Source organism: Ochotona curzoniae, unplaced genomic scaffold (genome assembly GCF_017591425.1).
Source record: "Ochotona curzoniae isolate NIBS_2020 unplaced genomic scaffold, NIBS_Ocur_1.0 contig_66, whole genome shotgun sequence".
Lineage (NCBI taxonomy): Eukaryota > Metazoa > Chordata > Mammalia > Lagomorpha > Ochotonidae > Ochotona > Ochotona curzoniae.
In genome coordinates, this window is record NW_024466512.1 from 6,445,089 (window position 1) to 6,515,368 (window position 70,280).

The 70,280-nt window shown below is 55.1% G+C and overlaps 1 protein-coding gene across 5 annotated transcripts; it reads right to left on the reverse strand.

Annotated features, from left to right (window-relative positions):
• Nucleotides 1-2,420: 2,420 nt before the first annotated feature.
• On the reverse strand, nt 2,421-59,163 carry TACC2 (transforming acidic coiled-coil containing protein 2). Of its 5 annotated transcripts, XM_040991988.1 has the most exons (18): nt 59,027-59,163; nt 36,948-37,084; nt 30,616-31,906; nt 28,846-28,881; nt 27,012-27,072; nt 25,783-25,984; nt 22,683-22,744; nt 20,819-20,934; nt 19,632-19,803; nt 18,394-18,534; nt 16,603-16,692; nt 11,254-11,397; nt 10,773-10,849; nt 9,463-9,506; nt 4,426-4,586; nt 4,126-4,232; nt 3,725-3,845; nt 2,421-2,939 (listed from the first exon to the last, which is right to left on the reverse strand). In XM_040991988.1, exons 1-18 carry the CDS (start codon nt 59,092-59,094, stop codon nt 2,874-2,876), a joined length of 3,096 nt encoding a protein of 1,031 aa, XP_040847922.1. In that variant the 5' UTR covers nt 59,095-59,163; the 3' UTR covers nt 2,421-2,873. The 5 variants fall into 5 exon arrangements, with proteins under 5 accessions (XP_040847922.1, XP_040847921.1, XP_040847924.1 ...); XM_040991987.1 differs by lacking the exon at nt 28,846-28,881; XM_040991990.1 differs by lacking the exon at nt 16,603-16,692.
• Nucleotides 59,164-70,280: the final 11,117 nt, after the last annotated feature.

Here is a 70,280-nt window from a genome sequence, read left to right on the forward strand (position 1 = left end):
GTTAGGGGAGTTGCTGGCGGTTCATGAAGCCCCTAAGGGTGCACTTGGGTTTCAGGAACCTCTTTCGGCTTGCAGATTTAGGGTCCTGGAGTGAAAGAGGCTCACCATTGAACCTATCCTCCACCACGTGCGCGGAGTGCATCCAATGCACAGGTGTTTGGGCTTAGCGGAAGTCACAGCAGCTGCTGCTCTGCAGACAGGATTGGGGGACAGGGCCCACGGGGTCCACTGTTCTCACCTGTTCCTACATTTCAGCCCAGCTCCCTCGGAGGCCTGGAGAGGTAAGGACAAACTCAGCGAGAGAAACTGATGGGAGACAGGGGGCAGGGCTGGGAACAGGGGACTGGGGCTCCATTTCAGCGGAGGCAGCAAGTCAGCTTCCGACAAGGACAAGGGCGCAGGGGCTGTGGGGCCAGAGGTGGAGCCCACACTCCAGAGCCAGGCTGCTAGCTCCTCTCACACACACAATTCTTGACCGACTGCAGGCTTGTCTGCTTCCAGCCCTGCCCTGGATGAGATACACTGAGATGCCCTGTTGGCAAATGCCACTGTGGCCTGGCAGCACCCTGAACCCTCCCAGAACCCGAGTCCAAGTCCAAGTCCAGGTCCTAATGCTGATGGCTCATGGCTCCCCCTGCTGTCCATCTTGCTTCACTGCAATGGGCAGTAAAACCCAACTTCCTCAACCAGTTTGTTTCCGTAGGCTGCTGGTTGGAGTGCGAGACACCCTTGACGCAGGTGACCTACTCTTAAGGACTCAGCCTAAAGAAGTACATTTGTAAACCTAAATAGAGACACTCACATGTACGTGCAATGGGCGTCAGCTAAATACATTTTGGCATCGTCCCACATTTAAGGGTATGACAGTTTACTGTAACACAAGGAATGTTGCACAGGACTAGGGCACAGGACTAGGGTAGATGGCTGCACAGGTGTGGCGCTGCCCAGCTCCAAAATGCTCCTCATCCAGAAACAAACAGATGCAAGTTCCTAGACCAAGAAAAAAGTCGTAAGAGCCAAGACAGCATTCATGTTGAGGACTGGACATCTTAGCTGAGTGTTGAAGTTTTTAGTGATGAAAAGTTTTGGTTGGCTAATGAAAGCTTTCAAGAGATAAAACGCTGTTCTGCGGTGGTGGCTGAGGTCAGATTCCACAGCAAGGGCAGGGTACTCTGGCTGGGTCATGTGAGCACCTGGATAGAGGTCATGGCTGCCCCTAAAGACAGGTATGAGCTGGAGGTGGGGTCTGGCAGAGGGTGCTGGGCAGTGGGGGCAGGGAGCTTGGCAGGTGCGGTACCAGATGTGGGATAAAGGTCAAGACTAGAGCAGGAGAGAAAAGTTCTCAGTGTCTCAAAGAGGCCACCAGTTAGCGTACCCATGTCCCTCTCGTTCAGTGCTGCCTGCACAGCGGGTACCCTCCACCTTGCAAGTCATGGAAGACTGCCACCTGTGTCACCCCGGGAGGGTGGCCCCACCGTGATCTGCTGTGGCTAGGGCTGGGCCAAATGAGCCAAGGACACCAGGGCTCCAGCCTGCTCCCCAAGCTCGCACCCCACAGCACAGCAGCAGCTGTCACACCAGGAAGGACTGTCCTCCCCCAAGAAATGGGACCACATGTGAAGACACCGTCTTTGTGGATACAGCTGGGGAGACAGATGCCATCACCTTGGGCTGGGGGCAGGCCCTAAGTCCAACGGTCACTGTGCTGCTGAGAGAGGATGGTGAGGTTCGACACACAGAGTGCCAACTGGTGACAAAGGGCGGGGCTTCCAGGGTGGCACTTCCTTGCCGAGGCACACAGGGCGCGAGGCCGGACCGGGAGTAGAGCAGGTAGGAAGGACGGCAACCCACTCCTTCCCCCATGGACACTGTGCTTCTGGACTTCCGGCTCTCACAGAGGGACCTTTCTGTTCTTCAGTGCTCGAGGCTCCTGGTGACTTGCAGGCAGCCTGTGGAGACCTCTGTCCCCGCACTCACCTGCCCCACGGAGCTGGACAGCAGCCACCTTGCTAAGCAGCCGAGTTGCCCGTGTCCCATCACCCTTTCCAGGCACTCAGAGGGCAGTGCACAGTTGACCTTCACACACTAAGGGACTGGCCAGAGGAGTGACCACTGCTACGGCCTTGACCAATACCTGGAAATAGATTTTGGCTTTTAAGCGCAATGGGGCATTTAAAAACCAACATCTAAGCTAATCCAATGCATCCACTGAATTATTTAAGCAGCAATTCAGTATTTCTCATTAGCTTCAATCATCCAAACCAGCTGTGGCGACAGAAAGGAAACAGTATTGAAATCTACAAAGTCAGCCCCACAAAGCAGCACCGTGGGCCAAATCTGATATCTCACTAGACAAAGGTGAGAAAAGCCTCAACCTTTCCCGGAAAACAAACCACAGCCACACTTGTTGCCAAGATCCAAAGGAAAAAAAATTTATTTACAATAGAGAATTTTCTTTGAAACATGCATTTCTTTTGAAAACAAATCAACAAATGCAGATCAAGTTCAACTCCTTAAGGCAAGAGTCCCTATGCACGCTGTACAGGTTCACACGAGGTCCAAAAGGGCTTGCCCTGGGAACTCGGCACAAAGCAAGGCCAGGGCAGCACCGTTGTCTTTTAGAGAATTGGATGATCTCCCTGATACAGGAGCTCTGCGGTCAGCTTGCTATGAATGAGACGAGCAAAATGCAAACCGATAGCAAGAAATTCTGATAGCGCCCTTAGTACTGCGATCAGACCAACTTTATTTAGAAAGGAAATACAGTAGTGCATACAAAAATGTGAGACCACCTGGCCGTGGAACCAGGAGCACAGCAGCGTGCTCACGGTCGTATTGCACGCAACGGTCAAGTCCAGACGTTGGGGTCAAAGTTAGCTCTTCCCCATTTTGGCGATCAGCTCATCACAAATCTTGGTGAGTTCTTCTATCTCTTTATTCTGAAAACAAAGACAAGAAAGAGGTTGCTGGGGCTGGCGTGGTGGTGCAGTACAGACATCTCAGCTGCCCTGCTTCCCATACGGCTCCTGCTGATGCACTCGAGAAGACAGCAGGTCCGCGGGCCTGGGTTTCTGTTCCCACGTGGGAGACCCGGCTGCAATTCTGTGTGCTTTCTGCTTGCAAGCCAAGGTTCCTGGACCTTTCCATCCCTGGACCGGCATAAGAGAACTGACAGCCCTCCCAGGAAGGGCTCCTATGGGGATATCAGCTTGGCCTCCACCTGCCCAGAGTCTCTGCTCCAATCTCACAACTCCCAGAGGCTCCGAGATGCCTGCTGGATCAGAGGCTTAGTCCAGGGTGCAGCCCTAAGATGGCTCTTACTGCCACTGCTGCCCCCACTGGGATCCTCAGCTCCTGGCATCACCCACCCAGCACATGCTGGCCGTCGCACTACCGACAGCCCAGGTGCTACACCCTGGCTCGGTACTCAGGGCAGCCCCTCAAAGCGAGTCTTGATTAGCCGAAGTTTCCAGCCAAGAAACAGACGCTCTGGGAGGTTCAGGGATCTGCGGAAGGCCGCACAGCCAGCACAGCCATCAGGTGAGGCATGCCCAGGAAGGCTCCATTTCCCGGGTAGACAGGAAGGAAGCCAGACTCGGGGCTGGCATCCAATGGAGACTTCTGTGGGGAGCCACGAAGCAGGCGCCATTGTACAGGCTGTGCCTGGGAGCAGCAGGGGCCCGGCAGCCAGGCCTGGGGGCAGCCATGGCCTGCAGCCTCTCACCTTCTGCTCCAGCGTCCTCTCCAGTGCGTCCACTCTCAGTTGCTCCTTCCGCAGGCTGGCCTGGTAGGCGGCCTGCTCCTGCTGGGCCTTGCCTCGGACCTGGGCGATCTCAGCGTTGGCCCTGTGGGGACACAGGATGTCACTGCAGATGCTCTCACTGCATCCCCCACCAGACGTTAAGCAGGGAGTGGTCTGGCTCTAGATTTCACCAGCCAGAGCCCAGGCAAGAATGCCAGGAGAAAAGCCTTTCATGTCTGTGTGATGCTGAGGCACTCTGGGGTTCCTGGCATTACAACAGGCACCCAGCCCGTTGTATCAAGCACGCCCCAGCCTGCCCTTTCCAAGCCAACGCTGGGACATGCGCAGCAGGTCCCGGCCTGCCCGGGGAGAGGCTGGCTTACCTGTCCAGCTTTTCCTCCGCGTGCACCTTCAGGGCCTGGTACCTCTGCTCCTCCTTCTTGACTCGGGACAAGTACTCCTGCGCACATTTCTTCAGTACCTCCTCATTCTGACACAGGGAGAGGAGGTGTCAACATCCAGAAGGCTTGGTGAGTTCAAGGTCTGCTGGCCACAGGTGCAGTCCTGGGCAACCGCGCCTCGCTCCCCAGCTGTGGAAGACCCCTCCTCACCTCCAGGAAGCCCTCGCTGCTCTCTCACCCAGGGCTTCTGCACCCTCACTGCTCTACCCCGCACAGCCCCACCTTGCGGAAGCCTTCCAGAACTTCCTTCATCTTCTCGTATCTCCGGAACAGGTCAGCCAGTGACTTCTCCACAGAGTTCAGGTCAGCCAGCGCCTGCTCCTTCTCCAGAACCAGCTGCTGTACCGTCTGGTGGGAGACCGACTTCTCTCTCTGCTCATCCTCTGGGGAGAGAGATCAGGAGCCAGGGATGCACCAGGCAATCTCAGTCAGCAGGGTAGTTTGAACCCCTGCTCCTCCCAGGGTGGACACCTTCTAGAATCAAACACCCAACCCGGGCATCCCAGCCCGGGGCCCATGCAGCATCACACGGGTTAGGCGGCGGCCACCGTTCTGTCGCCCAGTGGATGCAGGCTGGCCTGGTAGGCTCAGCTTTGTGATAGCATCAGTTCTGTAACGTGGGTTCTGTGCTGGCACGGGCTCTCGAGGGAGCCGTGCCGTTGCCGGGAGGGCGGGACTTCCTAAGCGTTGTCAAGACGGAGTGAAAAGGTTTCCTTCATCCTTAACTCATCCAGAAACCCAAATCCCACCGAGCTTCTCCTCCACACTCCAGGGCCCACAGGAAGCACGAGCTGTTTCGATAGAGAAAATGTCTCAACTGCAAGAAAACAGAGCTCACTCCATTCTCAGCGATGTTCAGAAGAACCTGATTTGGGTGCAGGTCAGAGCTAGAGCAGCTGCTCCTGTGGGCAGGAGCTGTGTCGGCCTCTACCCCGGCTGTCTGGCTCGTGGCCCGCAGAGCTCCCGTGATCATCTCCCACACCCACAAGGCTATCCCTGCATTGACAGGGCAGCTGCCTCTGAGCATTCCACACACCGAGGCGCTGGCCCCACACTGCCTCGAGCCTCTGCTGTGCTGGGGCTGCCTGGGAGGGTGGGGCAGAGGAAGGGCCGGGCTGGGCACACCTGTCTGTTGGCCCAGGGACTGGCTTGGAGGACAGTAGCTACAGGGTGGGTTATGGCAACAACATACAGAGTTCGTCTAGGTGTCCACAACACCCCCACACCACTACCAGGGGTCAGATGGGGTGACCACCTGACACCAACCTGCAGCCCCTTGACCCATGACCTCTTCTGCAGGTCATGGGACCCAAACCCCCTGCCCAACCTCTGCTCCGGCCTCAATGGCCTCAACACCCCATCATGGCTCCTGCCCCAGACTCAGCCAATGCCAGTAGTGTGGGCACCACCTCCCTTACTGCTCCTTACTGCTGTGCCATTCTCTATGCAGCACTAGCTGTTCTGTACCATAACGGTAGGCACTGGAGTGCCTGTGCAAGTACGCAGGGGTGCCTGGCCAAGCACACATGCTGGCTGCTCATGTTCCTGCTGAAAGCCCACTGCACAAGTGCAGGTACCAACTGGTATCTCGTGTGTCCACTGCTCTGTCCCAGGGCATGGGACAATGGCTGGCACACAGGTGGCCAACATGCAGCGTGAAGGAGGGAAGCTTCAGGGCACCCCGAAAACCACATTCTTCAACTTCCCGGACAGAAGGTGAGATGGAGGTTTGAGAAGCTGAGTCAGTCACCTCACCGCTGAAGCGACAGCAGAACCTGGACCCCAAATCGAAGCTGCAACCAACACTCTGACCTCTTCCAACAACAGACCTCAGTATACGGCTCCCTCAACAGTGGATCTAAGCTCCAGCCCCAACTGTCTGGGGGGAACAGTCCTATGCAGACTGCAGTGCACCCCAGCCCTGGTTCTGTAGGTCTGGGGGATAGGCCCCAAGAATCTACATGTAGACTAGCTTTCCCAACTGCCCCATGTCCCTCCCCAAGCCTGTCCCTGGGATCACAGGGCTCTCAAAAGGCCCTGCTGGCAGCAGCGTGGAGCTGCTTTGGTCATGGGGAAGATGCTGGCCATTCTCATTAGCCAGGTTCGAGTCCCAGTACTGCGGCTCACAGGCAGTGTTTTCAATTTGGTGGGTCTCAGCCACCTGCCCTCACAGCCCTGGGGACCCACTCTGTGACCCTCTGCCTCCAACACCTCTGCCACAGCAAGGCCCGTGACAGCCATCCTTGACCCCTCGGGACAGGGGAGCTCCTTGACACGGTTGCCAGTAACGCCAGGCTCCTGGAGAAAGGGCACCGGCAGTGCTCGTCTCCATTCTTTGCCTTGTAGGTATCTGTGCCAGCGTGCCCTGCAGGGCACACTCTGGGTGAGGGGGGCGGGGGACTGACAAGTGCAGAGTCAGTCTGACTTGCTGCAGCCAAGACGCCTGCCTCAACTTTCCTTCCTTCACTACCTGACCCTTACAAAACAGGACCGCCTGGCAGGCTGAAAGGCCGGATCCTGCCCCAATCTCTTCGTAAGGGACAAATGCAGTGAAGTGTTTTAAGTCAGGAAATCCGCCCGAAGCCCCAGACGCTCCAGATTCCAAACCCAAACCCCTGGAGATTTTTCTGCCCTCTTTTTTTTTAAGGGCAAAATATGATTAACTCACATGACAAACAACAACACACAAAAGCAAAAACAACAAAAACTGGAAAAACAAACAAACAAACAAGGGCTGCAACAGGCGGGTAGGGAAAGCGCTTTACTTACCAGGCTTGCCTGTTTGTTTTGCAAGCAAAGGGCAAGAAGCAACAGAAAATGGAAGCAAAACACATCATCAGGGCAGTCGTTAGGAAAGCAGCGAAAATCAGTTGCAACAACCGAATGCAGGAAGCACAGGGGGCTCTGTTTTCAATTCCACAGAGTCTGTTCTCGGAGCTGCAGCAATCGATCTCTCTAACAGGAGTGGGTGGAAATGGACAGCAAGGCAGGACGGGGACACAGCAGCGAGGGGCATCTGTGTGTGAGCGAAGCGTGGGAGCCATGGCTGGGAAGGGCTGGCTGGTACATGTGGGGTGGGACTGCTTCCAACCGCAGAACCCTCTGGCGTCCCTTGGGCCTTGAGCTAGCTCTCTGGAAAGGGGAAGAATGCATAGACACTGGGCGAAGGCAGGTGGGCATGTTCTGCAGAGGGAGTGACCACACCTGCCCACTCACCGCCCGTCCTGGACGTGAGGACCCCAAAGTCTGTGAGGGCCTCAGGGAGTGATGTACGCTAGTGCCTGGGGGATGATGGCCACAGACACTGTCCCCAGGAAAGCAGCTGGCCGGGAGGATGGTGAGCAGTGAATGCAGGGACAGGAAACAGCCTGCAGGGACCATGCTGCTGCCAGTAAGAGGCACTGCAGGCATCTCAGGGAGCCCCCAAGCAAGGAAGGTGCTCACGGGGGTCAGGTGCCACAGCTGCTGCAGGGAGGGAGCTGGGTGGAACACCAAATCCCCACCAGGTCTCCCGGGTGCGTGTGTGTATGTGTGTGTGCGAGTGTGTGGCCAGAACCCTGGGAGTATCTCACAGGGAAGGAGCTGGAGCTGGTCCATGGTCCTTAGATCGCCCAGTCCAGGCTGACTGCCTCACTTGCAACGACTCCATGAGGACTGCATCAGGGGTGCCACCTGTCACCTTATGGCAACTACAGAGCTCCTCACGCTTTGTGCTGTCACAGGCAATGTCTGTTTACACCCACATGAACAACAGTGTCACACAAAATCGTGTGGGGCCCCCTTCTGCCCAGGATCAGGCGTTCATGCCTTTTGACCCCCCATCTTTAGCACTACGCACAAACATAAACCCAAGAGTGCCTGTGCTCCAGCAAGAAGCTTCTGGATGAGCCAGGGGAGGGGTGAGTGACATACCCACATCCCACGGTGCCAGCAGGCCAGAGTGCACGCCACATGGGCCAAACTCCACATACTGGAGAACATAAATCCTTCAAACGGATCACATTTTTTAACCCAGCAGTTTTATCTCTAGACTCTTGAACTTTATCATATCCATATGCAGTCGTAAAGTCTTACACCAATTTAATAAAGACACTTCCTTTTGATATAAAGCAGCGTCCCTGGAGACTTTTCCTCAGAAGCAACTGGGGGAGCTGTTGCCTTGGAGCTCTGGGTGGAACGGCCTGACACATCCCACGTCAAGCTCCTCTGCAGGCAAAGCTCTGGGTGCCTGGCTGCTTCTGCTCTGACCGTAACACTGGCTTGAGATGGGCCAGCACAGGGGCCTCACTCATGAATCCCAGTGTCCAAGCAGAGGAGCTAGGCCTTGGATGCAGAAACTGGTTTGGAGGGGTGGAGGGTTGAGCCCAACAGATAGGACAGTGCATCCCACGGCAGGGAACCTGCATTCCAACACTCAGCCCTGCCTCCAACTTCCTGTTAACTGGTCCATGGGATACAGCAGGGATGGCCCACACCACTGCAGTCCTGTCACCTACGAGCTTCAGGCTCCCAGCTCTGGCTAGGCCAAGCAACAGCTGTTTCGGCCACCTGGGAAATGAACCAGGGGAGTGCTCCCTCTTTACTGCTTCGCTCTCCATCTCTAGCTCTCAGTTTTTTAAATTTTTTAAATCTGCATTTTGCACTGGTCTGGAGTTTTGACTCTCTCTGTCCCCCAAGAAAAAGGTTTTGAAACATCAGCCAGATGATCTTGAGCCAGAGTTGATTCTTCCCCTGGTGTCACATCATTCCTGAAGAGTGACTGGTGTGGAAGGGGAGGATGCAGCGAGGCTCGGGTGAGTGTAATGTGCAGCTCGAAGCTGCTGCTGCCAGAACAGGCTCCCAGGGACGCTGCTAAGGTGGACTCGGAGCTGTGTTGCTCGCAGAGAGCGACAGTACTGCGGAGCTAGCCGGGTCTGCCATGGTCTCAGGTAACTGTCGCCTTTCTGGACTCCCTGCTCCAGACTCCTAAGCCAAGGCTGACGCGGGATGCACAGCCCAAACCCACACCAAACGAGGGGCTGTGGATTTGACTTCTCTCTCCCAAGGGCAACTACCGGCCCCTAAACAGCCCGAGACTCCCCCAAGTCTTGTCTCCTGTGAAGCGAGCAAAGCCTGGCCAGGACCAACCGTGGCACCGAGGAGGCTGCCCTGGTGCCTCCAGGCAGGGGTGAGGCCAGAGTGCATTCTAGGAAAGCTTGCCCCGAGCCCCGCCGGTAAAGTCCCCACCCCTGCCCCGCTTTAGAAGCTCAGCACACCCACCAATCATCTGCGCGATGGTCTTCTCATACTCGGCCACGATCTTCCTGGAAGAGAAGGATGGACACATGGGAACCAGGACGGACGTGGAGTCGCATGCAGGGGAGCTGTGAGCTGTGCCCCAACTGCTGACCCATGTGTGGCCCACATACAATGGAATAAGCATCATATGTCAAGGTCAACCCTCTCCTTGCACACCCCAACCAGGCAGCTCCGCGAGGACACATCATGCGTCTGCTCTGGGCTGTCTCAACTCCATGCTACTGTCCATTTTGCTCTCTCCCCCTCACATCCTACATTGACTCCTCCTCCGGGAAGCTTGCCCTGATCTCTTCTTGGAACTCCCTAACATTTTATCTGTGTCCTCTTGGTACAGCATCCACTTGGCCGCAGGAGACTGAGGTCCCCTAGCAGAATGGAAGCTCCCCGAGGCTTCCCCTGACCCATGTGTGTTTGTGGGGAGGAAGAGAGCCAGGAGCAGGTCAGACTAGGGTGTAACACAGCCCCTCCTTCAAAGCCAATCCTGGGGGTGGGGGGAGAATCTGAGAGTCTCCTTGTGTTATCCAGTCATCCCCATGGGGGACTCTGGAATGAATGACCGTCCAGGAACCCAGGATCCTGGTCAGAAAAGATCTCAGAGATCCTGGGGTGAGGGGCTAAACTGGGGGACCCAGGTAAGTTGTCCCCCGGAGCTGCGGGCTCCCCTTGCTGCCTGAGTGCCATGAGGTTCAGGCCTGTAGCACTGGGCAGGGACGCCAGGAGGCTGAGCGGACTGAGGTGGGCAGCAGGCAGCCTGCAAAACCCAAAGGCTGCATAGCCACCGGGGGTCAGTCCTTGGCCCTGTGACCTAAGTGTCAAGGTCACTGCCTCACCCCAGGACTGACTCACAGCAAGAAGGGAACCATGACCAGGGGTTCCCCACAAGCCCCACAGGGCCGCTGGCTGCTCAGGACACTCCAAAACCACAGAGCAGCAGTGGGTCCTTGAGCTCCTCCTGCACAGGCACGGAGGAGCTGGGGCAGCTCCTTCTAGAACTCTGGAGGACCGGGCCTAAAAGCATCTTCCTTAGCTGTGCCATGCTTCCACGTGGTCCTAACAAGGTCCTCCAAGTGGCAGCCCTGGGCCCATCTCCAGCATGACCGCAGGGACACAGGGGGCATGAAGTGTAGTTGAGTAACTTCCCCAGGCTCCTGGACCTTGAGGTGGTAAAACTGGGATGGGAATACAGGGAGCAGAGGTGAGGGTGTCGTTGCCCCGAGGGCTGCTCTGTGCCCATTTCCCAGATGGGGACACAGTGCAGGTGCTCCACTGACCTCATCTCCATCACTTCCCGCCTGCTTTCTTCGTACTTGTCTTTCCACTCCGAGACCTCTCGCTCCTTGGTTATGATCTGGGAATGCGGGGGTGGGGGGGGAGAAGAGAGAGGTCAGCTCCAGATGGGGAAAGTCACATCTCGGCAAGCCGCTTACCGAGATGAGGAGACGTGGAACAAAGGTGCACCTCAAACTTCCCAGGGCAAACCACAGTTACATCCAGGGAGCTTCCCCCAGCCTGTCAGAGAAGGGGCCAGCTCCCAAGGCCCCAGGAGGGCGTCTGAAGGGAGCACAGTTTTCCTTTTAAACAGAATGAGGTTGCGAAAGCCGTTAAACCACGGGATGCAGGAAGATTGGTCTGGTTTGCCTCCGACTTCGCCAGTGGGGTCCGGAGCAGAGTCCGTCTCCGAGAACCTGGCTCTGTGATGGAGGTGGGGGCTGGTGCACCTGTAGGAGCCGGGCCACACCCAGGCCACACTACCTCTGCTCTGGCCATCTGCAGCGCCGCGTCCAGGTCTGGCTGCCGGAACAGAAGGGCTGCAGGCTTCTCCACGTCGGAGGTGCCCATGCGGGAGTACAAGGCTGCCTTGGAGATGGAGACTTCAGTGGGGTGGGCAGCTTCTCTCTGCAGACGGTTTTCAATTACAAGGAGAAATGGTTCATGTTAACCACGTGACAAGAGGACTGCACTCCTTCTCTCACGAATGGCCCATATAGCTTCAAAACAAAAGCACCCACAGTGTAGCACAGAATAAAGGTGAATGAACAGGGAATGTGGGGGAATATAAGGCTCTGCATCTGTGCAGGACGAAGGGGATCCTGGGAAGCTTGGAGCCACTGGAGCTGGGGGTACCTGGGACCTGCTTATCACGGCCATTTATCAGACACCGAGTCACTTAGGCATGGGGTACAGGAACCAAGGTCATTATCCAGCCAGCTCCATTTGCAAAGCAAAATCCCGATGATGAATGACACTGAATTCTGGTCTCCAGGCCCCCTGGTTTCAGATAACCACAGATCTGATCAGGAACTCGGTGGTGGCTGGTGGGCTGCCGGGAAGGGAGGGTGTATGCTTTCAGTTCTGATGTGATTCGGGCAGTGCTTAGGGACCAACACAGCTGCCAATCAACTGACTCCCACAAGCAACTGCGTGTAAAAGTCAGGTCACCACTCACCATCTGGGGTGCAAAATCAACGGGGACACTGAGAATTGGGTCAGTGACAGGATCTGCATTTACTGATCGGCCCCTCCACTGTCAAGGTGCCCCACTCCCACCCACCCAAGCAGCACACGTCTGCCAATTCCTGGGATTCCTTCCACAGGGGACAAAGACACAGCCCCCAAGAGGTGGGAGGGGTCTGGCTTTCTTCCTTCCTTCCCACCAAAGGCTCAGCCATTGGCCTCGCAGTTGGAAAGGGTTGTTAGCATCAATGGCAACCAGCACAGCAGGCTTGTCAGCTACTTCTACTGCACAAGAACCATCAAAGAACCCACTCTCAGTCCTATTCATTAACTCATGGTGCTACCGGGGCTGCCAAGGAGGCCTTCACTTCAGTCCCGGCTGGTCTGATGTGAGTCAAGCGTGGCCTAACTGGCTCCTCGCTTGGGGAGTGACAAGAATTAGCCGAGCAGCAGACAGCGTTGCAGAAAGATGTGGGGGGAGGGGAATGAGCGCTTGCAAGAGGGCGACAGCTCAGAAGACCCAGGGGCAGGTTTAATGGATAGGACTGAAGAGGACAGAGTTAGGCCCAATTAGTGGATCACATGCAAGGTGAGCTGAATGGTTAGGTCACCCTGGGAGAGGACACCCTTTGCTTGCATTCCACTGCCCCTGCCTGGCCTCGAGTGCCTGGGCCTGGCTCACCCTTCGGTGGCACCCAAGTGACCCAGTCGCCACCAGATTCGAGACTTGCACATGTGCCAGCTGGGAACCTGCAGGCAGCCTCCAATTTCAGGACATGAGATGGGCTGACCTCCCGGAAGGAAGTGCCACCACCTTCCCACAGGGAAGCCTGAGAAATCCACCACAGGTTCCTCTCTGGTTTACAAAGGAAGTAGCTGTGAAACTATACCTACAGATTGATTCCAAATCAGGGGCCACTCCTATGGCACAGAGCATTCAGCGGCTGCCTGGAGCTCGGGCATCTTGTATGGGCACTGGTTCAAGTCCCTGCTGCTCCACTGCCAGCCCAGCTCACAAAGCTGTGAAAGATGGCCCAAGTACCCCACACCCATATGGGAGACCTGGAGAGGCTCCAGCTTTGGCCTGGCCTTGTCCCAGCTCTTGTGGCCATTTGGGGACCTGGCCCAGTCCCAGCTGTTGTGGCCATCTGGGGAGCGAAGTAGCAGATGGAAGATCTTTGTAACTGACTTTCAAATAAAACAATTTCTTTTTAAGACTCCCATTCTATATTGAAGGAGTAAATTCACAAAATCCTGAAGACGATGTAAAAGGGGGAAAAAAATCTGTTCCTATTATTTCTAAAGTAAAAGAACACATTCTTTAAAAAAAAAAATAGAAAATCTACAAAACGGAGGGGCCATCACACTGCATCAGACTGCCCTCGTGCTTGTAAAGGTGACTGAGTGAGGCTCTGAGAGATCTGGGCCCAAGTTCTCCCACAGCGAAGGTCAGCTTGGAGCCAAATCAAATAGCTTCCTGGAAGCACAAAAGAAAATGAATTTAACTAAGTGCACTTTATTGCCCTGGGCAGAAACGAAGCAGGACCAACGGAGCACTGTACTGTCTCAAGCAGCTGGGATGCCAGACAATGCCCATGGGCAACGCCAGCTGCCACCATCACAGAGGGACACCCACGTCCCATGCGACTGCTGGAGTAGCTACCCGCTAATGACCTTCACTGCACATACCCGGTGCTCGCGTACAACCAAGAATTGTTTTCAACTGAGATTAATGGGTTTGTCTCTCACGGGTATTTTAAGATCAGTTATTTTTAGGGTAAGCTTTGTTTCTCCCCCATCACGCCCCACTTGCTACTTTGGAGGGGCGGGAAGAGCTGGGAGAATCACAAGCTTGAAAGTGAATGGCCATGTGGCAAGAGGGCTGGGCCCATGGTTAGCCACATCAATCTTCCTTAGGTCCTGGGAGAGTCCTTGGGGTGCTGTCACCCCCTTCAGGTCATTTCAGCCCATAGCTCATGTGGGTCCTGAGGCCAGCCCTCAGGCCTCCTTGTGCCAGTTCCCCATAGCCAGGCCTCAGGCCTCCTTGGGCCAGTTCCCCATAGCCAGGCCTCGGGCCTCCTTGTGCCAGTTCCCTATAGCCAGGCCTTGGGCCTGGCATGAGGCAGGGAGCACTCAGGGTCAAGGACCCACAGGCAACCCTGGCCAGTCATGCCAGTGTACTGGGCTGCCCCATAGCATGGACCTGGGCTGGGCAGGGGTCACCTCATCCACACACAGGGCAGGTGGCTCTCTCAGGCTCAGGGGGCACATTCAGGGCAGGTGTGGGCATCATACCCTCATCACAGTCATGAGAAGGCAATACCAGTCTCCAGACAGCCACACCTCTTGTGAAATCAAGATCCAGCCTCCCATGGCTCTCAGCCCAGGCTTGGGGCAATGACCATGAATCTTTCCATGAGGTTAATGAATTGATGGCCAATCACAGTCTCTTTGGGTAGGGCTGGCGCATTGCTGCATCTCCCTACCCCCAAATTCCTGTAAAGTGGGCAATGAGGACAGTTCTCTGTGGATTCAGAGTGACAGAAGTGAACAGCATGTGGCCCTGGGTGCTGGCTGGCAGCACGGGCTGCCCCAGATCTGATTCCTCTTGGTGCAAGGCAGGCACCTGCCTCCCACATGGCTCCTCCCACCACATGTTGGCAGTCTACTCCCAACCCAAAGCTGGTGCTTCCTATGATCTTGCTTCCCATTGACTCAGATTCACCCTAAGGCTTCACACAGCTCCCCTGATCCAGAAGGCCAGAGGCATGGGGATCCCAACAGATTCGTGCATTCTGCTCCACGCACCAATCCCATCAATCCCTCATGCCTCCTGTTCCTGTGGAAAGTCATACAAATGGGAAGGTCAAGCTGAAGTTCCAGCTGAGCCAATTGAGTGTTAAATTGGGGCCGCTATGCTGCGTGCCCGCCAACCTGCATTCAGCCTCATTCCAGGACACAGCTGGCTTTGATTTGGCCAGCTCAAACAGAAGGGAAGCAACAACAAGGCTGCTGCCCAACACTCCAGCCCTGGGAACTTCTCGGTTTCCACATCTTTCCCTGCTGGAGTTCCTGGAAGCTGCCCCAAGAACCCCTAGAAAATCAGCTGCGGCCACCTTTCAGGCTGGGATAGGTTAAATTCCTCGGTAGGAATAGGTTTCATTCCAAGTGACTGCACTTTGTGTGAGCAGGACAGCTTAAGACAGGGCTGTCAGCAAAACCAGGCTAAGTTACCTGTGGCTTAAGCAAACATGCAGAAAAGGGAGCGGGTTGGATACACAGCGGCTGCTGTCTGTCTCCACACATTGGCAGTTTCCAACATAGCGAGGTGCACTCAAGCATCTGTGTGAGAAAGAGGCACCCGGGACATGCCTGGGCTGGGGCTGACGACTGGCTCTGGGAAAGTGTGTCTATTTGCCCTGGACCAAAGGCACCAGGGGATCTGCCATAAAAGCAATACATTCCCACGGTATAAATAAATAAATAAATAAATAAATAAATAAATAAATAAATAAAATTCCTTCCAAGCCAAGATATCTGTGTCCCAAAGGGCTATTTTCTTCAGCGTGAACTTCTGAAACTCAGCAGGCAGAAGCTGGGGCTGCTCCCTGGCCTACACGTGACAGTATTTTTAAAAACAAATCCATACACATGGGCTGGGAACAGGGTGTAACCAACAGAGTCAGCTCCTGGTTGGTATTGGTGCCAGCTGCCTCGGGCACCTTCTCCCAGGAAGCAGACAGGAGCCAGCCTCAATATGCTCAATCCAGCCTCCGACCTCTCCTGAACCAGAACCAGGGGAGCAAGCAAGGAATCCAGTGGAGCAATGAGCCTCACTGCTCAGGGCTTCCTAAAAACCCTGCTTTGATGGGGATCCAACCCATGCTTGGGGCTTGGTGATAGAATAAGGAAGCCACGGAGTGTGTGCATCCTAGTTCCTGCCACACACACAGGCATGACCCTTCTGTCTCTGAAGGGCCCCTCCATTGAGGTGACAGCCTCGGAGGTGACATGAGCTGGGACCCTCAGTGTAACAGAAGTAGCCAGAGCTTCCCCTCTTGTAGCAACGACAAGTGACAGGGAAATCCCATCCCCTCAGCGAGACAAATAGTCCAGGGCCTCCTGTGGCCACCTGAGTCCTGGAGCCCTCCCTCTCCTTCACTTCCAAGCTGGTACACGGCAGTGTGTACCTCATTTTTCCCATCTGTGAAATGGGACTTGGTGTTGCCACCAGGAGAGAGATGCTGTGTCTGTTTGGATAACAGCAGTGGACAATGGCCCAAGTACTAGGGCCCCTGCCACCCAGGCCAGAGACCCAGATGGGGTCCCAGGCTCCCGACTTCAGCCTGAATCAAGTGCAACCCTGGATGTTGCAGTCATACGGGGAACAGATGAGTGGAGAGAAGGTCTCTGTCACTCTTCTCCATCTAACCATTGCAGGGGTCCCCTTACTCTTGAGTTCAGAGGACTTGAGTTCTGAGGACCTGTCCTTCTAGGAGAGTCACACCCTCAGCTTTCGGACAATTACACCCATGGGACAGCGACTGTGGCGGCTGGACCACTGGTTAGCAAAGCAGTTCTGGGCGTGCGTCAGCGGTGGCACACACGGCATTCCGGGAGCACAGCACTGCGGCAGCAAACCCGTACCTTGGTGTCCTGGCGGCTCCTGGAAGCCAGGGCAATCTGCCTGGCCAGCTTCAGGGCTTCTATCCGCATGATGGCAAACTCTAACTCCTCCTGCCCGGTGGGTGGGGGTGAGGAAACCGCAGGGAGATGCGTGACCATGCGTGCAAATGGCTCACGCACCAGGACTGAATGTGTCACAGACAGATGTGGCGACAGCTATGAGCGACGATGGGTGAGCGCCCTGACTTCTTTTATAGTGACAGCCTCAGCAGACCAGAAAGTCATCTGTGTCTAAATCCCCCTGGGGGTATCTGTCAGGGAGGACTGGGCAGCTGGCTGAAGTGGTTCTCATAATGGGATCAGGGCTGGCCCTGTGGTGCAGGAGGTTAAGCTGCCTCCTGTGACCCCAGCATCCCAACAGGGAGCTGGCTGGAGTCTCGGCTGCTCCACTTCCAGTCCAGCTCCCTGCTGATGCACTGGAAGCACTGGAAGGATTCAGGCCCCTGAACCTACGTGAAAAACTCAGAAGAGGCTCCTGGCTTTGGTCTGGGCCAGTCTTGGTCATTGTGGCCATCTGGGGAATAAACTAGAGGATGGAAAATCCTTCTCTTTGTGTCTCCTCTCTTTGTATAACTCGGCATTTCAAAGAAATACATCTTAACAAGGAGTGGGGATAAAAATGTCGAGTTTCCTTGGTCCTCTGGCTTCTTCCTTTGTTTTTTTTAAAATATTTACTTATTTTTATTGGAAAGTCAGATTTACAGAGAGAAGGAAATACAGAAAGATCTTCTATCCACTGATTCACTCCTCAAATGGTCACAACGGCTGGAGCTAAGCTGATCCAAAGTCAGGAACCAAGCAGGGTCCCAAGACTTTGGCCCATCCGCCATTGCTTTCCTCGACCACAAGCAGGGAGCTGGACTGGAAGTGGAGTAGCCTGGCACGATGGCCTGGTGGCTGGATCCTCACCTTGTACCTGCTGGGATTCCACATGGGCACCGGTTCACGTCCTGGCTGCTCTACTTCCTATCCAGCTCCCTGTTTGTGGCCCAGAAAAGCACTGCAGGACAGCCCAAGGCTTTGGGACCCTGTACCTGCGTGGGAGATGGGAGGAAACTCCTGGCTCTCGGCTCTGGATTGGTTCACTTCCGGCCATTGCGGCTGCCTAGGGAGTAGACCAGCAGATGGAGAATCCTTTGCTCTGTATCTCCTTCTCTCTGTGTATCTTGCTTTCAATAAAAATGAAAAAATCATGGGGGGAGGGAGAAGAAGTGGAGCAGCCAGGACACAAACCAGTATTCCTAAGGTCAAATTGGGTAATGATTTGTAAGCACAGACTTGTGATCCGTTGGGGGTGTGGGGAACAGAGCTGCTAAGGTCCCTGTAGATTTGATCATTTTGAGCTGTCAAACCTATAGCATGGGCTAGCTCAGTGGGTCAGTGCTTGGGACCAGCTACAGCCCAATCAGGACATCAGCGCAGAAGGGGTCTGACACGGCCTGGCTTGCACACACTGGTGGGCTCGTGACCCAGCACCCTTGCTTCAAGGAGTAAAACCATGGACGTGACCTGTCAGGCTCTCAATACAACTGATACATGACTACTTCAGTTCCAAGTTCAAATAACCTGGTGCGGTTGGCACATCGTGACACAGACAGAGGGCACCACACGAGTCATCTGGGTGGTTGGGGAGAGTCCACTGCGGCACCGGCAGCAGCTTCTTACAAAGCCTGCCTTTCTACTGGACACTGGGGCCTCACGTTCCACTGAGGTGTCTTCAGATTCCCCAGAGGTCCCGCAGGGGCTACGAACCTGTAACTTCTGAGCAAATACTGGGGGGTTCTTTTCTGCTAAGTCGGGCTCCAGACAGTCCAGCGCACCGCAGAGAGAGGTGGGGCGAGCCAGCCTGCTGAGCAGGGCGTCAGCAGAAGCAAAGGCACCATCAGGAGCTGACTGCAGACAGCAGAGAGCAGACACAGGAGACAGAGAGAGAGAGAGAGAGAGAGAGAGAGGGGAGGGTGACACCACTTTCAAGCGCAGCCCACACATCCCTGCACTGGCCATGAGGCTGGCAGGCCTGACCCCCTCCCAGACAGCACAGCCGGAGGGGCCTTCCCCACCCCCATGCCACCTCGGTGCCTAAACAGGGAGCAGCAACAAGTTAGCATCTGCTTGGTGTGAGGGAGGCAAGCTAGTTGAGGAGTCCTCCACAAATACCCAAACCCATCAGGAAAATGACTCCACGCATAAACATTACAGCCAGGAATGTTCTGGGTAAGGTTGTTCTCTGAATAACAAAACCATGATTTCAAATAAGGCAAAAGTTAAGCAGAAAGACTGTAAAATCAGAGTTCATTTATGCAATCTACAAGGGGGGACTCATTCCCAATATGAGTCTGAGCTACAATTAGGCCCGCCACTCTTATTTTTCCAGTACCCAACCCTTGATGCATGACAAAAAGTTTTCCCAATACAGAAGAACAAAGTAACACAGAAAGCAAAGGGCAGAGCTCACTAGGAGTGAGGTACAAGAAATAAAAATAAACCCCACCTGGAGGTGTTTGCATGAGGAAGACCTTTGCAAGCACAACACACGCTTCGGGGAGAGAGACGCCAGGCCCACAGTGGGCCTGGGGCGGGGCAGTTTCAGCTCAGGGTCTATTGTTCCGCAAGGCCCTGGCAAGAGCTGGGAGGTGAAAGTGTGGAGACCCATGAAAACCATCTAGTCCCCAGAAGGAGGGAGTCCGGCCTCTGGCACACAGCAGCTCCAGAGCAACCAGCCCAAACATAGGAAAATCGGCGTGCTTGGAGGCAAATCAATGTCTTGGAGTGAGACCTGCAGGACACGCTGAGGACAATGGACAGCCTTGGGCTCTGCATGGTGCTGTGGGGATGTGGTGGGGGGTCCTTGCAGGTAGCCAGAACAGAGTGCTGTGGCAGGAGCTGGGGAGGAGTGCTCTAAAGACCTGGCCCCTTGGTGATGTAGCCCAGCAGGCCAGCAGGCCTGGGACTTCATTCCAGAAACCTCAGGTTCCTCCAACTCTACTTACAATTTCCACTGCCTCTGAGGGGGTGCCCAAGGCCATGGTCTCCAGCTCTTTCTGTGAAGGTTTCTCAGGCACCTGCATGGGCGGCTCCTGGCTAGGGACCAGCCCACGGGGGACAGGATGCTGCATCTTTGCTGTGGTGTTCACAAGGGCGTCAGTCTCCTCAAAACTTGACCTGAGGAACAAAGGGCATCTTAAGTCTTCCCATTGAAAACCCTGCTGACATCAACCAGGCCGCCCTGATGGGTCAACATTCCAAGAGGTGTTGGACTTCCGGGGCATTGTTCCCAGAGCCAGGTCTTTAGCAAGCATAAGTCTTCCAGGCAGGGCTGTGACCAGGTGACACAGCTCAGCACCAGGGCAGAGCCTGGATGCCAGGGGCTGGGGTACAAACACTGTCATTTAGCAGGGACAGGCTTGGTCATGTGCCCTTGGGGAAGTGATGAGCACCAGTTTCCAGTTCCCTTTTCTGGAAGAGGGAGATTCACGCCATGCACTGACACGGCATCTAGCAGGGCTGTACCACTGCCATAACAGCATCACCATCTCCCTGGGTGGGTTCTGGTCTGCTGGTAAACTTGAGAAGATGAAGCAAGAGTTTTCACAGCGGCTCAATGAGAGATGGGAAGCATGAATGGGAGGCTCCCCAGGCCATAGTGCAAAGGCCCAATGAAACGTCACATTACTCAGAACATACAAGCTACCATTCCAACCATGTGCCACGCACTGGGGCCAGACTCATGTACTCAGGGCTTCTCTGTGGAAGTCAGCTGCCCCATTGCCATGGTAAAGCTGGGAACGCTCTAGAAGACCAGTAGCCTCTTGGAGTGTCCCAAAGCACCCCCCTCCTTGAGGTTGGTTTTATCCCTAACACTCAGGGAAACCAGGGCTCAGCAGGGTCAAGGAATTCACACAAGGTCATGCAGCCAGGGAGGGGTGGAGGCAGGGCTCTGAACACCACACCCAGGGACAAACACAGAATAAAGTTGTGTGTGCACAGGTGGACAAGGGGGTTCCCATGCAGTCAGCTCCTAGAGGATTTCGCCCCACTCCAGGGGGCCTCGGGGACAAAGCCACGGCATTTTTGCCCCTGTGGACACTCAGAGAATCTTGGCCAATGGAAGGAAGTCCCCACAACTGTGCACAGGGGTTCCTGGGGCCTGTTCCAAGCTCTCATCATGAGGTCATACCCTGAACATGGCGTCGGGGAGTCAGACATTCGGGCAGGAGGCGACTTGACGGGGCTCTCCTGAGAAGCGTCAAACATGAGGTACAAGGCCTGCTTCTTCGGGGCGTCATCGTCCTGCTGGAGAGTTCAAAGTCACAGATCAGCCTGGCACGGCTGGCCCAGACACACTCACAGGATGCACACACCAGGACAGGCACTGGCCAGAAAGAAGCAAAGAGGACATCCTTCCCTTAAAGCCAGCAGGGGCAGAGTGGCTAGGAGAGGAGAGTGGGGCAGAGGGGCAGAAGGTGCAAGCTGCTTCGAGGGGAAATGCATGTGGGGACAAAGGTTCCTGGGCTGGGGCCCTGCACTCCGTTCAGTTCACCCATGTATCCTGGGCTAGGACCATGCCCACTAGTGAGGCAAAGCAGGGGTCAGGGGGGTGGTAGGCAAGCCCTCAGGGTGCAGTTTCCTGCAGCTGAACAGGGAGCCCAACATGACAATACAATGTGATAAGCATCACCCCTGTGCCACTCAGCAGAGAGCCAAGGGTTGAGCCTGAAGGGAAGGGCAGAGGCTCATGATGGGGAGCAGCTTGGCTGCAGCAGGGCTGAGGGTGAGCAATGTGAGCTGGAGGGTAGGAAAGGACTGGCCAGGGAGGCGGGGTCCCGACCCGCAGACCTGGGAATGCCGAGTCCAAGAAGTTGGCCTGACATTCACTAGAGGAAGAGATCTGGGAAGGGTGGCAGACACCTTATTCCCACCCTGATAGGGTCCCCAAAGAGGCACAATGCCTTGTACCAACACACAGGATTCCAGGTGGGTCTGTGATTCCTGGTAGGCGCACTCCAGGAGCAGGCGGAGCCCAGGAAGGGGCCCCCAGGGCTTCATCTGTTGAAACCAACGACCTCCCAACCCACGCACGTGCCACATCCGCTGTCACGTCCCACCCTCAGCACAGGTGAATGAATATCCCTTCCCGATGTGCTTGGGATCAGCAAGGTTTGGGCCCTTTGGGTTTAGAATAGGAGATACTACGAGGGTGTGATTCAAGTCTAAACAAAAAAACGCACTCCTGGTTCACATACACCTTATACACACAGCCAGAAAGTAACTTCATATGCTGTTTTCGTCCTGTGACCCAACACAGGAAGTCAGTCTAGAATTCTGCATCCATGGTGTTGGTGTCAAGTGTGAAGCTTACAGAGTTTTGGATTTCAGACTCTGAACTCTCTGATGTGTATGACCCCTTCTGTTGAGGGCACAGCTGTGACCTCACAGGTCAACATTCACTGAGAAACACAAAGGCAAACACTGGCTTGGGAGTCTCAAAACACTGACTTGGCATTTGTGGCCAGTCTAGGTATGGATGCACTGCCCCACCTAACTTCCTAACAGCAAGCTGCAGAAACATCTAGAAGCATCTACAAGGGGTGCAAAGAAAGATAAATAGAAATGCAGTGCACATCCAGCCATTATGGCTTTCTTGTTGACTTCCAGTCCCCGAGGCCATCACTGGACAAGGGCACATCAGGAGGTCAGGCAAGGAACATGACACCCTGGGACAGCAGACCCTAAGTAAGGAATGACAGCTGCCTACCCATCAAGGTTCCCTGAAAAGAAGGCTACTGCCCTGCGACATCTGTAACTTAAGATGGTCAACCTGGAGAAACCAGCTAATTGTACACCTAAAAGCGACAAACCTTCTCTCTTACCAAAGCATCTCTGACCACTTTCTCAGAGCAGGAAAGTAATCCCACGGGAAGCCTACTCTTACCATGGGATTTCCTACTGGGCAAACACCTAAACCTTGCCGCTCCACCCCAATTCCCCGGCACAACGCGCCCAGGAGGCTCTGTCCAGTGGACAAGGCAGGGAGAACTTACAGGTAAGGAGGAGCCGATCTTTTCCATATATTCAATTTCATAGGAGTTTCTGTAATCCAACTCTGCAAAAACAAACGAAAAGCGAAGTCAGTGCCGGAGACGAAGGCGTAAATACTTGGACTGGCCAAGGAGCAGTGCAGAGCAGCTGCTACTGCCAGCCCAGAAGGTGTAACTCAACTGTGTTTTCACGGCCAGCAGGTGCTTCTGCCACTGGACAGTGAGAGACTCAAAGACACTGAACCATGGTGAGGAACAGCCCTGGACGGATCTGAGTTCGTGTGCAAAGTCGCAACATCTGAGCATGTGTATTAACATTCACATCGATGACACCCCCTGGGACATGCTGGCCCTGCATCCACACTTGCCCTGGTTAATTCCGCTTCAGCCCTGATCAGAAGCAAGCAAGAGCAGACACTTGTTCCCCTAGAGTTGCTCATCAGGAAAGCTTCCAAGTCACCTGGAATGCTCCCCAAGTTCTACCGACATCTGCAAGGTGGGTCTAAGGCACATTTGCCAAACGCAAAGACTATTAACAGTCCAAGAAAGTGTAGAGGTGAAGTGTCAAATTGACAGGTGACTTCAAGCTGCAAAGAAAATTCCAGATACTCAGAGCCCCACTGCCGGGCTCAGGCACCTGGGTGGCTCCCTATAGAAACTCCACCCAGCTGCTCAACCAAACTGCCCATCTAGCAGACGGAACACCCACTACATGCCTCAGGCCGCACCAGGCACAGCAGGTGAATCTTATCTACTTAAAAAGAAAACGAAAATGTGCTCAGGAAAGAGCTACGCCTAAGCACCCACAGTAAGCCCTAGGCTTGAGGGCTTCATGCTTTTTTTAGGAGAAAATAAATACAAACAACAGTCCTGCATCAGCATCCCCTTACTGCTGTATATGTCAGAGGCGTCGCTGAAAAACAAGCCACATGAACTTGAAAGTGACACATGTTTTTGAAGACTTGGCTGCTTCAGCATGTGGTGCTTGGGCCCACATACAACTTCTCGGGCTGCTCCATATCTCCTCGGATGAGAGGCTGGAAAGACTTCCTGCCCCTGCCCCCTGCATGCCTTGGCTGCCAGAGGCCGGAGGCACAGGCCGAGGCTCAGGGTGCGGTCAGAATCAGGCCCGCACCTGCTCCTGCGGTGAGATTCGGGAGCCTTTGCTGACAAAGATGAACATGTTCCTCACCTGAGAAGCGAGCAGCAGGTGGCGGGTGGGGACAGGACGGGTAGAGGCGCTCTAGGCCTTTCCCAGATCTACCACATCCTGGTCAGTGCTGCTCGGCTAGCAGGTGCAGGACCCATCCCATCACTCCAGGTGGCCTGAGAGGACTGCCAGAAGACCCCAGTACAGTTCCCAGCAATGAGACTGTGCCAAACAAGCTACGGTCTGCGCAGGCTTCTCCAGAGCCCTGTGGCCAGGAGAGGGTCACCTTGGTCACCTGGTAGCCTGGGGCAGCTCCCACCTGGCAGCCCGGGGCAGCTCCCACCTGGCAGCCCAGGGCAGCTCTGACCTGGCAGCCTGGGGCAGCTCCCACCTGGCAGCCCGGGGCAGCTCCGACCTGGCAGCCTGGGGCAGCTCCCACCTGGCAGCCCGGGGCAGCTCCGACCTGGCAGCCTGGGGCAGCTCCCAGCTGGGAGCCCGAGGCAGCTCCTGGCAGCTCTCTGGGTGGGTCTGACACTAAGCTCACGCACCAGCCTTCTTTGCCACCTGCCAGGAGTCTTGGTTTCCATTGCCCTGCGTCTTTGGTCCCTTCCATCACAGGCTGCACCTGGCTGTACCCAAGTGGGATGCTCTGTCCCTGAGAAACATCTGTATCTGCAGCATGCCTGGTTCTAGGGGACCTGCATCCTGCACAGGTCCCAGGTGCATGGCACACACCTGCAGATGCTCCGACTGAACCCGGTCTCCATGGTTACTCATGGATAACCCACCACGTGGCTGGGCAGGGTGCAAGAGGAACGAAGCCTGTTCCTGCCCGCTTGGGGGATTCCCCACATGCTGAGGAAACACGCTCTGATACTGCTGCTCATATCCCCACTCATCTGAGCCTCACAGGGAAGGCGGGCATGGGGAACACAGCCTGTCCTGTGTTAGCTCCATTTACACTAGGCTACATGCTGCCAGCAGGCCAAGAATGGCAATGCCAGAGGCATGTGCTGGCACACCATCCTCACAACCTAGAGGAGGGCTGTCCATGAAAGCCTTCAGCTGCTCCTGGGCCTGGTGGCATGGCCTAGCGGCTAAAGTCCTCGCCTTGAACGTGCCAGGATCCCATATGGGCGCCGGTTCTAATCCTGGCAGCTCCACTTCTCATCCAGCTCCCTGCCTGTGGCCTGGGAAAGCAGTCGAGGACAGCCCAAAGCCTTGGGGCCCTGCACCTGTGTGGGAGACCTGGAAGAAGTTCCTGGCTCCTGGCTTCGGATCGGCATAGCACCAGCTGTTGCACTCACTTGGGGAGTGAATCATTGGACAAAAGATCTTTCCATCTCCTCTCTGTATGTCTCACTTTCCAATAAAAAATAAAATAAATCTTAAAAAAAAATGAAAAGAAAAGAAAAGAAAGCCTTCAGCTGCCAGGGTTACTTGTCACGGATGCCAAAGCCACTTCCAAGGGCTACTGTTGGTAACGATTTCCTAGCAGACCTAGCACAGTGCAAGGCTTGGCAGCTGTCTGGATTTGACTCCAACTGCCAGAGCTCTGCTTAGGATCCAGAAAGAGCCCCATGCTGAGGGCAGAAGGGCACAGTGAATGGCAGACCTCCACGGCCAGGATTAGAGAGGCCAAGTCACTCAACTTCTCTCTGCCTACTGATTTGTCTGGCAATTGGACTCTAACTGCCCATATCTTGCAGGATGAAATGGAACACAGTGAAACAAAAGTGCTGGGGCTGGAGTGGTGGTGCCTGCAGCGCTGGCATCCTATACTGGTGCTGTTTCAAGTCCTGATTCCTCTACTTCCTGCTGCGTCTTGCTAATGCTCCTGGAAAACCAGTGGGAGATGACCTAGGTGAGAAGCAGAGCTAAGTTCAAAGCGCCTCTCGCCATCTGTGTGGGCCCATACTCACTGGGAAGTCCTCTCAGCCTTGAGCTGCTTACCCTCTGTAGGCGAACTGAATTTGGTCTCATTGACAAAGGTGGACAGGTCGGAGGGCTGCGGGTAGTCCTGTTTGTCGGCCTCCAGGTCCACCGTCATGCATGTCCACTTCTGGCTGGTAACCGCCAACTTTTCTTCATCTGTCGCATGGACCACAGCGGAGATGACTGGTGGGGCCTCCGGGGTCGCGGCCGGCGTGGGGTCCTATGAGGGCAAAGAAAGCAGTGTCTTTCCTTGGGGGTTCTCTCTCTTGGAAACTGTACCCACCTTGGGGTCTGGGGCACCCTGAATCAGAGCAGGTCCCTGCCAACAGCCGTGGCGGGTGCTTCTTGGACCCTGCTCTCAGGGGTCCCTTCACAAAGCACGTGCTGTCCCCGCTTCATCTCCTCTGTGGGTGGCTTGTTTGGGGGAGTGCCCATGGGATCCCACAACCAAATAAGCAAACTCAGGATTCTGAGCTTTGGTTGAAACATTCCTGCTAGCTCTTCCACAACTGCGATGTCATGCTGACAAGGTGCCACAGGGGGACAGGCTTCTGAACTCAGTGTTACCTGGCAGTCTTTCTGCTAGACCCTGGAGGCCATGTCTGCAGGACAGTGTGCCACGCAGCAAGGCAGGTGGCACTGAGCTGGGACGGGGACTGAAGCTCTGGGGTCTGCAGCTGAGGCTTCACTGGCTATCTGGAGGAGAGGGCTGCATGTTTTACAGCCTAGGAGCAGCCCCCCAACAGTGCAGGGAACAGGCTTGGGGGTAACCATCCTGTCCCCCAACAGTTTGGCAATCAGGGTTGGGGATAGCTGTCCTTTGCCTGTAAGCAGGGTGCAGGACATGGCCTACACGAGGGGCCTTCAAACAGTTCGTGGAAGACACACATGAAGAGAAAACTATGCCTGAGTTTCAAAATTGTTCATACTCTTCCATTCAGCTCTCTCCCCCTGTACCCCTTCCTTTTTAAAAACTCTGTATTAATTTATCTCAGAAGACTGGCTTCAGGGGAAAGTCAGGGGAGTTCTCAGCAGATTCACAATCTGACGGCCAAGGGTGGTTTTCCCTGGCCTCCTTCCGACTTTCCCCAAAGTGAAGCAACCCAATGTTCTGTCTGAACGCCCCTGTATGGGAGGCAGGATGTCGGAGGGGACCCGGAAACGTGAGCCAGAGGAGCAGACGGGAATGGATGGGGGTACAGAGCAGGCGGACTCCCCAACCCACCAAGATCAAAGCAACACTGTACCTGAGAAGGTGGGTCAGAGAGAGGAGACCGTTTGGGCGACTTTTTCACCCTAAATGTGTCACTGGAAACAAAATGGAGAATGTAAACACAGTGAACGGAAGCTCAGAATCCCCAGAACAACACGGTGCAGGCTGGGCCCCCGCCTCTGCTGAGCCATCTGGCCGCACTGCCCTCCTGCCTCACCCCTCCAACCCTAGCTGCCCAGCTGAAGCCAACACCGATTCATTGATTTTTTTTCACAGATATTATTTTTGCCCTCAAGGGGGGAAAAAATCCATTAAGCTGGAAATTTCAAAGAGATGCCATTTTGGAGAGCTGACCCAGAAAATGATGCTAAATTTAACTAAACTTTCTTACTTTATAGAGCAAATTTTTGGGGAGCAGATTAATTTATTCTGATTCTTCCAGAAATGTCTCAGCCAATTCAAAATGGGGGAGGGACATCAACGAATAGGACCCAGTCTTTAGGGAGACAGTGCAGAATCCTGCCCGCTCACGGGGACTTGGAGCTTCTGGGGTTCCTACACTCTGGAACCTTCCAGATGGGTTTTTGCCAGAAGGCAGGGCTGCACTGGCAGCTTTGTTCCCTTCATACCTAACTGGAGGTGATGGGGGAGCCCCCAGGCCAAGGAAACATCAGCTCAGGTTCCCAAACAAGGGGCGGCCTGTGGCAACAATGCTCCCAGGTATCCACTGGATGCACGGGGAGTTGCTACCACAGTCAAAATGCTGGCCATGTCACCCCAGAAGACTGGCCCCAGTCCCTGGTCTCTCACTGCTCCACGATCTGGTGCCACTGCCAGCAGAGATGGGGCTTTGCTCACCTCACACATGCGTATCCCCTCCTGCTTTCCACACTCACTGGCTGAACAGAACAATTTAACACTCAAGTTCCTTCCCTGTTCTCTCCAAGGAAACGCTCCAACAATGGCATTCAATCACGAGCAAAGTGTTGCAACTGGCTCTTTTACAGCATTTATGTTGCTTGCCATAAACACAAGGCAATCACAACTTGAAGCATATATTTATTCATGCATATAAATATAGAAGTGGATTTTGTAGGCGCTAAGTGGCTTGAAAATCCTTAAGAAATCTCTTGGAAAGAAGACAGTCACAGGGACTCTGCCCAGTCTTGGGACCACCAGACGCCCAGGACCAGGGAAAAGCAGGTGAGCCCCACCCAGGTGATCCCGGCTGGCCAGGACAGGCAGAAGCAGAGGGTCAGAGACAGGCAGTACAGCTGCAGACAGGGCTTGGCTGCACTGGCCTGGGGCTGGAGGAGCAGGCACCCAGCCCAGGGCAGCCTGGCGATGGCTCTCATTGCTGTGGGCTCCACCTGCCGCTGACCCTGCATCTCAGGTGCCCCTGCAGACCTCCATGCAGAAGGACCTCAGCTTTGTGTGGTGGAAGCAAGACTGCCAGGGTGGTCAGGGCCTGTGCTTACAGTGGATGGCTAATTTGGATATGAGGGCATGATACTAGCGAAAGCCACCGCCTGCTAGTCCCATTTAAAATGAAAGGATGGAAAGAAGAGTTCAAAACAAAATAACGGATGTGTTTCAGAGGAAAACATCCCATGTGCAAAGGAGAGCAGGGTTTCATTCTGGACAGTCAGACAGATGTCAGACCATCATGTTTGCACAGCCCGAAGCTAATCATTGTGAAACACGAAACGGCCCCCGCCACCGGACACCCTGTGTCCCGTCCTTCCCAAACCCGCCACACAGATGGATCCATAGCAGCCACGGACAGGAAACAAACAAAGGCTTGGAAGCAGAAACAAAAGGCAAAGGCATGGGCAGCATGGGAGGCATATTCCATCAAATGTACTTACAACAGAGAACACACAGACATCACATCTTCAACCATCCTAAGACAAGAAGACAAAGAAAAGAGAGACAGACAGAAGGAACTGACAAAAGGATATGCCTGCAGACAACCGCTTATCAATGGGTCAGGAGATGACAACTATCGCCAGAGGTGCTGCTGGGGAGGGTGGGCAACAGCCCAGCATTTTGGCAAGACGCTGCTGGGGCATGACTCCTCTCCCAGCTCTTGGGACCCCACAAAGCACAGGGCCCTGGAGAGCTCTGTCACCCCAGCACAGGGTCTTCCAAGCCAACAGCACCCACCTGTTCTAGACTGAGGGATGTGGTGTGAACATTCCCAACCTGTGTTAGCACCGAAGACAGAAGAACGTGGCCATGGACAGAATACAGCCGGGCCATCTCGGGGAGGGAGGGCGAGGTATAAGTGATGGGGCGACAGGATTGCAGTTATTTTGGGTTTTTTCTTCTGCCACACTTAAGGCTCCCGGCATATATTTCATGGAATCTCTAAGAGTCTGATGGGGTTATTGATTCAGGACCAGGGGACATTCATGGCAGGGAAGGGTTCCCTGCCACACCAAACAGTGCAGAGTGACCCAGGGCCAAAGCCTGTTAGAGAGAATCCTTGGCTCATCTCAGATGTTGAGTACATGGGGGAGCCCAGAGCAGCAGGTAAATGGGTCCCCCTGCCTGGCTCATGCCAGGCTGACTCAGCGGGGCCAGCTCTGTGGCCTACTGTGCAGCAGAGACATCAGAAGATGGGACCCCTCAGCCTGGCTAAATTATCACTGGCATTTCTCAGGACAGCAAGCAAGTCTGCAACCAGCCAAACACATTTTTCCTGCTCCTGTGTCCTCAGAGTGGACCTACAGCTGCCAAAGTGAGAGCTGAGGCACAGCTTGGGACAACTCTGCAGGCACAGTCAAGGCCGTCATGTCCGGCAAGTACCAAAGGACAAGAGGCCCAATTACTACTGACTTCCTGGGCACTGCAAGGTGTCACCTTCAGGTTCCAGCCACCTCACTTGAGCTTACAGGGGCCTCTGGGCTCCTACCTACCAAAGCTTCCTAGAGGGGCCAGTGGGTTAAACACTGCCTGCAATGTTGACAGGCCACAGCAGGACTGGGCTGCCATCCTTTCGATGCAGCTCCCTGCTAACGGTTGGGAAGGTAGTGGAAGATGGCTCTAGGGCTTTGGGCCCCTGTTGCCACATGGGAGATATAGAAGGAATGCCAGGCTCCTGGTCTCAGCCTGGAGTAGCCCAATCTGTTGCAGCCATTTAGAGAATCAAACAGCAGATGGAGAACAATCTCTCTATCTGTCCATTTCTCTTAGAGAGAGGAAGGAAGAGGGGGATGGGGCATGGGGGGTGGGAGATGGGGGAAGGGTTCTTAAAGCTGGTTAGGTGTATGGCCTTGCATAGCTCCTGGGTCCAACTCTCATTCACAGTCAGAAACAAATACTATGGACTGTACGTCACAGGGCATCTCCTGGCTTCCCCCCAAAGCAATGTACTCACAAAAGCAACCGTGGGCTAAACAGGGAGAAGGGCAGTGCCCAGCAGGGATGGGCGAAGGCCACCACTGTAGCCCCAGAGAGGAGGAAACCATGCACTCTACCTGCTTAGTGAAATGGGCAAGGACGTGGCGTCACACAGCAGCCAGGGCACAGGCTAGGGCAGCCAGAGGCTAGGTGGACCCCCAGCTGTACACGGGTCACGGGCAGCGTGCAGACCCCGGCCTCCCCACCCTTCCCACCATCACCCCTCAACTTACGTCTTAAGGGGCGTCTTCTTCTTCTTGGCGGGCTTGTTTAGCCCGTCCCCGTCCACAGCGCCAGCTTCAATGGCACTGGCTGGGATCTCAAAGGAGGCTGGGGACTTAGATGGGGAGCTGGGGATCTTAGAGGACGTCTTAAAGGGGTCAACGGACTCGTCGCAGGCTTCAGGGTCAAAGGTGTAGGACTGTTGGGGCAGTTTGGGAGACTCCTGCATTTTTGAGGTGGAAGAAAAGGGGTTAAAGTTGGGGTCATCCCACTTGTCAAGATCAAAGGTGTAGGTACCTTTGGCGATAGGGATGTCGCTGGGCTCAGCAGGGGAGCTGGTGGGTGAGGCAGGGGCGTTGTCCAGTTTCTCGGGGGTCTTTTTCATCTTTGGCCTCCGTAGGGGCATCTTGGTGATGGGCTTTTTGCCTGTCTTTTTGGTAGGAGGGGTGCTGTCCCCCTGGCCGTCCTCAGAGTAGTCGAACTCCAGCCTCACCGGCAGCCCTCTGGCAGGGGAGTCCCCTTGTCCCCCACTTTCCGTGGAGGTCCCCTCTGCCGCCTCGGGGGCCGTGCTGCTGGACAAGGCTTGCACTGGGGGAGAGTTCTGTACTCTGCCACCCGCCGGGGCTGGAGCACCAGCTTCCGCCGTATCCTCCGAGGCTGGCGAGCAGGTGGTGTCGGGCACAGCTGCAGGTTCCGGGGGACTCTCCTCGGTCGGGCCCGTTCTGGAACCCTCAGGCTTGGCTGGCTCCGTTTTGGTCTCTGATGCTACATGCTCCTCAGTGTGGACAGGTCCCTCGTCGACTGGCTCTGGTTGTGTCTCTTCCACTGCGGGGGTCTCTGTGGGCTTCTTGGTGGTGTGTTTCTTTTTTAAGGATGGCGGCCTCGGCTTTTTAGTTCGCTTAAGGGTGCTAGATGCACTGCTGGGACCCGTGCTGTATGCATCCACGGCAGGGGCCGTGGCCTCAGGGCTGCCCGAACAGGAGGCACCATCAAAGTCCCCGGCTTGCAGGCTGAGGGAACGGGGCAGCGTGGACTTGGAGGCAGGCACGGAGTCTGAAGATTTTCTCCGTGTGCTCCCTGCGCACTCCTGAGGCTTGGAGTCTGGGCAGCGAGGCTCTGAGCTCTGAAAGGAGTCAACCAGCTCGATGCTGTCGAAGTCCAAGTTGTAAGTCCCACTACTGGCTATGGGCTTGTCTTCATCGAAGACGGCTGAGAAGGAGTGTGAGGGAGGCCGGAAAGGGCTGCCTTCCACTGAGTCGTGCCGTGGGCCATCGGGCACGGGGGTCGTCTCAGAGCTGCAGCCTGGGAAAGGGAGACAACACCGTCACTGGAGAGGTGTCATCCCCAGACTGCCATCCCCGAGGGTGAGCAGGAGCTGACAAATGCCACCACTGGGCACCTGCTTGGTCGCAAACCCCACTTCATTACTTTTCGAATCTGTGAAATTGGAGTAATGATGGCTGATGGAGGGACAACCCAGACTACTCCAAACACATTTGTCAAGACCCTAACCAGGACTGGGGATGCAACAACCAGCAACGCAGATACAACCCTTGCCTTCCTGCAAGTCACATTTCTCAGGGAGGAGACACTGAACAATCAGACTGTCAGAAAGGGGTTGTGGCGCGGCAGTAAAGCCGCCGCCTGTGATACTGGCATCCCATATGGGCAGCAGTTCATGTCCCGGCTACTCTATCGCTGATCCAGCTTACTGCTCATGCCCCTGGGAAAAACAGCAAAAGATGGTCCAAGTGCTTGGGTCAATGCCATTGGTGTGCGAGACCCTGATAATGTGTGGGAGATCCTGGCTTTGACCTGGTAGTAAGCAAGCCTCTGGGCATCTCTCTCTCTCTCTAAGAAGATGATTCATAATAAGGAGAAAAATAAAGCAGGAGGGAAGGGAGCATTACATTTTAAAATAAGGCCCTGTGGGGTGAAAACATCTGAGCAAAGGCACGGGTCTGTGGGCTTGCTGGAGAAGGAAGCACCCTCGGCACAAGAGCCAGCAGGTACAACAGCTCTGGGGCAGAAGCACCCTCAGACCCTCAGAGGAACCACAAAGAGGCCAGGGTGGCTGCAGCAAGGGAGACAAGCAGGACCCAGCATGGTGAGTCTGTTCCCCAGAGCCTCAGGGAGGACACTGGGAGGCCCCCAGGCAACAGCGATGGGATCGAGCACATCCACGGCTGCCATCATGCCCTCCAACTCTGCCTGCCTCACTTCTGCCTCTTGTCCCTTCTCAGCTCTCTTGGCTACTTCCTTCCAGCCAAGAGGGCTGCTCCTTATTCCCCAGGTGTTGGCTCAATGACCTGACAACCCCACTAGTGCAAAGGGACCTGGACAGCCCTGGCCTGGCTCTGCTTGCACCGGTGGCACCTTTCATGCATCTCCAGGGCTCACAGCTATTCGGGGGCTGTCGAGGATGCTAAAAATGTTATCAGGAAACCACAAAGGCAGCTCTGGACCACGCAAGGCAAATGCAACAGAGTACAGAATAAGGAACAAAAGAGGCCAGGCCTCTGTGGCTTAGGACACAAACCAGCAAAGGTCAGGAACGCTGACCCTGAGCTGGTTTCTCTCATGAGGATGCGACAACTTCTACAGTACAGATGGTACTCTGGGCAGTGCTCAGCAGCCTCTGCCCGCCAACCCTTTGCTTCGGGCATGGCGCCCTTGATGCTCATCAAGGAAGTGGGAGATTACAGCTGTGAGGAAACCGGATGGCTCGAGTCTGGGAACTGCTTCAACATCTCCCTGCCTCGGCCTCCACAGCCATGTTCTCTTGCAGGCGGGGCCAGTGCCTTCTGAAAGTCAGTGTGGGTCTGCCCTGACTTTGAGCCTTTCTGCATCTTAGGTGTCCTGACCATGGAGCACCTGTGTCAAGCCTGCTGGCTCTGCTCTCTCTGCAGCCCCTTAAAATCCCAGGTCTCCATCCATCCAGCCTTCCCTGGGAAGTGGCTCAGCAGCACAGGGATGGGGTTGCAGGTGCATCTCCAGACAGGGAAAGTGTGAAATCCAGATCCTCCCACGTGCTTCCTACCCCAGTCTGTCTGGGGTCAACATCTATTTGCCTGGAGGAATAAGCGGGATTTAGAATGAGCTGGGCTATGTCTTTCAGCGTGAGTCTAGACTCCCTATGGGCTTTTGTTTCTGAGCTGGGAGGGGCAGGGTGGCAGAAGGGACAGGCAGATGCTGTCCCCTGGTTCTGTTCTCTACTGAAGTGGCCTGCAAGTGACCTGCAAGGCACAAGCCTGACACCTGTCTGCAGGAGTGGGGGAGGCCATGTTCCCACACTTTCCCCATAGTCCACTGTCATACATTCTCTCCTGGGGGCCCTGTGGAGCCCACCAGCAACGTGCCCTGCTGGGCCTCTGTCCTGCCCACAGGGCTCGGGAGGGGAAAGGCCTGACGCAGGCAGTGTGGGCGCTGTCAGGACTGCCTCACACCTTTGTAGCACCCCATGTAAGTCAGCACACGGATGAGGATGCTACCTCTGGGGCAGCCAACCGCTGGGATCTTCACACAGCCCGGGCTGGGGGAAGGAGTGGGGGTGGGGTGCCCACACACAAGCCCCAGCCTCAAGCCTTCTGACTGCTAGCCTGGCTTTCAGAGGACACGGAGAAGTAGTCTCAGGTCCCAGATATACATATGATGCAACCAAGGGCTCGGCAGGGAGAGAGCTCAGGGGTGTGAAGCACTCCCCAGCTGAGCCCTGCCCTTGTGGAGTTCCCTCACAGGGCTCCTCTAAGGCTTGTGCTGTCAGAAACAACCACTAAGGGAGAGGGTGGCATGGCTTGTGTTTGCCTGTAAGAGTGGGCTGTTCTCTGCTTCGTGGGAAAGGAAGTCAGGCACAAGGAGGAAGGGCGGGAACAAAGAATGGACCAGCACCCCAGGGCCAGCGGCCACACGGCCAGTCCTCTCTGCATTCTCCTCTGTGTCCAGGCATAAAGGCATGGTAGCATGCCCTCCTTTCCTTCCAGACTCTTCTAAAGCACCCCACGCAGTCTGAGACATGAATACATGATACCTGCCCCCAAATCCCTGGTTTGACCTGGGGATTACACAGTATCGGCCACTTGCTCCTATCCACCGTGCAAGAGCTTCTGAAAATAACCCGGCTGCCCACTCCCCACACTTCATCATGTGAGAGACGGGAGGCAGTACACCATGAGCAGCGCCCCTCCTCTCCTCCACATTCAAAGCAAATAAATTCCAATCAGCACCCGGGGCCGGGGAGATGGGAAGGGGGTGCGAGCAGTGTCTGTGCTAACTCAGCAAAACCCAGATCCCGCTGCTGGCTGTCAGACGGGAGAACACAAACTGCATTTGTCAGGCACACAGCTCGGCCCTGGCGCCGGGGAGCGCATCTGCAGAGGAACAACGCCCTGGGAGCAGGCACCCTTTTGGAAACAATGGCCTGCTTGAACCCAGGGCAGATCAGAAGGATGCCAAGGTCATAGGGCTGCTTGGCTCTCAGCCAAGGCACAGGTCCAACGAGTGGGTTGGCCCTGGCCAGCCTTGTCCTGCTTCTCCCACCTGTACCCCTGCTCTGGGCAGCCTTGAGCTCAGGCACGTGGACGTCCAGCCTACGGGCTCTTGCGCTATCCTGGGTCTCACTGCAGGCACAGAGAAACCTCTGTCCTTAGAAAGCCAGGCCAGAGAAGGGAAGAGGTGGACCTCAGAAGGAGTTGCTGCCATGCACCTAGCATGTGGTCTGGAGGGAGCTGGCCTCACAGACTCTTTACAGGGAGGGCTATGGCCAGAGCAGGAACCTCTAAAATGTGGGGACCAGGGGTGGGCTAAGACATCTGTGGGAGCTGGTGCTGTGGCACAGTACGTTAAACCTCTGCCTGCAGTGGCCAGCATCCCATAAGAGTAGCGGTTTGAGACCCAGCTGTTCCACTTCTGATCAGCTCCTTGCTGGTGTACCTGAGAAGGCAATGGAAGATGGCCCGAGTCCTTGGGTCTCTATATACACATGGTGGACCTGGAGGAAGCTGCTGGTCCTAGCTTTCGACCAGTCCAGCTCTGGCCACTGTGGCTATTTGGGGAACGAATGTGGATGGAAGACCTCTCTCTCTGTCACTCTGCCTTTCAAATATTAGAATTAACAACAACAATAGGACACCTGCATCCCACATTAGGGTACCTGGGTTTCCAGTTCTAGTCCCAAGTCTCATTGCAGCTTCCTACCAATGCCGGCCCAGGAGGCAGCAGAAATGACTCCAGACATGGGTCCTGCTGCCTCCGTGGGAGACCCAGAGCCTGGAACCCCAGCTGCCAGATTTGGTCCTGGCTGTTGTGGCATTTAGGGAGTGAACCACTGAATGGGATTCTCTCTGCTACTTGAATAAATAAACAAAAAATCCTAACAAAATAAAGTGTGGGGCCTGGAGTAGTCCTGGTGTTAAGGCAGTACTTGGCCCCTGGCCAGCCTGTGTGGCACCCCATTGGCAAGCCCTGTCTCCTCCCAGGGCACGTGGCACCACTCCTGAGAACACAAACCAAGTGGGCAGGCTGGAGGTGGGGGTGACACCTGCTCTATGGAAAACGGACTCCAAGGTCTGTGATCTGAGTCACCCGAGTGCAGACCAGGAGTCGAGCGTCGAGAAATAAATCAGGCAGCACAAAAGTGACGGGGAGTGAAGGAGCCACAGAGCCGGGCAGCGCCAGCTCGACTTCCTCTCACCACGATTGGCCATGCCTGACCGGAAGTGCCCTGGCATAAAGCCACTCACAGGAAATTCTACACTTTAACCCCATGTGATAAGGTCAAAACGGCTGCACTAAAAACACACCGTCAGGCCACGATGTGTTTAAGAGGTGCAAACAAATGAATTCTGCGTTTAGACTCAGGTCCTTCTAAGGAAACTTATGTACTAGCAAGGGTTCTTAAAAAAGAAGTCTGAAAAATCTCAAAACACCAGATCCCAAGCATCAGGGTGAGGCGGACTCGGCCTGCACCGCCCACAGTGCCCAGACCCGTGGCAGCTTTGTTACTGCAGCAAAAGTACAAAGTTACCAACATTCTGACAGCAGTGAATGGCCAAATGTTGCAACCCAAGACCATGCTGCAACTTTCTTGACCTGCTTGTCCGCACTTCAACTGCAAGGTTCCCAGAGCTCCCCACCCCACCCCAACACCTGTAAAGCAAGTCCAGCACAGCCCACCACCTTCGCTTATCTGCAGTCCCACACACCTCATGTAAACCACCACCCACCGCCAAGGAGACCTGGGGCAGCCACAGATTGGAGACGCAGCCAGCAGTCTCTCAGGTACCCCAAGGTGGATGCCAGCTAGGCCCCGCTGCAGGGATCCCGGGCGCTCCTGGGCCTTCATTACCTGGTTCTTCTGGGGGTGGCGGTATGCTGATCTCAGGTTCAGGGATGACTTCCGGGGGCGGTGGGGGTGGGGCTGGGGGAGCTTTGACAGGGGTCGTCGACTCCGGAGTCTCAAATGCCTCTTCCGAGTCAGAACTCCTGAGGGCGAGAAGGAGACACGGGGGTTAGAGGGATGCCAGAGCTGCTTCTGCCATGACACTGGTGGCCTTCGGACCGCAGGGCGGTGCGTCCAAAGCACCACCCAACTCCGCTCCTCGGCAACAGACATGAGGACTCACTCCCAAGCCAACCTTGCCACCAGCTTTGAAGGTCCGCGAAGGAGAGGCGCTCTGAACTCAGCTCTGCTTGCAACACCTACCTGTCCCTTCGTGGCAACGCACACAGCAGGCTCCTGATGAACCCTGGCAAATGATGGTTGGTGATTCCCAGTGCTACAGAGGCATCTGTTCGTTTCCTGCTGCAGTCCCACCCACCTCCAGGACCCCCCACCCACCTCAGGAACCCAACTCTCCAAGCACCTGTTTTCCTGGCGCTTCTGATGCAAACACAGATTAATGCGCATGTACTCCTGGTGTGGCCTCCCCCACGAGAGTAGCCAGCCTTGTTTATCCTAAGTCCCCAACCCTAGAAGAGGAGGCAATGAATGAACAGCAGCTCAGTGAAAGAGTGAATGAATGAATGGAAGCCGGAGAGCAAGCCAGAAAGCACAGCCAGTGACCCCCGACCCTACCAGTGGGGTTAGCAGCGAAGCCTGCCCTCCAGGCAGCTGCCCCACGCAGAGAACAGCACCAAGCGAGAATCCCCCCAGAGAAGCTCTGTGGGCTGAGATGCTGTCTGTGATGCTGGCATCCCCCATAAACCAGTGCCAGTTCAAGTCCTGGCTGCCATCCTTCTGCACCCTGCTAAGGCACCTAGCAAGGCAGCGCCAGGTGGGCCAAGGGCTTGAGCCTCTGCCAGCCATGAGCAAGATCACAGTGGAGTTCCCGACTAGGAAGTGAACTTGCAGATGGAAGACCTCATTTTCTCATCGTCTTGCTCTCTGTCTCACCTTGCCTTTCAAATAAGTAAAGAAATTCGACGAGGGAGAGGGGAAGGGGATGGAGGAGAAACTGCTTTGCCCATTACCAAAGGGAAGCAGCTCCCCAAAGGAACGCCTTGCCTGGGTTAAAGACGCCCCACACCAGCTACCTCCCTAACCCAGCTGCCTGGGCTCCCTGATGGGCACAGATGATCCCTTTAAGCCCCTACTCAGATGGAGACCCTGCAGATCCAGCACTGCAAGCTGCCCACACAGAGAGCTCCCACAGGCATGAGGGCCCAGTGACCCCATGTTCTTCTACAGACCCTCAGCCAGTGACCAGCAGGGAGCAGCGAGAACCACAGCGACCTCTCAGCTCTGTGCTGGAGCCAGAGCAGGAGCTGCTCCCACGAGAGCCCCAAGGACGCTGCTTTTATGATTAGTTTCTCTGTAACCAACTTTACTAGTGCCAAACACCAACCTCCTCCCAGAGCCTGGGCTCCTCCCAGCAGCTCTGGGGAACAGAGACAAACGCCACCATCAGAGCTGCTTCGGATGGGCTCCAACGAACGGCACACTGGCAAGTTTCGAGACACAGTACTTGATTCACGCAAACACAGCGGGAGGGACTTTATCTTCCTTTACAACATCCCTTACTGTTAACGTGCTTAGCTTCTCTCCGTAAGGAGACTGCAAGACCCATACCTGGACAACAACCGAACTGGGGACCTGCAGTTTCACAGTCTCTCGGCATGAAAGACACAGGCAAGTCATACAACTGGATAGTAAAGAAGAGTTTCATCCTCTGGGGCAGAGGGGTGGGACTCTGGGCATAGTCTGGGAGCCCGCTGCCTCACCCCAGCCCCCAGCAACACATGCAGCAGAGGCCACACTAACACGACACGCTGAGCCAACTTGCCTCTTTTCGGAGCATCCTTGAAGGACCAGCAGCCTGGGCTCCTCACTGCTGGTCACCGCCGTCCACACCCATCGTGCCCACTCCACGGGGGACCACATCTGCCAGGTGCCAAATGCCATCTCCGCTCAAGAACAGCCTCTGCCCACCCCCTCCCCCAAACCCACGTCCACCTCCCTTGTTGAGATCTAACGCCCTGCGCGGCCACAGACACTGTGAGTGTCTCAATCCCAAGGCTCAAACCCAGATGCAGAGAGAGGCGGAGGGCTCGGTCCCTGGCATCGGCGTGCCTGGGCGCTGGCAGCGCGCAACTCCGGAGCACAAAGGGCCCCGTGCTTTCTCAGCAGCACAGGCAGGCGCTTGGGGAGGGCCGGCCACGGCTAGGCTCTCGCCGTGGAATTCCAATGAGGTCTAGGAGCTCCAGCTGGCCAGCCTGCACACCTGCTCCGAGGGGCCACCACTTTACCCCTGCCCTGCGTGGGAGGCAGTGAAGGGGAGGGCCGGGGTCGGGCACACCAAACCCTTTGTGCTTCCTGCCTGTTTTCACTATGAGCTATTGCTGCGTCAAAACACTCGAACAGCATGCACTTCCGGAGCTGCCTGCCTCCTGTTCCTAGTCCTGCACCTTCACCAGGGAACAGCCAGCCAGTTAATTAGAGGAGGCGGATGGCAGCTTTTTTAATTAGCTCTATTTTCCCCATTCAGTTTCTCTGGGCTCGAAATCTCTTCTACGAGCAAGGATTTGGGCAGTCCACCCACAGAGTCTGCATACCAAACAGCCACACGGTGGAGGCCAGTGTGTGAAGACACAGTCCCCTCAGCTGCCTGATTTCTGGTTCTCTGCTACAAGAAGCTAAAATGCAAGAAATTATTCTGCTAAGGCTCCACAGACACTTTAAAATGAAAGAAAACAAAGCTCATTTAGTTTGGCACAAATAGATACAAGAAAGACACTGTTACTGTGAAATGTTAAAATATCTAAGTCATAGAACAACGTATTTACCCAGGATGTACATATGCCATGTTCACTGCATAAGCAAATACGCAGAAATAATAATAAAATATATTTCCATGTGTAAATGTGGTTTCCAAATTTCTTTATTTCACAGATGGGAAGTTCCTGGCGTGAAAAGCCTAATAACCACCATTTGCAGTGCATTTTGTTACGCGACAGGCTTTAGATTCATCGACACACTAACCCACGTTCTTCAGAAATGTCCCATCCTAGAGATGACCACAGCCTGGAGATGCCGATGACTGGGCCAGGCCGTGTTGCTGGTAAGTGACGGGAGCCAGGGCTCTGATCCAGAGCTGTCTGCCTCTCAAATCTGTGGCTTCTGAAGGCTTTCGGCAAACTCAGCTTATAAATCATTCTCATCTGACAGTCTACCACGGAGAGCAATGAGGCTACTTGGATGAACTTGAAAATGGACACTGGGCTTCGGTAAGCCAACCGCAGCACTTGACCTGCTTCTTGGGCATGTCACAAAACACGCTGATGCTTGACTGCAAACAGTCTCCACTTTTTAACAGCGTGCCTTGTAATCGTCACTAAGGCAGGGTGGGGGCAGGAGAATTACGTAACCACACAAGCCAAATCAATCCATCAGGAGCATACGCGGGTGGCCACCGCAACTGCAGAGGGTGGCACATCCAGACAGAAGGGAGAATGGTGAGCAGCAGCCCTGACTGCCACCAGACTGCCTGCCACGGTCCCTGCTGTGTGTGTGTGCGCAGGTCAGACATGGCCTGCCAAGTGTGTTCCGGGCCTGGCATCGACACAGCACATCACCTGGGGAGGGCTGAGTTCAATGCGGTCGGAAGCAGAGGGCTGTGGCCTGCGCTCTGCGGGACTTGCGGGCTCTGTGGATTCTTTGAAACCCAAGAAAATACCAGGGGAAAAAAAACACCCAACCAGAAATTGCATTGGCTGGGCCTGCCTTCATTAAGCACTGCTCTGAGAGGAGCCTCTGCTGCAAATGCAGTGCCACCCTAGCAATCTAAAGTCACCTGCCATCAAGAACAAGTTCCTTCGCAAGCGCTGCTAAGGAACCCACTCAGGAGCAATGCCTCAGGACTCCACTTGCAAGTCCCCTACAGAAAAGTCGCTGAAGACTGGAGGGAGTTTCCTGAGACCACCTTCTCAGAGTGAGAGGGCCAGGAGAGAGAAAGGCCGTGCCAGCAATGGAGGTGGGGGCCGCTCCCCAGCCGCCAGCACACACTACCTCTACTCCAGCTCCCTGCAGAGGCCACAGCCTGAGCGGCACTTACAGGCACTGCCCAGGGTCCCACAGGCATGCCCCTTCCTCCCTGAGGAGCAGGCTCAGGGGGAGGCCACAGCGCCCTCAAAGCCCTGCACCAGGAACAGCCAGCAATACCCAGGCCAGATGACCACCTGCCACCTCTGGATAGAGAAGCAGCCCACCCAGAAAGGAAGCTGAGCTTCAGGTAGACCCAGGCTGCTGGGTTCATCCAGGCATCTGTGTGAGCCTGGTGGAGGGGGGGCTGAGTGAGCAGTTCTGAAACTGCCATGTGGCAGATTGCATTCATCGAAGCATTCTGCTGAATGACGACTTTAGATGGCCTTAGAAAAGCTATCCAACCCTATTCCAACACACACACTCCTCTTTCCCCCGCCGACAGCAACGTGCCCATCCAACACACACACACACACACACACACACCTCTTCCCCCCCCCGACAGCGACGTGCCCATCCAACACACACACACACACATACACACCTCTTCTTCCCGCCAACAGCGATGTGCCCACACTGCTCACTCTGCATGCTAACTGCAAAGGGTCTTCCCTGTGATGTGCCCATCCTGGACACAGGAGAGGTGCCTTCTCTGTGATCCCCTCCTCAATAACCAGGTCTGGGAGGAACTCAAGTTCAACTCAACCAAGTGTACCTGGCCAAGTGCTGTATCATACACAGGGCTAGTTCTGGGAAGTCAGGCTGCTAGAATCTTCCAGGCCAGTAACTCCTACAGGAGAATCAACAAAACCATAGCAGAGACAGCACAGTTATCCCACGATCCCACCAGGTGGAACCCGTCTAGTTAGTGACTTGGGTTCAAGTAATCGTCACTCAGAGGCCACGCTCAGGTGTCAACGCTCAGGTGTCAACAGGGCTTAAAAGGGGCCATGGGCCATGACCATCTCAGCCTGGCCAAGGGGGAACACACATAGATGGGTCCATACAGAAACAGTGAGAGTCAGCTAATGAGTGAGCAGGGTTGCAAGACACAGGCATGGGCCCTGGGTTACTAAAGAAAAGTGGGATTGATTGAAAGGCTTGCAGAGGTTGAAAAGGTCAGAAGTAGGCACTTCCATCCTTAGCTGGGGACACACAATTGGCCCATCAGGGGTTAGAAGCCCTGGCAGAGTGTAGACAACCTTTGTGAGCAAGCCCAATGGAATGTAGAAAAAAGACTGTTTCAGAAGGCAGGCAGAGGTAGAACGGAAGACAGGTGCCAGTAGCAGCACAGAAACACCACAGCCCAGCCCGGCCCTCATCCAGCAAGCACGGACAGCACAAGTCACTCCACCTCCAGGTCCTGGAATTACTGGAGGTGAGTACAGTGCCCCTTCCTCAGGTCTGCAGCTCTGATTCTGCCCTTGAAATTAGAAATGTGGGGGCTGAGCCTGGCGGTTAAGATGCTGGCTAGGACACCTGCGTCCCATGTCACAGTGCCAGGCTCTTGCCTTGCACTTGGCTCCCCCAACTCCAGCTTCCTGTTCCTGCAGACCCTGGGAGCGGCAGTGATGGCTTAGGCTATTGGGTCGCTCCCCCTACCCGAGAGCCCAGGAATACATTCCCAGCTCACGGCACAGCTCTGGCCTTCGCAGGCACAGGGCAAGTGAACGAGCAGATGGAATGTTCTGTCTCTACCCCTCAAATGGCAAAAACAAAAACTGAATGATGAAGATGATGAGCTGCTGGTGTTCAGGAAGAACTGGCTGCCAAAGGCAGAAACTGCCACGAGACCATAGAGGCGGCACACTCAGAGTTAACACGAGTGGGATTCAGGCTGGACCAGCACAGCGGTCCCATCACGGAGAGCCCCAAAGACAGAGGGTCTCTGTGCCTTTGAGGGGAAAAAAAGATTAGACAAAGGCAGCCCCCTGCTCATCGCAATGCACAAGAGGCTCTCTCAGCTAAGAGCCACAGCTTCTCTACCTGACTCTTTACCCCACAGAGAGGGGCAGCACTGTCCAGCCTGCAGGTTTGCAAAGCACCCAGCTAAAGCTCTTGATGTGGCCTTGCCAAGACAACTGCAAGTGGGACTCAAAATTCAATTGATAGCAAGTTACTTTGTAATTTGATCACTGTGCATGGCCTGCAAGTGATGCTATAAATAAACGGACCTTGGCACAAACAAGGTTTCCACCCCCTGGTTTCTTTCGGGATGATCCTGGAGAGCCTTAAAGATGCCTTGAATCCTCCAGCTCACAGGCCACCAGGGCTTCTAGCTCATTTGCTCAAAGTTCCCAAGTTGGTACAGCCAGTAATATGGAAAGCCCATGGAGTGGCAGCTGCCCTGCTGGGACACGTGCTGTGACTGAGGGGTGCCGCAGTCCTCCGAGCTGAACCTCACCCTTCTGCAGGGGTGCACACAGCCCTTTACTTCTCCAGGGACAAGGCAGTGTGTCTAGAAGGGGGTGGCTCAATGCTGCACAGGTCATGTGGGAGTGTGTGCCCACCAAAGCACACCCTGGGCACATGCTTAGTCTAGAACTTGGCTGATGTGTGATGATGGCAAGCACCTTGCAGGAGACAAGCAAGTGTCAGTCAGCAGCTGGAACCCCATGAAAGTACAAGGTGTGACCAAGGCAGTTTCCTGGTCCCCGAATCTGTGACATGCTACTAAATCCTGTCCTGCTTTCCTGGCAACAAGCCTGACTTCCTTATGCAGGCCTAGCAGCGAAGGCTTGGTGCCCTATGACTTCCTTATGCAGGCCTAGCAGGGAAGGCTCAGCGCCCTCTGACTTCCTTATGCAGGCCTAGCAGAGAAGGCTTGGTGCCCTCTGACTTCCTTATGCAGGCCTAGTGGAGAAGGCTTGGTGCCCTCTGACTTCCTTGCCTTTGAGCAGCGACATGCCCTGCTTCCGTCTAGCTTGCACTGAACTCAGGACAACACGCAGCGGCTTCTGGTGTGTGGTGACTAAACATCCTTCCATTTTCCCTAGAGCAGTGTCATAGAAGCAGTGTCTCTCCCTCCGCCAGGATCTCAGAAAACACCCTCTATTCAACCAGGTCAGGTGGCCTGGGCTTGCACTCAACAAAGATGGCTTCTGGTCTCTCCTGGACTCATCAACCAGTCTAAAAGACTCGGTGTCTAGTTTCTGAACCCAGATGAAATGAGACATGATGGCTGGGGTACGGGCAGGATAACATCTGTAAAGAGTACATGAGACAAGCAAACAATGTGAGCATGTGAGAACTCAGAGCAGCAACATGTGGCCAATGGCTCGGGTCTCCCCGAGCTCCTGGCAAGCAACAGACTCCCCTGGGCTGTTAACAAGGATAGGTGGAGGGGAGCTTCCACCTTAAATGACGAGACAACACCAGCAAATTCAGGAACAAGCTCATGTTGGAGACAAACAGTTATACAGAAACACAAACACAGCATAATTATACACACCAGGGTCATTCAAAAGTTCATGGAAAATGGAAGGAAAAGATAAACTTCTTTGTAGGCCAAGAGACTTTGAAACCCAAGCATAATGGGATGTTCAAAAATCTAGTAGAAATCAACAAGGAGGCCACGTGTGGATTATAATGCAGAAAAAGCTTCAAACACAGGTTCAGGTTGCCATGGCAACAGGGAGGCCAAAGATTCCCAAGGAGGTAAGACCAGCCTCATTCCATTCTTTCAAATCTCCCAACCTGGACACAGTGCAGGAGAACCCCTGGACAGGCTTAGCTGGATTATGTCAGAGACAACAGAAATGAGAGCGGCAGAGATGAGCTCCACCTCTGTCAGTCCAGGCAGACACGCCCAGGAACAGCAAGCAGCGCTCGGGTCTGTAGCCATGGCTTGTGGTCTGCCCCCACCCAGGGTCCTGTGTCTTCTCAGGCAGGCACCAGGGTACCAAGATGGAGCTGGTACCAGGATGGGTATGCAGTCAGGAATGAGACCAGTCCCACAGTTCTTCAAAGTTTCCCCAGCCATTCTCCTGTTATATCTTCACAACACGAGGGCCCATGATCTGAGGTGTAGACGCGTGGGCAGATAAAGCAAGCAGCTCACAAAGTCCCAGGAATGAGAACCTGGAAGATTCAGCCTCAGCATCTCCCAGGGGCAGGGACAACACAAGAACAGGTGTCTTGCCCTCACCCATGTGAACACCAGGGGAGACCATCTCCAGTCCTGAGAAAGGATGGATAAAAGACTGCCAGTGGGGGCAGCTGGGGACGGCTGGCCAGCCTGCATCTCCTTCCACTTCATCCTCACCCACTAGACCCTTACTTTTGGCCCATTCTTCCGCTCTCTCATAGGCACACATGATGCTGTCCCAGCCACAACGGCTTGTGGCTACTAAACCTCCAGGGAGTGTCATGCGGGCCGCTCGGATTTCCTGGAGCAGCCCAGCGACCTTGGAGTAAAGTCGGCATGGCCCCAAGTGTGGTTGCTCTTGCTGGTTCATGCCTGGCCAAAGCAGGAGCCCATCCCGGGTCACAGAGAGAGCCAGTGGATGACTCGGCTCAGGGCAGGGTCTTCCAAAGCCAAGGCCATAGAGTTCTGGCTCTGCAGGTGTTGTCCTGGCCCCAGTACCCCAGCTCCAGAGCCCTTTATATCCAAGACGCCCTGGCCTACATGTCGCCATCTGTGTGTCCATCCCTGTGTCCCTGTCTACTGAGTCTTTGCCCCCATGCCCACCCCCACACTTTTCTCTCCCCTCCCAGTTTCTCCCTGCCCCCGGCAGAAAGGCAAGCAAGCACATTTGGGACTGCCTACCTGACAGGGAGCCTGCACTTGCCATCAATAATCAAGGCTCGTGTGCATTGGCTTTATTATTCATAATTTTGCCTTCACAGTGGGCTTCAAAGCCTTGCAAATTACTGTGACTCACGGGAATGGGGGGAAAGATGGCGTTATTGTCTCAGAACAGGGGACAACAGCAGCCTTCAATTCACCTCTTTCTAACATGCACCAACACAGACTGAGCTACACTGAGAAGGCATTGCCTCCGCAGTGAGTAGCTGGCTACCTCTCAAGCCCTCTGGGTGTGGCCAGTCACCAGGGATGCCAGCTCGCTGCTGGGGACAGCCCGGACTTGAGTAAGTTCGCAGCTGTGGAAACTTCGCAGCTGTGTCCAGAAAGGACTTGGTTTCCTTGCGCTTACCTGAAAACTGGCAACTCTCAGGGTCCTAAGGAAACACTCCAGCCCTGCTGAGCAAAGGGAGACCTGTGGGCCACTGTCCCCCAGTGAGTCTCAATGCAGATCTCGCACATGGAAATAAAGAGTGCAAGCCCAGATGTGGCTGGGGACAAGCACACCTCTGTGCCATGTCTGCAGCTAAGCAAGTTTAAGTCGACTCGCATCTAGAGCCTGCTGACCCTGCCTTGCACAGCCAGCAGGACCCTGTGACCTGTGTCCTTCCCCCCACAGCATCTTCACAGGGCAGCGGCAGAGGACAGCTGGGCGGCAATGCTGCTCTGTGCCTCGGAGGAAGACCACGGCCTTGCCTCCTGCGCTGCCCATTCCCCCGTTCTCTCCCCCAAAGGCAGCAATGATAACTCTGTCTTTGACCCACTTACGGTAGTTCATGAACAGATCCACATGGAGGCACTGCCTTCAGTAGGATATGCTAATTCTAAGACTTCCCTGACACCTCATGGAAGAAAACAGTGCACCATCCATCACCACAAAACCAGACAGGGGCAGGTGTAGCTCCAGAGTCGGGCTCTGTCCTTTATGCAGGGCATATCTCTGGGTGGGTTTCTTCATGCCCCAGGCCTCAGTCTTATCTGCACAGTGGCAGTAATAGGCAGGGGATGGCACCTGCCCCAAGGGCCCTTGGGAGAGAGACCTGGCACTCAGCAGGGACACTGTTCCTCTCCCGCACCACGGCTACACACAGATGACACACATGCTAAGTTGGAAATGCACACCCAGCTCAGCCTCACTGCACACAGTGGCACTTGGAGCTGTTTCTGCGACCCTGGTGTGGACAGCCGGCTGTGCTCGTCGTGGCAGAGAATCAGGCTGCTCAACACTCACTGGGAAAGGATACACATGCCACATTCCAAGGACAGGCTCTGTCAAACAGGAATTCCGGTAGCCAGATGCAGTCAAAACACCCTAATGGAAGCACCGGAAGTCAGGGACCACCTGCACCCACTTGCTCTAGGCTACACAGTGCTCAGCACACCCCTCACCCTCACACAGTAGGAGCAACGCTCAGCCTGCAGGATGCTTACTTCTGTGAGGCCCCTGAGTCAGCAGACAGCACAGAGCACGGGCTCTCAGGCAGACAAGAATGGGATTTGGGGGCTGACACTGGGGTGCAGTGGATTAAGCCACAGCCTGTGAAGCCAGCATCCTATAGCAGACCACTGGCTCCAGTCCTGGCTGTGCCTTTCCAATCCAGTTCCCTGATAAAGTAGCAGCAGACACTGGCCTACATACATGGGAGATCTGGATAAGCGTTCCAGGCTCCTGGCTTTGGCCAGCCATTGTCATCTTTGGGAAGTTCACTGATGAATGGAAGGTCAGTATTTCTCGGTCTTTCTCCCTCTGTAACTCTGCATTTCAAAGAAACAAATAAACCTTTCTAAGAAATGAGATTTTTCTGCTCTTCCTGCACACCCGACACACACACGCGACTAAAATGTAGGCGAGGAATTGTACAAGTGAGCAATACATTTCCCTTGAGTATGTAGTGAATTAATTCTCAGGCACTGGGAGAGAAACTGCAGGCAGTCGCTCCGATTAGGCTGCAACTCCCACTGGTGTGTGTGAGGGCGGAGAGTGTGGTGGGCGGGGTTGGGCTGGGATGCAGCATCCATTGGTTTGCCTAAGAGATGGGGCTGAAGACAGAACTGATCCAACAACTGCAACTACCAGTGTGTGTAGACTGAGTGGGTTGTCGGTTTGAGCCGGACTCCACACTGGCTGGTGTACAAAGGAGTCAGGTCTGGGATCACCTCGATGAGGTTTTCTTGAGGACCCCCGCAACTGGACCCCTGGACTCTGACCTCCAGCCATGGTGCAAATCACAGCATCTGTGGTCTGACTGTGGAATGCATGTGTCTGGACGTGCTGAGCATTCTCTCTCTCCCCACAGCTAGGATGCACAGTAAGGAAGAGGCCATGTCAGGGCCATGGGAAAGAAGGTTCCAGGTAGAGAAAAGCACAGAAGAACCCTGGGCTGGAAGGCAGGTCAGGTGCACAGATGGGGTACAGTAAGTGGGCCTCCTGCAAGGACAAGGCCTGCGGGAGTCCCCAGGATGGGAGCAACAGTGACAACTATCATGGCTTCCTTAGGACCTGTGAGGATGCTGGAAGGCAACCCCAGCTGCTCTATAAACAGCCAAGGGCAAGAGTGGACCCTCCCTGAGCCCAGCAGACAGAGCCCCATGCTGGGGTGGCGATGGGTGGACACGTGAGAGCTAAACGGGAGGCTAAGTGACTGACAGGTATCACGGAGGACACAGAGGTTTTGGGGTGCTCTTGGCTAAACTAAGCCTGTGTAAACACGTACAGTTGGAAGACAGTGACATCCCTAACCACGGGTGTGGCTCTTCAATAACACGGTACAAGGAGGAGAACTGGCATCTCTCACTCAGACCTCGACTGAGTGTGTTGCAAACACTCAAAACCATCTCCCTGGGTTACTGTGCAATGTCCAGGGCACTGCCTCACATCCAAAGGGGATCCTTCCACCTCACCAAAGCCCTGCTCCCCACCAGGCCCTATCAACCACTCTCCTCGTCTCAAAGTCTCTGAAATCAGCTCTTCAGTCTCATAACAGACAGCACGCACTGCTAAAAATAACCATCTATTTGTACTTGGGCTGTAACTGATAGAAGGAAGAAAATAGCTTTTCTTGACCTGCCTAGAGGTCCTACAACTCTTCTAGACCAGTTGATTTAAGTGACAAAAATATCAGGCACATAATCAGCGGTTTTAAATATGACAAGACTGATAACTCCAGACTGCCACACCACACAACAGCTCCAACGGCCGGATAGATTTCCAACATCAAACATTATAGTCTCAAGGTTAAGGGCTTTGTGGCAATAACCCAATTGAGGGAAAATAGTCTCTCAGAGCTGACCTTCTTGCCAACAAACCACTCCATGACATGATAAAAGAAACAGAAAAAGGTTTAAAAGTGACTGTGGCTGCCCCACCATCTGTCCCCAGTACGCCGCCAAGCCCTTGGATTCCCAAGCACCCCAGCTTTCCCTCTTATTTTTAATGATGAGACACACATTGCTTTTTCAAATTGCTCAACATCACTACAGCTTAAAAACGTCCCGGCTCTGATTTCAGCTGAAACTTGAGTGTCATTGAATTAAATCAAAAGGGTTTTATCTATTTCTTAATTCATCCCAGGATGTACTGATGGGTGGAGCATCAGAATTTTTGTTTAATTAAAAATCCAGGACCCCCTCTTGCAGTGCTCCCGACTGGGTGAAAGGGACGCTGCCAAATGCTGCCTGAAGCTCAGAAGGGAAGGCTTCACCTCCTGACATTTCTGCATCACACTCCTACAAAACAGACATAGTGGTGATGGGTGACAGTGACCCCCAAGGCCCTTGTAGGATCTGTACTGTAAGTAAGGACCTTTTGAAGCACTTCTGCCAAAGAATGTGAAAGTAATTAAAACCAAGAAATTGTCACGGACACTGGGGCTTCCCAAGTCACTCATTCTCACCTTAGACACCCAGGGCTAGAGTCAGAATGAGAGGGGAACAAACAGGAGGGGGCACACTGGGCAACCCTAGGATACAACCCCCCGACCCCGCTTGCTATAGTGATTGCCCTCATCCGTATAAATAAGGACCCTTGGAGACCCCCTCACTCTCACCACCATGTATTATTAATGAGCCAGAAGTGGGTCCTCACCAGACCCTGCATCTGTCTCAACCTCACCACGGCCAGCGTGCAGAACCGTGACAAGCACAGCTGTGCTGCTCACCGTCTATCTGGTACTGCCACCTGGCTGGACAGATGATGGGGGCGCGGGGCGGGAAGGGGTGCCTGTGCTGCTCGTTGTCCGCCTGGTACCGCCACCTGGCTGGACTGACAGATGACGGGGGCAGGGGCAGAGGAGTGCTCAGCCACCACATCACCGTGCACCTCAGATCTCTGCATGCTGCCCTCCTGACACTGGATGCCCACTTCATGTTGGGGCTCAAGGTTTGGGAATGTGGGGTGTCTTCGTTCTCCCCAGGGGCTATGGTGCTTCTGGAAGGGCCCCTTGACACTGCTCTGCCTCACACCGCCCCAGTCATGTCCTTTGCCTGATTCCTAGACCCCACCCCACAGCCTGGGTCCAATGTCCTGCTACTTAGGAAGCCACTCACTTCAAAACTGCCCATCTCCACACATGGCCAGCACTGTGGTCTACAAATGGACACAGGCATCTCATGGCTCCCCAGACCGTGCTCAGCTGCCTGCCTCTGCCCCCACCTCCCATGCCCGCTCCTTCCACGTGAGAATGCTTTCCCAGAACCCCACAAATGCCTCCTGCCCCTGGTATACTCATCTCACGCACCCTGTCATGGCTCTCACTGCCACAGTATATTGCTCAGCGGGGCTAATGACGTCTGCTTTTGCTACTCATACCATGGGATATGCAAAGAAACATTTCTCAAGGCACACTTGCTCCTTAGTTGAGCTGTTGAGTGCTTAGTTGAGTGCTGGCATCTGTTCTCTGGGCCACAAACAGTGCAGAGGATTTCTCTGAAGTAGAGCCAGCCTCACCCACCTTGGTCCTCCCAGACCATTCTGGCGCCTCCCTTTAATGGAGGACTATAAGCCATTAGCAGTTCCCGCCACGGTGTGATGGACGGCAGGAGCAGCTCCCACAGGCTGAGTCTCAGATCTGGTGGCTTCTGAGGGGCCAGGATCTGCTGGCATTAAAGGCGGTGCAGGCATGGCAGGCTGCAGGAGGCACAGCCCCTCGCCAGCAGGCTGCAGCAAGCAGGCTGGCAGCTCTCGGCAGGCGCGCTCCCCCTGCCGGCTCTCCTCCCCAGCAGTGGACAAAGAGCAGCCTGCGTGGTTTCTGAACATCAAGCATCCACTTGGATGACATGGGCAACCTGCTACACCCGGCATTCTAGTTCAAGTGTGAGCCTCTGCATCTGGTGGGGGCAAGGGGCAGAGTGGGCTCAGCAGGTGTCCAATCATGCAAGGCCAGCAGTGTGGTCAAACACCTCTGGGCTTGTGGGGCCTTGGGAGATGTCAGCTTCAGCCCAGGGCCTTTGAGGATCAACAGAGGACACACCGCTTCCCTCAGCACTGACCTCTCGGGTGTCCCTCAAGATCTGAAAGAAGCCCGGGAGGAAAAGGTGCATCAGGGCAACGACACGAGCTAAGGGCCACGGGTGTTAGTGCAACACTTAAGATGCTGCTCAGGCACCCAGCACAATGGCTCAATTGGCTAATACTCCACTTCCCATACAGGTGCCAGCTCATGTCCCAGCTGTTTCACTTCCCATCCAGCTCCCTGCCTTTGGCCTGGGAAAGCAGTGGAGGATGGCCTAAAGCCTTGGGACCCTGTATCCGTGCGGGAGAACCAGAAGCTCCTGGCTGCCAGCTTTGGATTGGCTCAGTTCTGGCCATTGTGGCCATCTGGGAAAGCAACCAGCAGATGAAAGAGCTCTGTCTCTTCTCTCCGTAAATCTGCCTTTCCCATAAAAATGAATGCATCTTAGAAAAAAAAATGCTTCTTGGGATGCTTGCGCCCCGTATCTGAGCACACAGTTCAAGCTCTGATCCTGCTTCTGCTCCAGCCCTCTGCTCATGTGCACTGCTGGAAGCTGAGGTGCTGGGTCCCTGCTCTCCATGTGGGAACTGTGGCAAACAGGCCCAGCATTTCCTTGAAGAGAGAGCAAGTCAACAAAGCCCCTTGCTCTGTGACAAAGCTCTGACACGGACTGGCCCTGCTAGGTTTGTACGGCAAACTGGAAGCTAACTGGACAAGATTCCATTGACCTCCTGAGTCATTCTGAAAAATGGGAAAAAGGAAAGCCCTGAGCAGGGCTGAGCAAGCTCTGGGCAGAGGGACAGCTCCCCATGGCCACCTTCAGCCCCCTGCCCCTCCCAGAGCCAGCGGCCACATCCAATCCCATCTCAGGAGAAAGCAGAGGCAAAGATGAAAGCAGCAAACTCAGTGGCAATATGCCTTGAAGAGAGCGGGACTGGCAGGTGCCAAACCTGCAGGTCTGGTGCAGAAGTCCACCTGCCCATCCCTGGAGCCACTCTCCTTTGAGGGACTGAGGAGGCAGAGACAAAGCCTACCCTGGACTCCTGCCTAGCCCTCCAATGCTGGAGGCAGACACCTGGTCTACTCGGTGAGTGGCTTCCTCAGGCACCTGGCGAGGAGGGCAGGAACGGACTGGAAGAGCCATGGAAGCAATGGAATGGAGTTAAGAACAGGTCTGGGAAAGAACAGAAGTGTGAGAAGCAGCAGAATAGCCGGAGAGGGGGAACAGAGCACAGAGCAGGGCAGCAGTGAAAAAGGGGGACCTGCTCCCGGTTGTCACCACGCTGCCTTCCCTCCTGAGCCCTCAGTGAAGGCAGGGGCACGAGCAGGCACCTGGGGTGCCCCCCCCCCGTTGCAGGGTGCCAGGTCAGGTCCCTGGGGGAGGGGCACGAACCCCAGCACACAGGATCCAGCCGGCTGAAGGAGCCCTACACGTGGCTTGGTGGCCAGCAGAGGTGGCTATGAGGCATCAGCTCCTGGGTGGGCGTTCAGCACAGCAGCTAAGCCGTTGTCTGGGACACTCAGATTCCAGATCAGAGTGTCCGGGTTCCCATCCCAGCCCTGCTCCCGATTCCAGCTTCCTCCTCATGTGCACCCTGGAAGGCAACAAGGAAGGAGTGGCTCAGTGGCTGGATTCCTGCCACCCACATGGGCAAAAACTCGCACTGAGGTCTCAGCTCCTGGCTTGTGCCCTGTTCAGCCCCAGCCCCTGTGGGCACTGGAGACCAAGCCAGCAGGTGAGCATTCTGTGTGTGTGTGTGTGTGTCTTTCTTTCCCTCAATTTAATGAATTACCTAAAAAGACATCTGCCATGGTTTGAGTCTTTGTTCCTTCACACTTAGGAGTTTGTTCATCAGAGACTTAGGGCAGGGCCCAGAGCAGTAGCCTAGCTAGCATGCACTGGGATCCCATATGTGCACTGCTTTGTATCCCAGCTGCTCCACTTCCCTTCTGGCTCCCTGCTTATGGCCTGGGACGGCAATGGAGGACGGCAAAAGCCTTGGGACCCCGCACCCACACGGAAGACCTGGAAGTGTCTGGCTTCCTGGTTCCTGGCTTCAGATCAGCTCAGGTCCTGCAGGGGACTGGGATTTAAGATGAGATCCAACGGGAAGCAGACCATGGAGTCAAACAGGAAATGCCCATAGCCTTGACCGCTGTCGGGGAAGGGAGATGAGGGAGAAGGGAAGGGAGCAGACAAGACTCCAAGGCTAGAGTTTCAGGCTCGAGTACCAGAGGCCGAGTTGGGAAAGTTGGCCAGGCCTGGGTGTGTCCACAGGTGTGCTGGTCTGTTAGGTTTCTGAAAGAAGGAGGGATAGGAGAAGTCTGTTTTGGCCAGGTGACATGCATGAGGCATCCCAAGGTGCATGGGAAATAAGCCACTGGGCCAGCACAATGCTCAGGTGAGAGGCAAGGAAGTAAACGGAGCTCAGATGAGACACCTGAGCGAGAGAGCAGAATAAAGAAGGCTGCTGGCAGAAGGTCTGAGGACGCCTGCCTCAACAGACAGTGGCCTGGCCAGGAGGGGAGGGACACTGGCGATCTGCAGCACCCATCTGTCTCTGTGAGGCTTTCCTGGAAAGCAGGCTCCCAGCAGTGCACGGCTGCCTTCCCTGTAACGGCACTGTCCAGTTATCCCAACAAAGGCCGTGCAACCCATAGTTCTGAAATAAGGACCGTGTGACTCTGCCCACAAACAAGGTGCAGGGCCTCGCAGAGCACTCCAGCTTCCAGATCCCAGAATCTCGCCCGTCTCCCAGGACAAGTGGAAACATGTCTACAGCGACACGCGCAAATCCACGCCGCCCGGAGGCTGCTGGGCTGCAGCGGAAGAGCATGCTCCCGGTGTTCAAGATGCAACCTACAGCTCTGCTCCTGTTCTTGCTGCACCTGCTCTGTGATACAACTGCTAAAGTCAGTTTGTAAATAGAAACGGCACCCGCGTCGCCGGCTACTGCTTGCCCCGCAGCAGTGCCGTGTGGAAGCAAGCAGGTCTGCTCCCCCAGCTCTCTGTGGTCTTCCTAAGACCTCATCCAACCAGAGGCAAGTGTGGGCCCAAGAGCAACTATGTGCAAAAGCCTCAGCCATCAGCAACCACTTTCGGGAGAAGGGACAGAAAGGTACAGCATCCTCTTGCCTACCCACCCACCCCCCACCCGGCCCTGGCCCTCAGAGCTGCTCGGCTCCAGTAATCCATCAGGAAAGAGCAGCCAATCACATTCCACGTTCAAGTGTTGCCTAGGCAACTAAAAATCTAGCCATAGAAACAGGCCATAGACAGTGGAAAGAAACACAGGGATGAAGATGGGAGTGCCAATGGGAGAGTGACCCAGAATCCCCTGCGACATTACCCCTGCCTGCTCACAGCTGATCAATATTTGAGTCCCCAGTGTTCACATTCGACCCCTCTCCCCCAAAGCACATGAGTCCCAGGGCCCCCGTAAGAAGCACTGGCCCACCCCTTAGATGACTGGCAGCTCCCCTCACAGGGCCTCAGAATGCGCCTGTCTTCAGCACCCCTCACAGAGTCCCCAGGTTAAGTCTCACTGCAGAGGTACAATTCTAGAAGGCCAGAAGTGCTCTAAACTAGACAGCGAGCCATTGGCAGCACCGGAGACCTCCGAGAATGCTGACGACAGGGCAACGCAGCTTGGTGAGGATCTGTGAAGCACAAGTCCCCAGTCCATTCTTCAGATAACTTTGCAGCTTGTCCAGCTTTGGGGTGGGCGGGACTCTGCTCCTATTCTCCAACAATAACAGCCAAAGTGAAAACTACTTCCAGTAACTCAGAAGCTGCCTGCAGCCTGCCTCAAGAATGCATCATTTGAGCTCAGTGCCTTGGCCAAGTGGAGCCTCAAAAAACCAGCCCTTTTTGAAGGACCAAAGGGAGGTCCCAGCTAGTGTGCCTGAAGCCCCTCCTGGCCTTTGAGCAACTGGGATGGAGGTTGGCAGTTTCCAAGTACAGAGCAGAAAAATCTCTCCTTTCGCAGGTGTCTGGCGCCATACCCTCCTCTGAGTCTTTGTGGCATCTCACTTCTGAAACAGCCTGCAGCTGGGCAAGACCAGAATCACTAGACCCTGACCACAGCTGTCAGGCTGGAGCAAAGACAGAGCCTGGAACCACACAGGCAACGGATTGGCCGGCAGGTGGCCGGAGCACTCCAGGCTGTCCCAAGCACTCTCTTGTCCTGGCAACTTTCTCGGCCACCTCTTTTCCCACCTGCTTTTCACAATCCAGCCCAACCTCTCCAATTTCCCCTAAAGTAGCTCCCAGAGTGGTCCTCTCTCGGCCAGTGGCCTGTCCTCTGTGGTCAGCAGGGCATAAAACATCCACTCAGGCTGCTGTCGTCTCACCCCTTCCCCAGGCCCCCAGCAATCGCCACAGCCTGCTGCTGCTTTGCCTCTCATCTTGTCTCCGTCCATGGGCCCCTCCAGTCTGACCCTCCACCTGCACGCTGAACTGTTGCCACATTTGTGGCTTGAGTTTTGGAGCCAAGACCTATGTTAGCCTGGGAGGGTTCTGCCAACAAAGTAACTGTGTCCATTCTTGGTATGGGTGGCTGGGGTGGCGGATCTGGAGAGAGCTAGGGAGGTTCCTGGAATGGGGTCCCCACGGACACGCAGTATTTAACGCTGCTCCACAGAGCAGAAGTGGAGCCAGCAGGGCAACCATGGAAGGCAGGGAAGAATGGCAGCGCTCATGGGTGAGTGGGGCACCCAGGCACTGCCTGGCTCTCTATCTGCCGCTCATGCCCTCTGAGAAAGAAGCGAGCTCTCCTCCTTGCTGCTCATTTTCTAGTTGGAAATGGCACCTGAGACCACCAAGACTTCCCTCCCAGACAGGAAGATAGGCCTAGGCCAGCCGGAGGACTTCCTGTATTATTTGGAGAGGTGGAATTATATATAGAGGGAGGTCTCCATCCACGGGTTCACAGTGGCCCAGTTACTTGAGCCATCCCTTGCTGCTCTTCCTGCCCTTAGCAGGGAGCTGGATTAGAAGCGGACTGGCTGAGACACAAATCAGTGCCCACACGAGATATTGGCCTCACGGGGAGTGGCTTTGCCTGCCACACCATGATTACAGAGCCACGGTTTTCCAAGGAACCAGATGGCAAGGAGACACACTGGCTTGGAGCTTCTCAAACGCTGCTGTGCCAAGGTCACAGACAACTCTACAAGCCAGGGATAGGACCCAGAGGCCCCGGTAGGTCCAATGGGCCCAGGAGTCCACATGTCCAAGTCCCGAGGAGAAGCAGAGGCTGTGCTGCTTGGCCTGTGGCTCTTGCTGGGAGTAGCCAGGGATCGGTCCCACCCCTGCTCCCACTTGTCTTCTTGCTCCTCCCATCCCTTCCTTGCCAATTCACCACACTCCCATGTAAAAGGAAGCTGTCTGCTTCCTTCACACCTGAAATCTAAAGGAAGGAAGTTGTGGAAATGGAAAATTCAAATCCTCCATTGCAGTTTCATTCCTACACAGTGGGCCTTTTACTTAAGCCAACCTCTCCTAAAAAGGCACGGGAGAACAAGGAACACAGGCTCTGGAATCCCGGTGTCAGGGGCTGCAGCTCCAGGCAGGTGAGCGCCCAAGGCCCGGACAGCATCCCCCTGCCAAGGCTGTGCACGTCCCTGCCTCGGCCCCCTCCGCTCTCTCCTGTATCACTCGGGTGTGCATCCTCCGGTGCCGGCCAGCACACACCATCATGAAGGACTAGCGCCTGGGCACAAGGGCCACTCTCCTGACACATGTTCTCAACTTCTGGAAGAGAGCACATCTGGAGGGAAGAGCAAGACTGGCCATCCCCAGCACAGGTACAGAGAGCAAAGGTAAGCTGTGATGAATGGCACGGCCCAAACGTTTCCGCTCTCCACTTTCTCCAGTACCCAGAGGTTAGGGGCTGGACGGTGGGATTTCCTGTGAGTAAAGATGCCATTTTAAAGAGATTTAGAGACCCTGCAGAGGCAGCAGTTCATGGAAGAGAAGATTGGGGCTGGTGCACATGGACCAACTCAAGAGAAGCTACTTGATAAGCACTTCACCGAAGTGTCTCTATTCAGCCCCAAGCCGCAGTTAAACACCACTGCCCCTGCACAGTGACCTGCCTCCGGACACTGCATCCCGAAAGGCAACATCTCATTAACATCTCATTAGTGTCCACTTTCCCCAACTCGGCCTCCCTCACTCGGCAGAATTCTACTCATTAGCTCACTGGACAGGAGGGCTGGGCTGTTCGAGACTGGTGAACCTGGTTTCCGAGGACCAGGCAGTGGGTTTTCCCAAACGGACAAACTACCCTGTCCAGCGTGAGCCAGGACAGCAGGCAAGCTCAAGCCAATGGCTAATTAAGTGTCCTCCACTTGAAAACTTGTTCACAATGAGCTCCTGTGGATCTTTTCTGCTGAGGCCTGAGGCTCGCAAAGCAACACACACACACACACACACACACACACACACACACACACACACACACACACATCATTCTGCACACCGAGTCCTGCTACATGCGAATCAGACACAGGGCAGGTCCAGGGTACCAGTCACAAAACCTGTAAAGAAAAACCCTCAAATGTAAGGGCTTCCTTCCTTTGAACACTTTCTTCAGCTGGGGGAACAAACACTGCGATGGATGGACACACACCTGCTCCCAAGGAAGATTCCCTGGGAAAAGGCAGAGCCTGTGATCCATGACCTGCAGGGGCCGGGGCCTCCCCAAGGCCCCCCACCACATCAGCCAGGAGGCCCCACCCCACTATAACACACAGACCAATCCCGGCAATATTTCAACGCCCCCACCCCAGACACACTCATTCTTCTCTCTTTGGAAAAGGGGAGCAGACCTCAGCGTGGACTTGGAGGTCCACTCTGGACGCGGACCTGCCCTGCTCACATGTGAGCCAGCAGGCCGACCTAGGCAGCCAGCCCTCCCCCTCCCCCATCCTCCAAAGCAACCTGGAGGGGGGTGGGGCGCCGGAGGAGACCGGAACAGAAAAGGCGGGGCTCAGCAACACTCGCTGGGGACCACGGCCGCTTCCAGTCACATTGGCTCTGGGATTTAGCCAGAAGATCGGGTTCCTGGATGGACGCATCGTCAGATTGCCACGACCAATGGCCGGCTTGCCCTGCTGCCTTGACTAATAATAGGCAGCGGCCTTGTCCTCCAACACACACCGCACCAGGAGGACAGCAGACCACGCTCAGGCTCAGTGGCCTGGATGCCCCCCACCCCACGCTGTGAGCTCCAAACCATGCGGCCAGCCACAGGAGCGCTGCCCTTTACGCACCGGTCAGGTCTGGGGGGCCGGGGCTGCCGCATTCAGGGGTTCCTCTTAGGAGGAGGCCGTGGCTGCCGCCCGCTGTCCCCTAGCAGAAAATATCGCCACAGCAGGCAGGGGGGCAGACACAAGACGCCAATGGCCCAGGCCACCCCCTCCACACCATGTGCCCCACTGCCCTACAACCCACGTGGAATCCGGCGGTCATTTCTACTGCCAGCAGCGTCCTGGGGCTGCCAGGTGCTCGCCCCAGACAGGGCATGAGATGTGAGGCGGGGCAGCCACCACCGAGGAAGCCCGGTGAGGGTGCTGGGAACTCCTGGCGGGCCTGGGCTCCAGGCAGCACAGGCCCAGAAAACCCTAACAAAGCCCCAAGCGCGCCTCCTCCTCCAGGGCGCGGATAGGCGTCCAGGCGGAGCACTTACATGGCCTCGGAAACCTCCAGGTTCAGGTCGCTGGCTGGGACTGGCTGCAGAGACTGAGACCCTCCCATCCTCGCTGCGCCCTGGCGTGCAGGCTAGCCGCGAGATTCCTCCAGCTGGGAGCCCGCGGCGGGCCGGCCGCTGGCCGGGGCTGCTGCACTGCAGAGGGGCACAGCCGCGGGCATCCGTGGCGGTGGCGGTGGTGGCGGCTGCGGCGGAGCGAGCGGCGGCCGGCGGCCCGAGCCCGGCCCGAGGGGCGAGCGCCGCGGGAGGGTGCACGCCGAGGCGCCCGCGCGCGCTTCCGAGGAGCCGGGGCGGGTGTGCGCGCTCCAGAGAGGTGGCAGCAGCACAGTGCCAGCGGATCTGCTCCCGCGAAGCCCCCGGCAGCCCGGCTCCTGTATGTGTGTGACACGATGACGTCACCCAGCAGGCCCCGAAGCGGGCACCTCCACAAAGCTCCGGAAACGGGCGGGAGCAAGGGCAGGGGCGCGGAGACGGCCTAGGAGGAAGGGTGTGTGTGGTGGGGGTGGTCTCAGAGGGTGGAGGTCTCCTCCATGGCTCCTCCTCCCCTCCTCACCCCATAAGGAGGGAAATGGTCTCTCCCCGCACAGTGCCGGGGACTGTCTGGGGGAACAGGTACCAGGTTGCAGTAGAAACCCAGAAGCCAAGACGTGAGACCCACAACCGGCCCGGAGATCCCGGGGCCTCCGTTCCCGGCTCGTGCCGCCCAGCCAGCCCTGGCCTGGCCTGCCTCCAAGGACAGCACCTTCTGTATACACACTGCTGGGGTCCAGCAGGCAGAGGAGCAGGAGGCTCAGGGAAGGGGTGAGGGGAGCGGCCAGCAACTTGACATGGCACGCTAAACTTCCACCTGCGGTGCCAGCATCCCTTGCGGGCTTCAGTTTGAATCCTCACTGCTCTGCTCCCTGCCAATGTGCCTGGGAAAGGTGCAAAGAATGGCTTAAGTACCTGGGCTCCTGCACCCATGTGGGAGACATGGAGGAAGTCCCAGGCTCCTAGCTTTGCATCAGCTCAGCTTTGGCCATTACTGCCATTTGGGGAATGAGCCAGCTGATGAAAGATCTCTCTCTCTCTCCTCCTCTATGTTAATATGCCTTTAAAATCCTATAAATAAATAAATACAATAAATAACTAAATACAATAAATAAATAAAATAGAGGGCCTGGAGCAGTGGCCTAGTGGCTAAAGTCCTGGCCAAAGTCCTCACCTTGCATGTGCCGGGATCCCATATGGGTGCCTGGCGGCTCCACTTCCCATCCAGCTCCCTGCTTCTGGCCTGGGAAAGCAGTTGAGGACGGCCCAAAGCTTTGGGACCCTGCACACACGTGGGCTAGCCGGAGCAAGTTCCTGGCTCCTGGCTTCGGATTGGCGCAGCATCGGCCATTGTGGTCATTTGGGGAGTGAATCATCAGACGGAAGATCGTCCTCTCTGGCTCTCCTCCTCTCTGGATATCTGACTTTGTAACTAAACTAAATAAATAAATCTTTAAAAATAAATAAATTAAATTTAAAAAATGGCCCCGACGGCGTGGCCTAGTGGCTAAAGTCCTTGCCATGAACGCGCTGGGATCCGATATGGACGCTGGTTCTAATCCCAGCAGCTCCACTTCCTATCAAGCTTTCTCTCTATCTCTCCAGCTCTCTGCATACCTGACTTTGTAATAAAAATAAATAAATAAATAAATAGAAAACCCATGGCACGGGTCGCGAGCTGGGTCTCAGCAGTGGACAGTGCACAGTGCTCCAGGGGGAGGCCCAGAGCTGAGACAAGAGCTTCTAGGCGCACAGCAACTCCTCCCTGGTGCCCTGACACCCCTACCGCTGGGACTCCCAGCCTGGCTCCCTGACTGGGCAGCTAGCGGGATCCCAATCTGTGGCCTTGGGGCCCTGGGAAGCAGTCTGTCCCCCTCTGAGCTCTCAGTACAGACTGACAGCAGAGTTTAAACACAATCACTGCTGGGTAAGCTGACAGCACTTGACATTTTCCCAGCATGCACGCTCCCCCCCCCCCCCCCGAGCAGAAAGCCTCAAATACATTGAAGCTGTGGCCCAAAGGAAAACAAGTTGAAAGTAGCCGAAAATTTCCTGCAGACACATGATGTTGGGCCAAGGCTGTTGGGACGGGCACCTTGGGAACTGCCACTCATGGCATCAGAAGAGGGCCAGGGGGTGCCCGTGGGCTGCTTTCCCTCTGCTCCTGTTGGATGTCACCGGCAAACAAATGCCAGGCCAGCGACACTGCCCCCCGGGGTGTGACAACATGACATTTCCAGGAAACAGCAAGAAGGTTTCCTTTCCCTTTCACACAAAAATGGTCCACGATGATGTCCATCTCGCAGGGACGGCAACTGCCTGGCGTGGCCTGAGGACACTCGTCCCAGCGAGACCTCCTGGGGGGTGCTGCCACTCACTGCCAGTACTGCCTGTCGCTGGCAAGCCTGGCAACCTGTCCATCCCATTATCAGTCCCAGAACCCCGGGAGTGGAGGTGGGGTGGATATACGTGTATTTCAAAATATACCTATTTGTTAGAAAGGAAAAGTTTGAGAGCGAGCTAGGGAGGCACTAAGAGAGATCTCCAGCTACTGGTACACTCCCCAGGTGGCCACGACTGAAACCAAGACCAGAAACTCCAGCCAAGTCTCCCACATGGGCGTGGGGGTCCAGGCACTTGGACCACGTGCTGCGGCTCTCCCAGAGCTGGGTTGGAAGGGGAGCAGCAGGGACACAAACTAGCACCCACGCGGGATGCGAACATCACAGGAAGCGTAATCTGGGCCCTGGGGTCTGCTTCTTCATCTGAAAACAGACTGCTTGGGGCTGGCCCTGTGGAATACTGGGTTAAACTGCTGCCTGCAAGGCCAGCATCCCATATGGATGCTGGTTCGAGTCCAAGTTGCTCCTTTCTGTTAATATTCTGGGAAAGCAGCAGAGGATTGGCTCAAGCCCTTGGGCCCCTGCATCCTTGTGGAAGATCTGAAGAAGGTCCTGGCTCTGGTCTGGCCCAGCCCTATCGTTGCAGCCAGTTGGGGAGTGACTCATCGAATAGAAGACTTTCTATCACAACTCCCCTACCTCCCACCACAATAACTGCCTTTCCAAATAAATAAAATAAACCTTAAAAAAAAAAAAAAAAGAATTTCTTGGACTCTACTTGCAGAAGACGAAAAGGGGTCCAAGCAATCCCACTAGGTGGCGCTAAAAGCACTAACCTGGACTGTCCCCGGTTCAAGGCAAGCGGCCCTCCCCCTGGACACCCAGGCTCAGCACCAGGGAAGCACATGGGGAAAATGGAGGATCCACTGTGAGAACGTCTCTGCCAACTAGGGCAGTGACACATGCCCTAGCGGGTATCCCCATCTCACAGTGTTGGTAAACAGAGAGCCAGGGGACGAGCAAAAGGGCTCTGGACACCAGCGACGCAGAAGCTGAGGCCGCTGAAACCCGCCTGCTTTACTGCTTCGTGGGACTTCTGACTTTCCCGTATTTAGTGTATGCACAGTTGAAAACAAATCTGCTTATCTAGAAGTTCTGCCAGTGGAACACGGAGAGCTGGAGAAAGAGAGGGAGAAAGCTCAGGGTGGGGGAGAACTGGTCCCTGCAGGGGGCTGCTGGGAGGACGGTCCCCTCATCACCACAGGGTTCGCACCTTTGCAAGAACAGAAAGAGACTTGCAACCTCTCTCTGTGCCGACAGGCTGCCAAAGGTGACACCACTTGCAGACCAGGAAAGGGGCTCAAACCAAGGCCCAGCACAATACAGAGACCCTGATGTCAGCCCTGTGGCCTCCAGGACAATGACAGGCCCGTGGCAGGGCTCTGTGAAGGACATAAGTGGCAGCAGCTGGCTAGCCAGTCGCTCAGTGCCTTGCTGATTCTAATCTGCAATTGTCATGCACTCAGGCCGGGCCCTGGCCAGAGCTGAGGATGCAGAGAGGGCCCAGCCTCACCAGTTACCTGGGAAACGCACTGGGACGAGGCCATGTCCTCTGCCTACCACCAGCCTGCCAGGCGCAGCTGCCTTTCCACACGTGCCACCTCCCCTCTCTGCCAGCCCCCATGCCCAGTCACACTGCCCTGGCCACTGTGTGAGGGACAGAAGCCACCACAACAGAGCCTTCCCTTTCAGCTCAAACTAGTGATGTCAATGACCCCTGAACATGGGCCAATGAGACCCTGGCCTCAGACAGCCCTGCCACAGGCCTGTGACCACCATGCACGTGTCTCAGGACCCTGGTGGCTAGCTAAGCCTTCACAGATGGCTCCATGGCAACTTCCTGCTCATGTGCCCAAGTCACTCTGGAAACCTGGTAAGGCCAGAAATACACCCTTTGTTTATTTTATTTTTTCTAAGATATATTTATTTGAAAGGAAGCGAGAACAGAAACAGAAGACAGAGATGTTGTATGGCCTAGTTCACTCCCCAAATGAGTGCAGTGGCCAGGGCCGGGCCAGCCGAAGTCAGAGAGGAGCTTCATCTCCACGAGGGCGCTGAGGCCCACGAACTTGAGTCCTCTTGCACTGCTTTCCCTGGCATGTTAGCAGGGAGCAATGCCCCAGCTGTAGGCAATGGCCTAGGTGGCACTGTACCTAGGCAAGTGTTACACTGCTGAGAGAAAATCAACAGCTGGCAGGTAGGCCTGGCTAATGCCAATCTGTGTTAACCATGCCAGTGTGCCAGCATAGTCACCTAGCATAGTCTGGTTTTATTTCTTCTAAAGATATGCGAAAGGGTGCTGGATCTGTGAGTCCCAGGGGCAGGGGTTCGGTGGGGGACCAGATCACCCGGCCTTTTGGAATGCTTGCATGGTAGGTGACAGGTCCATGAGCTCCAGAGGTGAGGGCTCTGGTGGGACCTGGGTCAAGCAGCCTGGGTCAGGCAGCCTGGGTGCCAGTAGTGTTGGTTGAAGCCCACCTGCCACCCAGCGGTGCACTGGTCAGGGCTTGGTGTGTGGGTTTGAAGGGGTCTGGGGGATGACTCGGGTGGGGGCATGCAGGGATGTGAGAGTCCATGTCCAGGATGGGTGATCTGACAATAGAGTGCATGCGTCAGAACAGTGCCTCCTCAGTGGCTTAGACAGAGCAATGGCAGAGGATATGGCAGTCACTGGGGCCTGAGAGGACATCTGGTACCACAGCAGAGGAAGCAGGGCAGAACAAATTGGACAACGATCCCAACCAAGCAATGATAGCGAATATCTGGGCAAATGGAGACCCTAAGGTGGACTATGCAGACAATGGAATTGGAAGGATTTCCTTATCCTTGGATCGGTGATACTGACAGCATTTGAGAACTATGGAGACTACTTAAACAGAACCCTCAGAGCATGTTCCATATCAAAGACCCTGGGCAACATCAGGTGGCCATGCCCCATCCCTGAGTGCTAGGGCAGTTTGGAGGCTGGATGTGGCTTTTCTCTTTATCTCTCCCTTTCCCCCAGATACAGGAAGAAGAAAAAGAAAATTTGGCAACAATGGTCTCACCCACTTTCCCCTAGTTCTTGATCCTTCTCACCCTGATCAACTATGCAAACATCACCAAAAATAATTTTTAAGTAGAGAACAGTGCCCACATGGGATGCCGGCATCACAGGCAGCAGCTTGACCTAATGTACCACAACACTGGCCCTGCACCCATCGTTTCTAAAGCAATCAGCAATTCAACAATCATTAATGCACCTGCTATAGGCCTGGCCTCTAACAGAGATTGGATGAGTTACTTAGTAAACACTGGAAAGATCTGCAAATCTGACAAATCCTTGTAACCAAGAGATAAACTGAGCCACAGCCTAGAGCAGTGAGCATCTGTGACATCTAAAGAAAAATGCAAACCTGAGGGGCTGGCACCGTAGTGCAGGGCTTAGCCATGGTTTGCCACGGCAGCATTGATTGCTCCACTTCTGTTCCAGCTTCCTGCTAACACTCCTGGGAAAACAGATGTTTTCCACTCACATAGAACCAGATGGAATTCCAGATTCCTGGCTTCAACCTGGTCTAGCGGAGGCTGCTGTCGCCATCTGGGGAGTGAACCAGCAGATGGAAGATTTCTCGGTCAAGCCCTCTCTTTCTCTAATAGAATAAATCTTAAAAAGAGAAGGAGGAGAAGAGAAGGAGAGGAAAGAAAAAGAAGAAAGACCCCAGAAGTTCCACCTCTGCCTGCAGGCTCAGAGAAGGCCCGTTGCCATAGCAGCAGGACTCTCCAAATATCATCAAAGGCCCTTGTGCCACCAATGAGCGTGCGCACACCCACCAAGGGAAAGTAGGTCAGGCCATCAGTGACAAGCCCATGTGGAGAACGCCAAGAATGTAAATACAGATGGAGACTGGACTGGGGTGTGTCCTATTTCTTCCAGCCCTTAGGCTTCACCAGCATTCATTGCACCGCTGAGGGGAGCTAGGAGCCTGGGCAAAGCCCAGGAAGCCCACCTGTGGACAGGCAACCTGCTCTGACCACTCACAGCTTGTCCCTGCACTTGTTGCCCTAGGACCCAGCCCATGCGCTGTAAAGCTGTCCCAGTGCTTTCCAAGTGCTTACACAGCACTCAGCATCCCACCTTGCCTAGAATCTAAGCTGGGAAGCTGTGTGGCTGAGCTCAACATCCACAGGTGCACAGGAGCCCAGGACTTCAGAGCAAGCAGTGAACATGAGGTCCCGCTGGGGCTGGGCTTCCTCCACCCACAGAGAGCTGGGGTCCTTTTTCCTGCACTTGGGAGACAGGGTTCATGTCTCCCAGCCTTGCTCTGAGCATACACAAGGTGCCCACCATCTTCAGAACAATGTCCCAGCCCTACTGCTTTGACCCTGTCATTTTTCACATGAGGTAACCTCACATCCAAGGAGGCAAGCCCTCCGTCCACCTGCTCTGTCTCTATTTCTCCATCAAGGCCCAACACCTGGGAGGGGCCTGCTCCATGCCCAGCCACAGTCTTCTTTCCACAGGAGTGATGGTTCAAGTCCCAGCCACTCCGTTTGATTGCAGCTTCCCGCAGATGCACACTGTGGGAGATGGCTCAAGGAGCTGGGTCCCTGCCAAGCACATGGGTGCCCAGACTGAACACTGTGGTCCTGGTTTCAGCTTTGCCCAGGACTGGCTGTCACGCACATTTGAGGAGTGAAGCAGCAGACAGAAGATGTCTTTCTTTGTCTCTTTGTTTCTCTTTCAAACGAAATGAAAATAAACAAACACAAATAAAAGAATTCAGTATATAGTATTTGGTTCTGTAGGGCAGCAAGAGGGCAACGGGGAGGCCAGCACTGTGGCATAGCATGTCAAGCCACCAGCTACGACACTGGCATGTCCTCTAGAATTGACTGATCGAGCTCCCTGCCAATGGCCTGGGAAAGCAGCAGCGGATGGCCCAAGTGCTTGGGCCCCTGCACCCATGGGGCAGATCTGGAAGAAGCTCCTGGCTTCCATCTGGCCCTATCCTGGCCACTGTGGCCACTTCGGGAGTGAACCAGAGGATGTAAGATCTAGCCAAATCTATCTCCACCTTTCAAAGAAAAATAAATAAATAAATCTTTAAAACAAACAAACAAACAAAAGGAGAAAGGGAAGGAGGGAGGGAGTGAAGGGCTGCCAGCCCTGAGATCATGGGCTGCTTGTGACACAGCACATCCCAGAAAGCCACATAGGGCCCCCCAAACCCTCCTTCCTTTACCAAATTAATCTGCACTTGGGAGATGGAAATGCCAAGAGACATTCTTGAGATAACTTGGTAATGAAAGTATTCCCAACTCAAGACAAATGAAATCTGGATGGAAAAGCGGGTATGAGTGCAGAAGGAAAGGCTGGCCTGGAAGAGCAGATTTAGCCATGACTGAGCAGGCTGTAGGTCTAGCCTCAGTTCTCCACAGCCAAAGCAAAGAGGTCCACCACGATCCACGGAGCTCGCCTACAGGATTCATAAATCCTACAGATTGGAAATCAATGTCACTGCATGCTAACACGCTCTCCCAGGTCTCAGCCTGGGGACAGAGGCTGTGTGGTGGACAGCACCACAAGGAATGGCAAGCGGGGGAGTCAGGCCTTGGAGTGACCCCAGGCAAGGAGCCTGGCCAGCAGGAGGAGAACGATGGCTTCACGCAGGACAGCAGACCCTGAACTGTCCACAGAACACGTGTGAATGGGCACCTGCGACTCTCCAGGATTCTCTTGAGTTAAGCATAAACACACAGTTACCCCCACAGTCTACGTTTGGTTCCGTAAAGACAGAATTGCTTTCACAAGTTTTCATGACAAAGTCTCAAACCTTTTCCAAATGCTATTATCCATAAAATTCTGATTCATCTGGTTAATTCTAAGTGGCCCTTCCCAGATATCAATGTTTTTTTTACTATGTATTTGAAATACAGTCTTGCAGAGAGAAGAGGAGATACAGAAAGACTTCCCATTTACTGGTACACTTCCCAGAGGGCTGCAGCAGCCAGGGTAGAGCCATGCCAAAACAAGAAGCTGGAAGCTTCTTCCAGCTCTCCCATGTGGGTGGGTACAGCAGCCCAAATGCTGGGGCCATCTTCTGTTGCTTTCCCAGATACATTAGCAGGGAGCTGGAACAAAAGTGAAGTCATAGGGTCTCCAGTCAACACCTCTAGGGATGCCTGTGCATAGGTGGAGGCTCAACGTGCCTGCCAGAACACCAGCCCAACATCAACAGACCACCGCACTGCTGTGCTGGACTTTTAGATCTGGGTTTAAGGTCACTATCAACAGGGGAGCCCAAGCAGACATGTGACCAGCTGAAACCTCAACCTCCAAGCCCAGGCTCACACTTGTCGTGGAGCTCTCCTCTCAAGGCGGGCACAAGGAGCCGACCAACTACCCTGTGCCAGGTAACTGCCTCCGCCTGGGGTGACGCGTTCATCCAGAGACTGGCACGGTTCCTGTCGGGGAGAGGCTGCCATGTGTGCCACGCACACGGACTATTTCAGCTTGTAAGAGCTCTCACCCAGCACCTGGCTCGGGTGTTGGGGTGCGCCTCCTGTGGCTTCCTCTCAAGTCTGGGCATGCTAGCTTGAGAGGTTACTCTGTCCTTGTAAGGAGGGCATCCAGCTGCAAACAGAGCTAGGAGTTCCCAGCTGTCAAAAGGAACAGTGCAGCTGGCTTCTGACAGCAGACCAGACCAGATGGGAAGGTCGGGAAGGGCCCACCCCACCCACGAAGTGTGGGGGTCCCAGGGAGGGCATCCAAGCCAAAAACTCAGAAACTCCCAATCTCTCCTCTTCGTGTCAAGCACAGACACGGGGTTCCTGGGACTGTCCCTGCCCTGGCTGTCCCACAATGGAGTGCTCTGAGCAGGGAATGCAAATCCCAGCCTACCATTGGAGGAGCTGGGTAAACCAGGTGCTGGGGTGGGGGGGAGGGGGAACTGCCAACTCGGGGCTCTAGGAAGGATCAGAAATCCACACAGGGCCACAGGGCTGTGTCAGCGAGGGGTGTGTGCATGCGTGCGTGTGTCCTAACATGAACTCCTCCGTCCATCACCATGAGACCTGTCTGTAAGCTCCTCTCACTCTGCCTAACAGGCCAAGCAGAGCACCTGAGCATCCGGGCGCTTTCTCCTAAATACTCACACCTGTAGGCGCTGGTTTGTGCTCACGGGGCTAGCCCTCTGCCACAAGGGCTGGCCCAAGTCCTCCTCTTCTGGCTAAGGAAACACTGGGGAACTCACCAGGTGGCAGCTGCGATCAGGTTTCCCAAGTTTACAGAAGTTAACTTGTAAGTTTGGTTCAAAATACATGTAGGTTGCATGGGACTGGTGCTGTGGCTGAGAGGGTGAAGCTGCTGCCAGGCCACTCGAGGCCCCAGGCCTCACCCTACGCAGTCCACTCCCCTTGCTCTCTTCCCTTCTCACCAGACACCTGTGCATACTGCCAAACCCAAGGAGAGCCTGCCTCTCCCAGGAAGCCTTCCCAGTTTGTCCAAGCTGAGTCAGGCACTCTCTGTCATCTTTTTTCGCCATCCCCATTGAAGACTCAGCCCTGTCGCCCTGTGCTGTCACTGTCCACCTCCCTTCTCTTGCAGTGCTGCAAGTCGGGGGCGGGGGGCAGCACAGTTCAAATGCCACCTCCTTGTCCAGCCGAGCTGCATCCTTCATCTACAGAATCAAGCTCCAAGAGATGAGTGCTTCTGGCCCCATCTCCAAGATGAGCAAACTGAGGCCCCGAATTGTGGAGTCATGCACGCAGTGGCATGTCTCTCCAGTATTATTATGCCTCTTGCCCTGCACGTCATGGTTGGTCATGAGTGTGCCACAGCCTCAACTCAGAATACGTCTGCTGAGGGAATGGCAGACTGGCTGGCTGGATGAATGGTCAAAAACTGCAAACAAGGGAGAGTACCAGACAGCTCTTTGTGACTCTACTCATCACTTTCCTGCCTGGACAGCAGCCTGTGGCTTCACCCCAGGAGCCAAAGGATTAGAGAAGGGCTCAGCCTCGCCAGCAAAAAGCGTGGGACCCAGGCAGGGCGGGTCTCCTGGAACATCCTGCCTAGAACATCCCGTCCCAGCCTGCCTCTCTGGAGCCCTCCCTTGGTCTGGCCACCGTTCTTCCATCTCCTGGAGCAGTCTGCCACCAGGCCTGCCTTGCGGAACCTGCAGCTGGCTCTGAGGACTCCAGGGCAAGCACGTGGCTTGGGAAGAAAAGCAGCAACCTCCACAAGTACAGAAGCCAGGAATTACAGAGTGGCGCTGTCCTCACTGGGCAGTCATGGTCTCCGCTGACCCTGCTCAGAACAAGAAGGGCCTGGAACCTTCCAGCCCCACCCTCATGACTGCTCTGAGCCCCACCGCATCTTCTGCTTCTTCCTGAGACCTCGCAGGGACTGGTTCACTTGTGGGCTGCTGAGATGGGGAAGCCAGCCCAGGTGGAGTCCCTGGTTGAAGCCCTGCAGCATCCCCCAGCTGATTCCCAGCAGCAGTTCAGGGCTTAACTTCCTGGCCCCCTTCCTCTTCTCCAGGAAAGAGCTGTCAAATACTGCAGCAGCAGCGAGCAACTGGAGGCAGGAAGCCTGAGGTGGGTGGGGACCCCGCAAGGGAAAGCTTGATGAGCCAAGTCCATCGGCCCCCATGACCGAGCCTCAGGCTAGGCCAGCCCTAGGGTTCCCCCAGACCAGCACAGGCACCAGGGGATCAGCCTCGCCCTGCCAGAGGCTCAGCTGTTTCCACAGGGAGGGTCTAGAGTCCCTGGCCAGCTGTCTCCTGCAGAGAGCGTGAGAGGTCAGCTCTGAGCATGGC

What these genes read in the sequence shown, in the direction of transcription:
- TACC2 (XM_040991988.1), bottom strand. Translation starts at nt 59,094, where the DNA reads ATGGGAGGGTCTCAGTCTCTGCAGCCAGTCCCAGCCAGCGACCTGAAC. An exon ending in ATGTCTGTGTGTTCTCTGTT is followed by an intron (nt 27,073 to 28,845) that starts GTAAGTACATTT and finishes TTTTGTTTCCAG; the next exon opens with TGACACATTTAGGGTGAAAA. An exon ending in CCTCAGAGGCAGTGGAAATT is followed by an intron (nt 18,535 to 19,631) that starts GTAAGTAGAGTT and finishes TGCTGTCTGCAG; the next exon opens with TCAGCTCCTGATGGTGCCTT.